The sequence below is a fragment of the Uloborus diversus genome, chromosome 5 (assembly GCF_026930045.1).
Source record: "Uloborus diversus isolate 005 chromosome 5, Udiv.v.3.1, whole genome shotgun sequence".
In the NCBI taxonomy this organism is placed as follows: domain Eukaryota; kingdom Metazoa; phylum Arthropoda; class Arachnida; order Araneae; family Uloboridae; genus Uloborus; species Uloborus diversus.
Genome location: NC_072735.1, coordinates 178,599,295 through 178,671,383, shown reverse-complemented (window position 1 = coordinate 178,671,383; position 72,089 = coordinate 178,599,295). Strand labels below are relative to the sequence as shown.

At 33.1% G+C, this 72,089-nt stretch overlaps 1 protein-coding gene across 1 annotated transcript; it reads right to left on the bottom strand.

Annotated features, from left to right (window-relative positions):
- Nucleotides 1-26,729: 26,729 nt before the first annotated feature.
- On the bottom strand, nt 26,730-70,936 carry LOC129222600 (golgin subfamily A member 2-like; the record flags this gene model as incomplete). Its single annotated transcript, XM_054857115.1, is given in 20 exon segments — nt 26,730-27,228; nt 27,774-27,912; nt 28,692-28,798; nt 36,033-36,135; nt 36,413-36,486; nt 37,391-37,526; nt 39,099-39,224; nt 39,966-40,115; nt 40,416-40,529; nt 42,469-42,687; nt 44,186-44,277; nt 46,085-46,172; nt 46,262-46,369; nt 49,886-50,047; nt 50,591-50,651; nt 50,727-50,785; nt 52,933-53,039; nt 56,924-57,119; nt 59,929-60,142; nt 70,808-70,936. Coding segments are annotated over 20 exon segments (2,581 nt in total), but the record flags the coding sequence as incomplete, so codon positions are not given.
- Nucleotides 70,937-72,089: the final 1,153 nt, after the last annotated feature.

Here is a 72,089-nt window from a genome sequence, read left to right as displayed (position 1 = left end):
GAGAATGTTCAATAAACATAATTTACGCATTTACTAAAAGAAAGAAAAAAACCTTAATGAAAAAAAATAAATAAAATAAAAATCCAAGCATTTAAAAAATGCTAGTATAGTTATTAAGCAAAAAAAAAAAAAAAAAAACATGACTAATCTGAAATTGACTAAAAAGCACGACCATTTACATACAGGCAAAATAAAAGTACTAAATACATATTCGCTAATTAAGGCCTCGCAATATTTTGTTCAAATAAGACTTTTTATGCTTATATTATCTCTTACAATAGGACTTAGCCTAAGAAAAACAATACACTTCAAACTATTCACTACAAAATATCGCCCCTCCCCGAAAAAAAAAAAAAAAAAAAGAACGGAATCATTCAGCATAGAACACCCTCCACCATCGCTCCCAGTTAAGGAAATTGTGTGAATAAGTCTATCTAACTTAATGAATCGGAATAGAATTTCACGAGAGGGGTAAAATTCCCTTATTATTATTATTATTATTATCAGAATTAAGGATTGTTTCATTTTCCCCTCTAGCTCTTTTGCCAGTTTTTTTTTTTTTTTTTTTTGTAAAAGTATTTTTCTACTTGTATGGTCAATTTTCAAAAAAAAAAAAATCCAAAACAAACCTGTTTTTCTTTCTTTTTTTTAAATATTAGTCGAAATGCCCCCCCCCCCCTCCAGCTGCTGCACCCCTGGCGAGAGCCACGCCTGTCAACCCCTTGGTACGCTTCTGCCTTTGTCGATAATTCCTTGACATTTCTATCAACTGGTTCGTTTACATCATATTATCATAAAACTAGATAGGCTTGGTTTCGAGTGCAAAAAAAAAAAAAAAACAATAGCGAACACCATTCATTCCAGCCACGGTTAAACCACTGAAGTTTACCTCGCTGTTGGATAGAGCGCCATCTAGTGGTAGGCTCGGTTTCGAGTACAGAAAAAACGTCGCAGAACAACGGCGAACGGCACACTATCCCTTCTAGCCACTGTAGTTTTAACTAACCTACTAAGCGGAAGTAATAATCCCAAATTACTTTCCAATTGTTTGTTAAATTACTCAGCAGAGTTCAGCAGTATTCTCATAAAAAAAGAATTTTATTTTGACTAAAATTAAACAATGGCAAACAAACATATTAAACATATAACGTAACTAAGAAACACGACACATCAAAAACATGGAATAAACTGAATCTAGAATAATTCTATTCTATTCTATTCAAGAGTCACAACTGACTTCAACTGTATTTATGTCGAGGACTGCATACTAAGTGCCTTGCCTCCATTATTTTATATACCGATAGATGGCAGCACCATCACCGGATCGAACAGCTAGTGAGAATTTAGAACTAGTTCAGGAGCTAATAGCTACCTAGTACTAGCACCCCCAGAGGTATCGTTTCACTTGGAGGACATTGAGACCACGAGCCTATTTAACGTCGCCCAGTCCCCTTTAATGACGACGGTGGGTCTTCGACCAGCGAGGATCGAACCCGAGGCCCTCCGGTCCCGAGTCCAATGCCTTACTGATCAGGCTACCACGGCCCCCAATCTAGAATAATGCAGCACATACAAAAACCCAAAGAGTGTTGCCAAAACTGAAATTCCGATAAAAACATTGTTAAGTAAAATTATGTAAATGAAGCTGATTGTTTTAAATTAGATTTAAAGTCTTAAATCCAACATTCTTTAAACATTCAAGTAATGTTTCTGGATGAAAACTCCTAAGGGTATAAAGGAATAAAATGCTCTCTTAAACGCAGAGATAAAATGGTCACTCAGCCATTCCAGTGCTGCACATCATCGTCTTTTAAAGAGAAACCAGATGTTACGTCTATTTTATCTGAGGCTCTCTTTTTGATGCGCTCCGGAAGGACCTTCTTTGAGTTAAGGGAAAGACTTCTTGGAAGGTATAGATCAAAGTGCATGTTTTCTATAGAAGATGTACTCCTTCCCTGCCGCAAGTTAAAACTGAAACTGATTACCTATTACCGGAAGTCAGTCACACCGCATTTTCTGTGGCTTCGACAATTACGGTCATCGCTCAAGTTCGTTTACAAGTTAGGATCAATTATGTCGCTGTGTTGGGGAAAATTGAAAAAGAACTGGTGTTTTATTTTCAAGAATAATAATTTAAAAAATGAGATTGAAGCAAAATTTGCCGCCCTAGGCAGCTGCCTACTCTGCCTATTCGCAACTCCAACGAACTATAGGGGGCACTGAAGTCACTGTCTAATGGCGGAATTGAAAACTAAAACAAACGCACATGGTAACGAAGAAAATGCTAAAAGTGTTGTGATTTTTGTTCGTACGTATGATTTTTTCACTTTATTCTTTTTAAATTAATTTTCAAAGTCTTGTGGATATTCTGGCCCACGTAGAAAGGAATGAGAATTCAAGAAGCATTACTAAACGTCAAACATTAATGCAAAGTACGTAGTTCGTAGTTCTAAGCAGCCATTTTCACGATGTTGAATTCGATATTTATCAATTCTTGATAAAAATAAGTAATAATTGTGGCCTGACAAGAATAACAATTAATACTAGAAAATTTAATATGACATTACAAATTATTACCAAAAGAAGATGATACTTCTTTGCTTTGCTTTGGCTAGCGCTTGTTTTCCATTTGTAGCTGAGTTATTTCTCTCGAATTCCCGAATCGGTTAATTTAAAAATTTTTTGTTTCGATTTTTCTAATTTCTGAGTTACGATTTAATTGTGTCATGTTATGCAAATCATCAACAAAATTCTCACTGATATATGGTGGTAGTTTTCTTTTCAGTTGATTGACAATTATTTCTTTTTACTTACCGAATTCTGTAATCTTACTACCATTTTATTCCACTCATGATAAAATTTGAAAATGGTTTAACTAAAAACGCGAAATCTCGCCAAGGCTACTTTGCTCGCACAATGCCAAAATTATAACCCTAAACAAATTTGGCGATACCTTTCAGCTGAGAATAAAAGGAATAAAGTAAATTCTTTCTCGGTTATTCATTTTGTTCTACGATAATATATTCAAGAAAATATTTTGCATACTGTCCATTCCAACTAAATGCTGCTGTAAAATATGGTAAGTTTAATTAATTTAAGATTAAAAAAACTCCCATATTCTTACAAATTCATACAAAACAATAAAATTTTTTACCTTGTATAACGTTATCCAAGTTTGTTAATCCAGAATTTTCGCTTTCACCTATTATTAAGGAAATAATGAAAACTAACATTATTTTGAGGAGCTCGAGAATACTACTAAGGGACGAATTAATTTCTGTAGCTGAAAGCAAACTAAGACACATCGATTGCGTTAATAAATACTCAGAACAAACTGCCTGTGTTTACGTCAACAGACACACATGGAACGCAACGTGGCAAAGTTTTAGTTGCATTCGCAGTTTTATAAATCACCGCAAGGTAGCGTATTCGAGCGCTGGAGCTCCGAATTGGGAAATTGGGCTCTGGGGAGAATCATTGCTTGCCTTTACGTTTACCGAACTTTGTAAATAAATGATAGAAAAATGTAAGTGATATTTCTTCAGGAAGAAAAGTTGATTCAACTAAATTGCCTCGCGTGAACACAACAAACGAGCTGATGTGTGCATCACATGACTTCCTTTTACACCAAATTAATGCTATTTCCCTATCATTGGCAATTTTAATGTGATTCAATAGTTTACTCTCTACAGTGGCCAAATTGAAACGAAAAAAAAAAAAAAAAATCGCCAAATTCGTCGTTAAGTTGGAGACAACAAAAGACTGGCGATATATCGCCAAGTGTCTGCCAAAGTATAACACCACTTGAGTTTACATCGAAATTAACAATGATTCCCCCCCCCCCACAAAAGGAACAAAAGACCCCCTTAGGAACATCCGAATGCAACCAAAAGTGAAGGTGCTCAACAAGACCCCACTAAGAGTCTACGTACCAAATTTCAACTTTCTAGGACATACCGTTTTTGAGTTATAGGAGATACATACGCACATACAAACATACGGACGTCACGAGAAAATTCCTTGTAATTAGCTCGGGGGTCGCCAAAATGGATATTTCGGGTGTCTGTATGTTCCTAGGCATATATCCACGTGTGGTCGGGTCGAAAAAAAATTCAACATTCATTCGGGGATGAGAAAAGGGAAATTAAGGCCGATTTTTAAGTGAAAACTTTTTCGTGAACACAATACTTCCTTTTTTGTAAAAGGAAGTAAAAATACCAGTCAACTTTTTCGAAAAGTTGATTCAACTAACCACCCATGGAAGGTAGGCCTTAAACTCATCAAAATTTTTGACAATCGACTGCGCTAAGTCAGCGTTTATCAATCTCTTTTAAGCCGCGGGCAGACAAAAAATTTGTGTTGGCAGATCATATATATTAGTGACGATCGTTTTCTTTTTTTTCAGCAAAAGTATTAAATAACTCTTACATAGTTGACTGCAAGATTTTTATTATGACACATTTTTTTAATTTAAAAATGAGTAACTGTTGTTATATTGAAGTGTATTATCCTTCAAGACAAGCAACGATAAAATTAAAAATTTTAACAACCCCCGACTGACTCGAAACTGTAGAATCAAGAGGGAAAATTAAAAATTCTTTTAAAAGCCTTATACTGTTTGACCACGGATTGTATGTAATTCGGCAGTCTGCCAAGTAAAGACGATTTCATCTGAATGAATCTAGTCGGGGAGAAGGGAAAATAACGATGGGATTTTGATGCACGCGCTTTATAATGTCACTAGTGCCTTATTCATTTATTGCATTCTCAAAAATAAAATAAAGGGAAACAAAAATAGTTACCATGGAAACAACAAAAAGAAAATATAATATTTTCCTTTCGTTCAGGAACGTAAAAGCAAAATGGTAAGCTGAAAACTTTGTTGTGAATAAATAAATCAATTCATTTTTGCCCTGAGAATATAGATCGAATCTACTTTAATGTGATTTAAAAAATGTTGCTGTGATCAAATTTTCATTTTTACAAAACTAAGGCTAAACAATAGAGAGGCAAAAGTGCACATCAGAAACAAACCAGCTAACATCCCTATAAACAAATAGATACGTCCATTTCCGCCTATAAACCGGATATTAGCCTTTCCATGTAATCGATGGTCAGACAGTATCATTAAAAATCAATGTCAAGTATTTCATTTACTATTAAATAGAAACTGGCAACTGATAAAAATTTTAAATCATTGCGTTTTATTTTCTTGTCGGCTAACAATGAATTCGTTGATCAATCGCGTGAACAAAGGCTTAGCCGTTGTTAAAATCTGCTTTTAAAAAAACGTTATAATTCGAATTCTATGTAACATAGAAGTTCCAAACACATTCTATCAGACGCGGAAAAAAATTATCTTTATTTTGATATTAAATTTTAAAATTATTAACAATGTTTTCACTGCAAAAATTGCGAAAAACCTTTCAGAGGTTTTTAATTAATATCTTCGTTAAATAATCTCATCCAAAGATGCAACCTAGCTAAGAACACTCTCGATCAACTCTCCTTTCGAACAATTTTTTTTTTGAGCAATCACGATTGCTTATTGTTCTCATTTGACTGTTTTTGGCGTCTTTTGATTTTTCCCACCGCCACCCTCCGCACCATCACCGTCGACGGACTCATCACGATGCTGCTCCTCTAGCGAAAGCCGTCTCCAGGTTGCATCCATGTCCTACACACACGCGCATACATATACAACTACGCACACACAAACACATACACAACTACACGCACGCACACACAAACATACAAAACTACACGCACGCACACACAAACATACAAAACTACACGCACGCACACACAAACACATGCACACACATACAATTACACACATACACACACGCATACATACAGACACCCACACATACACACACAAAAACATACACACAACTACCCACACATTTATGCCTGCACACAGACACAAACACACACGCCTACATACACACACTCGTGATTGCGAAAAACATAATTTGAATTCAAGATGTCAAAATTCCAACCCCCCCCCCCCCTAAAAATCGGTCCATTCGTTAAGGCGCTAGAGTGCCACAGGAAGACACACAGGTGCATATACACAGACGCGTCAGACTTATAACTCCCTTCCTTTGCGTGTCGGGGGGTTAAAAAGGTTGGCAAAGAAAACATCTGATGTCTAAAATACGCTAGATCGCATTAACAATGAGGGCATAGTTCATTTTTAAAAATGAATTTTCGGCAATACCAGAATCTTTCTTCGTTCGGCTTTCCCGTAAAACGCGTTTCTTTACAACGGCACTCGCTCTGCGGAGAAACCTTGAGCAGGTGCGCAGGGAAAGGAAAACGCCGGTTACGTTTTCAATTCAAATGTACGTTTCGACTACAAGTCAGGACCGTCAAGAGGGCTGGAACCATCCGTGGGAGAACGATAAAGGGGGGGGGGGGCGGGATAAATTAATTAAAAAAATAATAATAATTTGAATTTTTGACATGAATTCAAATTATGTTTTTCGCAATCACCAGTGTGTGTGTATTTATGCGTGTGTGTTTGTGTCTGTTTGGGTGTGTGTGTGTGTGTATGTATGTATGCGTGTGTGTTTGTGTCTATGTGCAGGAATGAATGTGTGGGTATGTGTGTGTGTGTGTGTGTGTAGGATATGGAAGCAACCTGGAGACGGTTTTCGTTAGAGGAGCCGAATCGGGAGGGGCCGGTCGACGGTGGTGCTGCAGAGGAAGGCGGGGGCGAAAATAAAACCAAAAGACACGAAAAACAGCCAAGTGAGAACAATAAGCAATGTGGTTGCTCAAAATGGAAAAAAAAAAAATCTCCCAAGTCTTTTCCTTGAACAATTTTAAATTTGAAGGAATTCTTTATACTAGAATTGACATCACGAGTTTTCGATCTTTGAAATTGGAAGTGGAAATCTCTACTTCTACTTATTTTCTAGAGATGGGCCATGACGTTGCTTTTAATGATCCGATCCGTTCATCAGAGGAACGTATATTAATTTGAATTTTTGGCATCTTGAATTCGAATTATGTTTTTCGTAATCACGAGCGTGTGTGTGTATGAATGCGCGTGTGTGTTTGTGTAGGCGCATGAGTGTGTGTGTTTGTGTAGGCGCATGTGTGTAGGTGCGTGTGTGTGTATGTATGCATTCTTTCGACCCGTTCACTGAACTCGTTCATTTAAAAATGTTGCATTTGTTCTCTCTGTAAGACATACTCACGTATACATTGGATCAGTAATATTATTTAAGGAGAAACAACTAAAAGTACTTAAACGTAAGAAGATAACCCTAAAAAATAATCAAAAAGTATTTCATTTAGGATCAGATGAAGAAAGTTGAAGATCTATATGTAGCAATCGATAATATCTATGTAACGAAAAAAGTAACAACAAAATTATCAGTAACTCAGCCGAGGTACCGAATAATTACGTTTCAGAAATAATAATTTCCTGAACATTTAAGAGCTTCAAAATTATCCCATAGTACCATTATGCGACGGCATCGATAATACCCATGGGATTACAAAAAAAAAAAAAATAATAATAATAATTTGAATTTTGTCATCTTGACTTCAAATTATGTTTTTCGCAATCACGAGTGTGTGTGTGTATGTAAGCGTGTGTGTTTGTGTGTGTGTGGGGGGGGGGGGGTATGTGTGTGTGTGTAGGCATGTGTGTTTGTGTCTGTGTGCAGGCATGAGTGTGTGGGTAGTTGTGTGTATGTGAGTGTGTGTGAGTGTGTTTGTGTGTGTGTGTGTGTAGGCATATGTGTTTGTGTCTGTGTGCAGGCATAAGTGTGGGTAGTTATGTGTATGTGAGTGTGTGTATGTATGTGTGTAGGTGTATATATGTATATGTGTGTAGGTGCGTGTATGTATGCGTGTAAGTGTAGGATATTGACGAAACCTGAAAACGGTTTTCGCTAGAGGTGCAGCATCGTGAGGACCCAGTCGACGGTGATGCTGCGGAGGGTGCTGGTGGGAAAAATCAAAGGAACGTCAAAAACAGTCAAATGAAAGCAATAAGCAATTGTGATTGCGCAAAAACCAGCACATATTAAAATAAGGAAAACAAGCTGATGTGTACATCACATGACTTCCTTTTACGCCAATTTAACGATAATAGCGCCTTGTAGCAAGCGAGGAAACACTAAATATTTTCACCCCTAGTTTCTTGCGAACCGAAGCAAAAAAAACGTTTTACACACATTTATTTCTTGATTATTGGCAATTTTAATGTGATTCAGTGGTTAAAATATCACCAACATTAAATAATTATTTAAATATCACCAACATCAGCCAAATTAAAAATAGACTTAAAAAGTAAAAAAAAAAAAAATCGCTAAATTTTCGTTAAATTGGCGACAAAACTTGGCGGCCAAAAGCTTGGCGATACAGTTACAATACAGTTTGGCGTTTGGAGATATTACAAATTATAACACCACTTGAGTTAGCATTGAAATTAAATGATTCCCCCCCCCCCAAAAAAAAAGGTGTAAAAGACCCCTTAGGAACATCCGAATGCAACCAAAAGAGAAGGCGCACAACTAGACCCCACTAAGAGTCTACGTAGCATTTTTCAACTTTCTAGGACATACTGTTTTTGAGTTATGCGAGACACATACGCACTAACACACATACATGCATACGTACATGCGGACGTCACGAGAAAACTCGTTGTAATTTACTCGGGGATCGTCAAAATGGATATTTCGGGTGCCTGTACATTCCTAGGCATATATCCACGTGCAGCCGGGTCGAAAAAAAAATAATAAAAATTATATTAATTTGAATTTTTGGCATCTTGAATTCGAATTATGTTTTTCGTAATCACGAGCGTGTGTGTGTATGAATGCGCGTGTATGTTTGTGTAGGCGCATGAGTGTGTGTGTTTGTGTAGGCGCATGTGTGTAGGTGCGTGTGTGTGTATGTATGCATGTGTGTGCGTGTTGTGTTAAGCAGTACTGTGTGTGTACGCGCGTGTGTGTGTAGGCGTTCCTGTGTTTGTATCTGTGTGCAGGCATGAGTGTGTATTTGTGTGTGTTTGTGTCTGTGCGTAGGCATGAGTGTGTGTATGCGTGTGTGTGTAGGATATGGATACAACCTGGAGACGGTTTTCGCAAGAGGAGCAGCATTGTGAAGCCGGTCGACGCGACGGTGGTGTTGGCGGGAAAATAAAATGATAGGAATTCAAAACAGTCAAATGAGAACAATAAGCAATCGTGATTGCTCAAAAAAAAAAAAAAAAAAAAACCCTCAGCATTTATTTGCTGGTGAGCAAAATGGAAATTAAGACCGATTTTTGAGTGAAAATTTTTTCGCGCATACAATTCTTCCTTTTTTGTAAAAGGAAGTAAAAATAGACAGTAATAGTAATAATCCTTATAAAATAATCAGGATACTGAATCCAAAATTTAGGCTTAGAGGTCGTCAAGCTAGTTAAAAAGAAAGCCAAATTAATTTGGATGGTAGTTAATAGGGATGTTATAGATAATAGACAAAAGGATCGCTAGAAAAGAGATAAAAGAAAATTTAAGAAATAGTTTCGGCGACAGAAAATGTGCGGAGGATTTTAACACGTGCGTGGCATTTGAATTGGAAATTCCCAACATTTTATTAGTAGCCTAAACTAGTTACACAAAATATTACTAATGGACACATTGAAAAAATCCAAATGAACTACAGTTTGACCAGCACCACACTAGAGACAGTGTATCTAGACAGCGTATTTAAAGTCTGTTTGTAGTGTGGTGTTGGTCTCACCGATGAGATCGAAAGGCAAACATCCGGTTAACAGGCGGAAACGGAAGCATCAATTAGTTTTCAGGGAAGCCAGCTTTTGCAGATGCGTGTTAACTTTCAAATTAAGCAAAGTCAAATTAAATCGACGAAGAACATGCATCACATTTTTATTTTCTCCCCTCATCAAGATAGACTCGTCTTAACTGGATGTTTGCGAAAATCATCCGTGGGCAGACTGTGCAACGGTTAAAGAAAAATAATGAATAAAACAGAAAATAAAAATGGTTCGAAATGAATTTGTTATATTGCACTGAGGAAAAGGAAATTTACGATTGATTGAGAGTTAAAAATTTGAAGATGATTCTTATTGTACAGTAAATCCTCGTTTTATGCGGGTTTATTTTACGCGGTTTCAATTATACGCGGTTTAAGATTTGAGACCTTTATTTTATTTTACGCGGATGAGTTTCGGTTTTACGCGGATGCGGCAATGCAAGCAGATAACATTTTCTCCTCTTTTCAAAATCCAAACTCCTAAAGATTGCAGATTATGCGTAATCAACTGCATTTTGGCATGCTTATAATAATTGAGCTTGGGCCACTGGAGACGTTTTATGCGATTGGTTCCAGAGCTCTTTCCAGAAGTAAAGTTATCAAACTCGCACAGTTCAGATCTCACTGGAAGAAGAGCTTTTTAGGAGTGACAAAGGAGGTCAAAACCAACGAGGAACCGAGGTCGGTGAAGCACAACCAAAAACGTTCAAAGTGAAAATTTTGAGCCATTCCTAGACAACAGACGTGATCTTTCTGATTTGTTAGTGAAGGAAGATTCTATCATGGAAATGACGCAAGTGGTCATGGATGCGTTAATGCTCTGCAAAGAATGACAGAGAAAAAGTCTTTCTGCCAAAAGACTATCATAGCCAGATCCTCTTTTTAAACAGAACACGAAATTAGTTTATGTTTTCTTTAGCATGTTGTGCATAAAAATCGATATAAGTACACATTAAACTTATTATACAATTAGTCATCACTAGAATGAAATATTTCTTATCCACGGAACCAAACCCCTATTTTAACACTACTGTTAGGTCTCAATTTACGCGGTTTCGATTTACGCGGCATTTCCGTGGAACGTAACCCCAGCGTAAAAGGGGGGGTCTACTGTAATTGAAAAAAAGAAAAAGAAAAAAAAACGCGATTTCATCACAAGTGTATCAATACATTGTTCCAAATTGTTCACCGTTCGAAGAACGGTCATCCATTTTTTAAGAGATCGTTCTGACTCGTTCATTTTAAGAATTCGTTCTTTTAAGCGTAATTCAGACAGCGTCTGCACATCACGTTCGTTACGTTAAAGCGGACAGACTTACGTTTTCCGAAAAGGGAGAAGCATTCATACTTTGCGAACGCGAGAAAAGCACATGTTAGTACTCTCACCCAATAGAGAGAGAGCGCTCATCTCATGGAGACCAATGAAATGCGACTCCCAACTCTACGGACGTCAGATATCTGGCTTCTCGTCCCGTCGACAGGTCCCGTACAATATGGCTTGTTGTCATGGCAACGCTGATCGAAAACTGGTTTTGAGGAGAAGCAAGCGGAGCTCACGTACCGTACGGACGCAGTCTGAATGTTTATGAACGACACATCCATATTATCTTCAGAGTCCCCTAACAACGTCATCAACCAAAAAAAAAGGAGATACTTTTTTTCGTCTTTGCGTGAATTGCTAGGGTAAAACTAATTTGCGTCTTTTTAAAAAATAAGCAAGACTTTAATAAACTGATCAATGGGGCGGGGGGAGGTGAATAAGCGTTTGTATTTTTAGCTTTCGAAACTCAAAACATAGGCAAACGGTGCCGTTTAATGAAAAGAGTTTTAAAAATGCATTAATTTCAGTTTTAAATTCAGCGATACATACTGAAACTAGTTCCGTTGTTCCTAGTATGAAAAGGTCGTCCAATGGGAAATATTTTGAAAGAAGTACTTCACTTCAATGTATATAGAAAGCCCTAATACCTCTAAATGGGCCACTGTTATGTCACTATATTAATTAGAATGTAATATTTTTCAAACTGATTAGATGAAAAACTAAATTAAAGACGAATTAACAAGAATCACTTTCAATTGAATATTAAGAAAGAAATTACATTTAAAATGCAGTAAATATAATCAGCGGCGTAGCTACACTTTCTTTTCCGGGGCGGTCCTCAATTTGCCGCCCTTTTGATGGGAAATAGTTAATACATCAAAAAGTCAAAAGTATTTAATAAGATTTTTAAAAAAAAGAAAAGAAACTTATCTTTTTCCTTTCGTATATTTCCTGCAGAAGAAAGAAAAAAGGAATTTAGATCTTCAACGAAATATTCTAAAAGTTAAGAGAAAATTCGGAATTTTAAGCAATTTAACGCTTATAGAAAAGAGGCTTGGAGCTCAATCCAGATTTTTTTTTTTTTTCAAAATTAAAATCAGTTTTATGCTTTCTTTGGTGACGTTAGGGGATTGGGACTTCTGAAGCAAATTTTCCGAAATTAAGATGTTAAAAAAAGCAATTTTAGGCTGTTTATAAATACTTGAAGATACTGGGGAAGGTTCTGCGGTGCTGTACGGAAAGCTTTTTAACTAAACTGAAAGACACGTAACTGCCCAAGTAACACTGAAACGTTACGTCATCGTTACATCACGTTGCAATTAGTTGAAACATCGTTACCGTTTCCCACGCAACGTGATATCACGTTGCTTTATCGATTCGTAACAAAAAGCGTAATTTTGAAACGTTACATCACGTTGCAAATTTCTTAAATTTGTAACGTTGAGAAACAGTTGCAAAAGAAACGTTACTTATCATTACGTTACTTCATAACGTTACATCATAAACGTTACTTTTCGTTGCACCCTGCCTCGTCTTCGGCAACCTCCGAATCCTAGTGGTCATTTTCAATAAACAACTTCTGACTTGCTATGCCGCCATTGTTTTGCAGCTTCGCAATCGCGTTCCCTCATCACTTTTAGCGGTAAGTACTTTGCATTATTGTTAGTGTATTATTGTTGATATACTTATTTAATTAAAAAAAGAGTGTTATTACATATTTTTATGAAGTTAATGAACCGCCGTTGGTCGGAGTTTGAGAATTTTTCCCACCGTACTTTTATTTATAATATTGTTTGAAAGAATAATGTTAGCTGTTTTTATTTGAGTATTTATTCATTGGTTTCTTAAAAAGATGCTGAAGCTTGGGGATATGTTCCATTAACAAGCTATAAAAGCGATAAATGATACCATTTTTTACTCATTTAATCGTCTTTTTGCAGAACGATTTTGACGAAATAATTGTAGCAATTTTTTGAAAATTTTTTTGTCATGTAACTGAAATTATCTTTAGTAATGATATTGCAAATTTTTGTTAAAGCACTGATGTAAGAGGATTTTTTCAAAACTTTCATGCCTTTCGAAAAATATTTCTGGAGTTCTTTAGCAATAATAATAATTATTTTTTCAAGGATTTATTTATGAAAGAAGTTTTTATTTAATTTGTAGTAATATCGTTAATTTTGACTATTAATAGAACTCCACTTTTGATGTAAATTCGGCTATGCTACGTTATGCTCTGTTTATTTTTAAACATCAGGAATGCTCTTACTAAGTATTGTAAATGAGCAACAGTGTGAGAATACTCGAACGCCTTTAAACGGCATGAGACATTTTATAAATTGGAAAAAAAAATGTAAAGATTTTATAAAAAGTATATTAACAGTAATTGCATTAACAGAAAATGCGGAATACTTAATGTATCAAAAATTAAGTGTTCCCCCAATGAACCCACCTCCCTTCTCACCAAGAAAAAAAACTTTATTAAAGCTTTGAAAAAAAAAAAAAAAAAAGCTTAATACAACGTTTAAAAGCAACGTGATAAATAAAGGTTGATGTAACGTTTCAAAAATCGTTGATGTAACGTTACTGAAACCGTTGATGTAACGTTACTAAAACCGTTGCTTTTGCGTTTTGCATCGAGACATATTTTCGCTCTATCAACGTTACCAGTAACGTGATGTCAACGCTTCAGAGCAACGTGATGTAACGTGATTTATGTTACTTGGGTGTAGGCTATATGTAGTGTTGTAAGGGCCTCCCCAAACTCCAACAAAGATTGGACTTTTTTCCCGAAATATTTTCGAACTTGAAACCAATTTTAATCTATCTTTGATGGCGTTAAAGAGAATAGGGAACGTTCGGAAGCTCTCTAGAATTTTCCGATGCGGAAGCTTCAAAAACGCAAAGGCTATCTTTGACGGCATAAGTTCCCAAATGTTGGGAAGTCAAATGGTTTTCCTGTCTCTCCTTGAAACTTTTTGAAAATGACGTTCAAAAAACGTGATTTTAGCCGTTGCTTGGCGAACAACGTTATGAGAGAGAGTTTGGAGGGGGTTTCCCACCCAAATTCTTTTTCGAAACTTGCTGATTTTAAACTCTTCATCACTGAGAAAAAAAAAAGCTTTGTGGTCTTCCCTCAGAAATTTCTAAAAAACGAAGTTTGGAGCCAACCGTGAGGACGTTAGGTGATTTCGTGCACATCTGGGGTCCCTACCTTAGAATTTTTCTGAAATTTAACTTTCAAAAACCCTACTTTAAGCTATTTTTGGAGACAATGGATGAGCTGGGGATTTTAAAGTTCGAAGTTGATGTCATAAATACACATTTTAGACTATCTTTAATCACGTGTAATAGGAAGCGTCAGAGCTTGACCGCCCCCCTCGGGAATTTCTTGGTATTGAAGCTTAAAAAAAAAACTCAATAATAGACTAAATAATATAAAGATGAGATGGGAAGGGATGGGCATTATCCTTTGGAAATGTTTCGAGACTCAAGGCCTAAAACTGCACTTTTCGGCTGCTTGGTGACGTTAAGAGATAGGAAGGTTCGGTTGCTCTTCCCGAAAAATTTGACATTTTTTCAGGGTTTAAGAAAACATTTTTAAGCTGTTTTTGGTGGGTCAAAACTCTCTGGCCTTAAAACACATTTTAAAGTTTTCTTTGGCAAGGTTAGACAGCGAAAATGGGAGAGGATTGAAAATGGAGCCCCACAAAACGCTGTTTTAGGCTATGTTTGGCCAAGTTAAAGGAGAATGTAATGGTTAGTGGCTCTCTTCTGGAAATTTTTCAAAATTCAAGTCCTGAAAATACATTTTAAGCTTTGTTACAGTATAAGAAAGATCTTAAAGGTCGGGGAATTTTCCTAATTTTAAGTTTTAGAAACGCTAATTTAGAGTCAATTTGGTTTCTCAGGGGGAGTTATAAATCCCTTTTGGATCCGTGCTTTAGCAAATCACTTAACATTGACAAACTCAGAAGTTCCCATCCAGGGTACGAGCAAGACGCACACCATCCTCCTTCCCTAGATCCGGTCTTACTATATTGCCAAATTTGGATGATTCTATTTTTCACTGATTGAGGACGAAAAGATAAAGAGACCCTTTACATTCGATTCACCATACTGGGATTCATGAGAAGAAAAAGTTGAGCATCAAAAATCATTATTTTTGATGTAAATGTGAAAGCCTTTGCCTAGAGAAAATTTTACTGATTAAAAACTTTTCCTGAAAATGAATGATTAAATGAGTTTCTCACTGAAACTCATTTAACTCATTTGTTTAAAGGATTTTGCTTATATAAAACAGTAACACAAGCAATTATTATCCGAGTTGCGAATAAGTGTTTTTTACTTCCTTTTCCAAAAAAGGAAGTATTGTATTCGCGAAAAAAATTTCACTCAAAAATCGGCCTTAATTTCCATTTTGCTCACCCCCGAATGAATGTTGAGTTTTTTTTTTTCGATCCAACCACACGTGAATATATACCTAGGAACGTACAGACACCAGAAATATCCATTTTGACGACCCCGAGTTAATTACAACGAATTTTCTCGTGACGTCCGTATGTACGTGTGTATCTCGCATAACTCAAAAACGGTATGTCCTAGAACGTTGAAATTTGGTACGTGAACACCTAGTGGGGTCTAGTAGTGCACCTTAAATTTTGGTTGCATTCGGATGTCCCTAAGGGGGTTTTATGCCCCTTTTTGGGGGAAATCATTGTTAATTTCGATGTAAACTCAAGATGTGTTATAATTTGTCAGACACTTGGCGATATATCGCTAGTCTTTTGGTTGCCAAGTTTTGTCGCCAACTTAGAGACAAATTTGGAGATTTTATTTATTTTTTTTAAAATTTGGTTTCAGTTTGGCCACTGTTGGTGATATTTAGAGAGTAAACAATTGAATCTCATTCAAACGGCCAATAATGAGAAAATGACATTAAATTGGAGTAAAAGGAAGTCATGTGATGAACACATCAGCTCGTTAATATTTTTTTAACGATTGGAATAATGCACTACTAAGCGGTGCAAGCAGACGACGGCCAACAGATCCAATGACACCCTCCCCCAGAATGCTGAGTTATAAGTTGTGTTTCAAAAGTATTCTTTATTATTGAACAGAAGAAAAGAATGTTTCTTGGAAAAACGAAATTATTTTAAAAAGAAATTTTTTAAAAAAAATGAAATTCTTTTAATGATTGCAGATTATATGTCAGCTAATTACTCCTCCCCATATTTTTTTTCAAGTACCTCAGAGAATAAAGTCTTCAAAATGCTACTCCTGGAACCCCTGTCCCCTGCAATTTACACTTTTATGATTCTCTTTAGTGTTCATGGGCCATCCTTAACCGTACAGTGAAAGATGTTACAGAAAACAAAGTGAGTATTTCGTGATACGGTTTTGGTGTTCCACCTGGCTTTGATTTGGAGACTTATTAAAGGGTGAATGATTCAATGACACCAAATGGGGGTGAGGAACGTCGGTTTACCTTCTTGCTGATAACGGTGATTGGCGCTGTGGCAGGGGCGCAGCAAAGGGGGGGGGGAACCCCCCAGCCATTGGTTTTAACATAAATGCAAATTATAATACAGTAGTTTATGCATCTGAAAGGGCTGTTTTGATTTAAAAGAAAAAAAAAACCTTCAGAAGGGATTTTTGATTAAAAAAATCCCCTTTAGAAGGTATTTTTCAGCAAACACCCCCTTCAGAAGGGATTTTTGATTAAAAAACACCCTTTAGAAGGTACTTTTCATCAAACACCCCCTCCAGAAGGTATTTTTGATTAAAAAAATACACCAGTGAGCTGTAGTAATATAGGAATTTCAACTCGAACGTAAATAAACTCGTCCAAGGTCAAAAGTCTCATCAGAAAGACTATGTACCACCTTAGGGAAAAGCAGCCTTCATGGAGGACTTTTAAGGATGGCTGCGCTACATTTGCATGTTGAACTAGAGAAAACAAGGAAACCTTTCTAAATAGCTAAACAATAATTTACTCCCATTTTGCCAAATTAATTGCTACATTTGGATAATTTTATGCAGGGCCGCCAAGAGCCGAGGCGGACCCCTTGTCAGTATAATATCCACCCCCCCCCCCAAAAAAAAACTTCTGAAGCTTATCCAACTTCAATTCCAAGCTCCTGACATAACCTCTCGTTGGTCATGGCTTTATGGTTTCAAAACCTTTTTAGAAAGTTGACAGGATCCTGTGTTATCAGTTGAAAATATGGACTTACCACACATTCTCCCTTTAAATCAGTACTAAATTACTTTCAAAATTCCAGAATTTAGTTTCTCAAGCCCTGCCAAGTGATAAATCCAGACTATCATTCAGAGACCTACGAATGACTAATGCATTATTATTTAATGGGGGAATGGAGGTTACCCCTAATTACTATAGGTTGAGTCCCAAAAGACAGCTTTTTTTTTTTTTTTTTTTTTTTTTTTTTTTTTAAGATCAAATGCTGAGCAATCCCTGTTCCAACTTCCCCTGAAGTATATTCACTTGGACGATTTTGTGACCACTACATATTTAACATTCTACAGTCATCCTTAATGCACATGGAGGATTTTTGAAGCCAGGACCCTTCGGTTACGAGTCTGACGCCTTGTTGACTCTCACGAGATTAGGTAACTCCGGCCTAGGTTTCTTCCATAACGGGGCGTGGCTTTAGAGTGTGCGAAACCTGGATTTTTGAAACTAATTTGGTATTTTCTGTGAATTCCCGCCCAATTAGCCAGAGCTAAGGTAGGAATACATGAAATACACTGCCAGCTCTCATTCCAGCAGAGGACTGCAGTTTCATACTTATTAGCAGTCATCAGCCCAGCAGAGGAAAGTGACTGAGCTGGAGATGGAAAACCTCTTAAGGAAGCCAAGAGTGCCCAACAAACTGATAGCTAATATAGAATTAGCAGACCAGACGAGTGACCGAAGCAATTAGCTACCAGTTTGTTTGGCACTTGGCTTGCTTAAGAGGTTTTCCACCTCCAGCTGTCAATTCCTAAGCCGGGCTGATGGGTGCTAATAAGCACAAAACTGCAGGCCTCGGCTGGAATGACTGAGTTGGCGGTGTATTTTATTTAATTTGGTATTGTTTTAAGGAGGGAATGCTTGGTAAGTAAATGCTGTTGACTGACAGCATATAATATCATTTACTGCACAACAATTAGTAGCATTTAGATTTCCCAACTTTTTATGGACAGCATTCAAAAAATGCTTAAAAATTTGCTCTAAAACCCAGGAATTAATTTCAAGAAAAATTCAGATTTTTCTTTTAAAGGAAAATGTTTTACACTCATGTTCTAAAACAATAATGATTGAGCTGAAGTGGGTGAGCAGGACCACAGGAGATTTTTAGGGATAATAAAAGATTGGTCCTAATCCTCCATGTAACCTGAATCACAACAGTAATTGAAAAACTAAATTTTCAAAAATTATTCATTGCTGTTGTCAATAAGCTACCCTTTATCTCTACTTCCACAATGGGGTCGTTTCCAAGATTTTAAAAGATTTTTTTCTGTAAGAACATGCTTAAAAACATAGGATCTAACCATTTTTTTAAATAATTTGTTTGAGTTTAATATTAAAAAAAAAACTTTAATCGGTGCGCTTTCATTGTTTACGTTTCTGTCGTGTGACATCACAAATGATGAAATGCCATTCAGTGTTGCCATTCACAGAACAAAATATTTAATTTGCATTTTTACTCAAGTGTACTGGCAACGATGTGGTTGATAGCAAGCGTAGCGGGCAATTTTAATTCGCTGCTTGATTATCATAACGTTGAAACATGGTAGAAAGATGCGCCAAGGAGCATCATTTGTGACGTCATCAAGACCACGCCTTGTTTGCAAAATCAGACATTTTTAAAAATTAATTAAAAAATAACTGTTGGGAAAATGATAGAATTTTCTGGGTAAATGTTTATTTTCGCTTGTTCTATCAATTTCAGTGACTAAAAGTAGTACTTTTGACCAAAGGAAACAACCCCATTCAGGCAGTCTCTAGTACTCTGTATCCAAGGTAATTGCCAGCAACTGATCACTGGACTTTCGACACAGTGGCATACAATCGTTTAATTTTTTTGTTGGCCAACAATGAATTTGGTTACCAATCGCGCAAATCAAGGCATAGCCATATTTAAAATCTGCTTTAAAAAACGTTATAACTCAAAATCTATATAACATGGAAGTTCTAAAGTTATTCTATCAGACACAGGAAAAATAACTTTTTTTTGGTACTAAAGTTTTAAATATGTTTTCTCTGCAAAAATTGCAAGAAAACATTTTAGAGGTTTTTGATTAATATATTTGTTAATTAATATCATTCAAAGACGCGACCTAGCTAAGAACACTATCGATCAACCCTTCTTTCCAGGGTTGGCATTCTGCCGGCAGAAACTAGTTTTTGCCGTGCCAGTGGCAGGAACTGGTTATAACCGGTAAAAACCGACAGAAACTGGCAAAAACTTAAAAGTGTCTTTAATAACTCAAGTAATTAGTAAATGATATTTGTTTAAGTAAAACTAAAAAATTAAACATCATTTCATCATTTTAAAAAATAAAATCCAGTGCTCGTGCTCTTGATTTAGTTCAGAAAGGGAACTTTTCAATTGCAGAGGCTCGTAGTGTTTGGACTAATTTAACAAAGGATAAAAAATCATACGTGGGTGCTTAGGAAAGAAGAGTGACATACAGAATTAAACAGGCATTACTGATTGTAATTTGCTCACTTATATGCTTCCTCTAAATTGATAGAAATTATCATGTCACGTGCTTCAAGAAGAAAGTGCCAGAATTTTACTTGCCTAGAATTTTGTACCTAATGTCACAGCTTTGCAAAACAAATTGGCCCCATTTCTCAAAACTTATTTTTCTAGTCAAATTTTTACCACAACCACAGTTACTATCACCTAACATGATGCACCAGTTATACAATATATGAAAGTTTCACGAGCATTGCTTGCTCCTTGATGCATTGTCTGCTAGCTCTTCTGTTTCAAGAATATTCTAGTTTCTCATTTGTGCATATTAAATTGAGAACCTGTTTTGATTTTTAACCACCTTTTCAAAGAGGCAATTGCAGAGTCCCAACAATGTAACATTTGATTTTGAATTGTGATAATTTTGTGATAAAATTACAGTGCTTTGGTTAACAATTAATTATTTTTTCCATGTATTTTCTGTTGTACAGTAAAATCCCTCCAATGCGGACACTAATGTGACACATTTTTTTGTCCACAATAGAGAGGTGTCCGCAGAACAGGGGTTTAATAATGTTATTTGCATTGCAACTGGGGAATTAAAAATTCTACGCATAAGAGGGGTGTCCGTCTTTAGGGGTGTCCGTTAGGAGGGGTTTTACTGTATATCAAGAATTAATTTTTCATTTTGTGAGTTTTTGCCAGTTTCTGCCGCAAATGTGGCAGAAAGTGGTTTCTGCCATGCCAGTTTTAACTGGTTTCTACCAGTGGTTTTAACCACCTCGGCAGAAACTTGCCAACCCTGCTTCTGTCAAGCAATTTTTTTAAATCAGTCCACTCGTTTAGGCGCTAGAGTGCCACAAACAGTTACACAAACACACACACAGATACACAGACAAGTCTAACTTATAACCCCCCTCCTTTATGTGTCAGGGGTTGAAAATAGAGAAAATATTGAAATAAAATGATTTCTCAGAAATAAAAATCAGTTCTTAAAAGTTTCAATTTTTTTTATTTAGGTTCAAGATTCATGTTCGATAAAAATACTCTATAACATATGTACAAATTCAATTAGGTAGTATGGCAATAACACGCAGCATTCATGCTTATTTTACACAAACTTATCTAAATAGATTTCTTTATTATATACATTGTACACCTAATAAATAATCGATAGCTGAAGAAAGAAACCAATTTCAGTTCACATTTTAGAAAAATTGCCTTTTAACCCTTAATTGCCTGATAAAAAAAAAACTTAGTTTTTTATTTCTTGTTCATATCGAAATGGTGAAAATATAGTTGAACTTTCTTAATATGATAACGTTTAATATGAAATCATGGCTAAATCAAACATTTTGTTCGTTAAGTTTAGTTTGCTGTCTAAATACATTACAAATTTTACGTATGATACGTACATTCAATGAAAAGTCTCGGCTAAGATAGACAAAAATTTTTGACTTCTTAACTTAAAATGTTCATGGTTGAATACTGTCATCATTTTGTTAGGCAGCAGAAGTCAGGTTGTGTATCGAGAAGAAAATATGAAATATTTTGCACAGGAAATAAAGCTCGTACATTTGTTCACCTGCATTCATTTCAATTTACTCAGCTATAAACTTCATCTTCCAATGTGGATTACAACCAATTCCGCGATAGTCGATTATCATCTTCCTTTTCCAATATTTTCCAAAAGCATTCATTCATAAGAAATAAGTGATTTATTTTTCTGAATAAAAATTAACTCAGTTTCGATTTTAAAAGGTACTTTATTGATTACTGGCAACAATAGATTTTCAATTTTGCTCTCACATGCAGTCAACTCTTGATGAATTGAAGCCTTGCAGCTGAAATATTCCTTTATCTCGAAATTCTAATGACTCCTCAACTCCCAAAACTCGAGAATGCTGTGAAAACTTTCCATAGCTCAAACTATGAATAACTCCAAGATTTTAGCCGCTCAATGTGACTTGGAGTTACCAAGAGTTGAATGTTGCAATTTAGAAGACTAAATTGGATATGTTACCAAATGTAAAAAGGTGGCATTTAAGGGTTAAAATGGAATCCTGATTCTGAAAATTAAACCGTGAACAGGCATTATGCAGACTAAACAATGACAACTACAGAATTGCATTATCAGTCTCACACAACTCTACGCAAGATTTTCAAGAAACTTTTTGTCATTAATAGTAACTTTTGAATAAAACCAAAAAGTTAAGAAATATTTGAACAGTTTACCTATCAGACACAGAACTTTCAGAAATGAGAGAACAATCAGAAGAACTGAACATTGCTTCATTAAAAAAAATTATCAAAACAGGCTACGATAAAAAAGAAAGTATAAACTGCTTTAAATTTCAAAATAAGAAATACTATTGGTTATAAAAAACACACATGAAAATTAACACGGAAAGGAATTGCACGATTTTGTTTTGACCAGAACAGCGAATGCAAAAAAGCTTCTAAAGAGAAATTAATAACACGTCTGCAACAATAAATGTTTGAATACAAAAAACACAACAAATATATAACTTTTCAAGCATCACATATGGCAACTAGACAAACAATTCTAATTCTCTGCAAATGTGCCACTTATATTCAATTAATCAAGAAAGATTAGTTCTACGCTAAATCAAATCTTATGCTGTTACAAAACGGGGTCCATTGTGCATAGAAATTTTTTTTTCGCTCACCGTCTAAAAATATTTATAATTCCCGAATTTATACAATCTTAGTTAAAAGCAATTCATTTTAATTTTGCACTGGAGAAAGAGTTATGTCCATATAAAAATACGTAAAGGTAAATAATAAAACATATCACGTCTCAGTAATTAAAAGTTTATTGGTAGTTAAGTAAAATGTTAGTTCTTAATTTAAAAAAAAAAAGGGAGAAAGTAACTCTAATAAATTGGAGTAATTTTCTGCATCGTTATGCAATTCCAATAATTATAAAAGAAATATTGTCAAATATTTAATATTGATTGTACTAAAGTTTAATCAATAGTCCCCCCCCCCCCGCCCCTATTCTTTACAATGTAGTTACCATTATTACCATTTGAACTAAAAATGAAAAATTGTCCAGCGGCAAATCTTCAGGAAAATGCAAAGAATAGGGGATTGTCATCATATAATTCTTAGTCAGCTAAGGATCAACACTGAGACTGCAAGTTTAATGAACTTGTAACAAACATAAAAAAATATGAATCCTTCTTTACAATCATATTATTTGAATTTTTAATGTTTAAAATTTAAATTTTCTCTACAGATTGAATGTTTCAGAGAAGTTATTTAAAAAAAATATGTAAAAGTACGGCTGAATTACGAGCAACAATTACAGTTGTTTCAGAATGGAGGAAACAAAAAAGCAGCGAGGTTTGATATATTTCACTATGCAATCGTACACAAACATTTCTATTTTAAATAAACATATTATTACATAGTGCAAAAGAAAATTTAATTTTATCTCAGTGTTTTGAGCTCATCTACTGGTTATGCTAGAAGTCTGAGAGATCTTTAATAATTTGAAATAAGTCCAATATCCATTTGTATTATGTGAAGCAAGCATATATACTGCTAACATGTCTGAAAAGTTGTTCTCTCTAATAAAAAGTGTAGGTCAAGCTATCTGATGTTTTCATGGAAGTATCATATTATATTTCTAAAAATCATTGTCTCATCTAATATGCCTGTACAGAAGTAAAATTTAGCTTTTCACCAGATTACTTGGTAAGGAAAAACTCTCATTTTAGAATAACTAAATTTATAATACATTGTCTCTAATGCTCCTATCTATTGATCATAAAATAAACAGCAGTTTGGTTATGTGCCCCACATGATGCCAATGTCTATCTCATAAGAACTGCATATAAAATATACATGAGGCGTTTGCTATCAAAACCAGCTCATTCCATTTTTGGAAATTTTTCAGGAGATACAAAAAACTCCTCATGTCAACAGTTCTAAAGATAAATGTTTTTAAAACATTTAATTATAGGTATAAAAGCCTATTATTTTCATTCCAAGTGCATTACCTTGGAAGTAATTACACTAATTAGGTTGGAACGAGCTGATGTTGATGCAAAAACACGATTTTTCATGCTTTTTTTGTTCAATTAAGTTGTGGGAAATTGGTTTTTTCCAGTTAATATTAATTTGTCTTTACGAGTTGTAAGTAAATGACATCCACTTAAGTCTTTCAAATGATCTAAAATTTCACAGTTGTGACAAACTTTGGTACAATGTGAAAAAGGTCATAAATTGCAACCCTAAATGGAACAGAATGTTTTTTTTTATATTTATCAAAAGAAAAATATTATTAGGATATACATAACAGGATTAAGAACAGGAACAGGAAGGCACGGGAAGGTTATCTGCAAGATGGATGGGAGCGCTCCTGGCGGGAGATGGCAAAAGCTTGGAACGAGCTGGATTTGATCCAGAGGGTTCACCTTTTCATCTAATTTTGGGTTGGAATGTACTGGATTTCAGCTATATCCCTTCGTCAGGTTATGAAGGACCAGGCTTTGAAAATATCTTGATATTCGAAAATATCCGATATTTTGATTTTTATTGGATATTTTGATATATATATCCGATATTTTCAATTAGCACAAACTAAAGTCTTCAAAAAAGTAAATGCATCCTCAAATCACTCTTTATTTTATTATATTATAATTACAATATGTAAACCTAAAATTCAGAATTCTTTCATTATTTATATCTAAAATTTCATTTCCATTTCTATCAATTTCAATGGAGTTAATTTAGCATTAGTTGTTTTATTCATTTTTCTTCTGTTAGCTACTTTTAGTTATATGACTCAGAAATAAATAATATACATTAGTCAATGCACAGTCATTAGACATTTTCATTTTTTCTGAGCGATGTTTAATAATTAATTAGGCACTTTTAATATTTAATTAAAATTGTTACATTACTAATGATTTTATGAATATAAAATACAAGTAAAAAGGAATATTATATTACTTTGGTATATTAATGATGTGTTAAACATCATAAAGATATAGTACATAACTTTTTGGTTATTTTCAATAATAATTGAACAATATTACTATGATTAATAACGCTTTTTATATTGAAAATACCATAGCTGAAAAAATAAATATCGAAAATATCAAAATATCATGATATTTTCAAAATAAATATCGGATATATATCGTGATATATATCATGATATATATCGGCGAACCCTGTGAAGAATCCTCTGAACTTTCAAAATATGCAACAAAGTGGATTTCAGAAAAATATGTAAGGAGCTGGTTTTGATAGCAAATGCCTCATATATTCATAGGCTGAACTGTTAATTTTTGAGATAAGAGTAAATGTATAAATTAATTTTTTACTGTATGACCTGAAATTGATGCATTTGAAGCTATTGTTAACGTTAATGTTGGCGACAAACAGAAAAATGTCCACCAATACATAGGGCACATAACAAAACTGTACAAAAAACAATCATTTTGCGCTTTACAGATCACTTTCACAAACTCAGAATGACATCAGTTTTTCTCACAAAACAAATATAGAATAAACGCGGCACATTTACCGAGAAACTCAATTCTAAGTTACGAGTGGATACAAAATATTGAGGAAAATATCACAATTCCAAGGCCCCATTCCTTGATAACTCTAGTGTCCCACTTTGAATGGGACGGCATAAGGGACACTTGTCCCTGAAGCCTGCGATGATACACCTGTCAAGATTTTGAATTTTTCTTGCATTGACTGTGCACCAAATATTAGATTAGGTAAATAAAATATATACTGGCACAAGAAAAACAATGTATTTTATAAGATACAGTAGGGCCCCATTATATTGAGAGGTTTGGGACACTTTTTGCAGTTATAATATAATTGCAATAAATTAAAACTTGATTTTTTTTTAAAAAATGCAGTTGAAGGAAAGTATTACATTTATTCAACTACAAATATTATTGCATTATCTTTGTGAGGAAATACTGACCCTACACAAGAAATACATAAAAAGTTTACTATTATAAATAAATATTTGATAACACTCAAAATTTTGCGGAATAGATATGTACGCAGCTGATTTATAAAGTACATTGATAGCACCAAACCAAAAGCATGTTTAAAATTATACCCCAGAGAAAATAGCATTTAAACACTTAATGATTTGTTTCACTATTTCAAATAAAAACTTTTTCTTAACGTTAACATCCAAATCTTCTAGAAGATTTGGATTTTAAGTTATCAAAAGAAAAAAAAAAAAAAGAAAACGGGCTAAAATTTAGGGAAAGGATAGTGCTATTTAGACCCTGATTAAGATATTGAGAAGTCCTAGGCCAGGCACTTTTTTGAGGCCCCACTGAGATCAAAGCTTACAATTTTAGATATTTGGGGCCCCCTACAAAGCAAGGGCTCTAGGCCATGACCTAGTTGGCTTATTCAGTAATAAGGTTCAGGGTGTTATGGGCAAAAATTCCTAGATCCTGCTTTTTGAAACTGAAGAGAACTGTCCTAAAGAGAGACTTTCACTGGTGGAAAATTCATATAAGTCAGCACCTAATGAACACATGAGGACTTAAAAGCATTTATTAAAGTTAAAAAAATTGATAAAAATTCAGATGACTTGATATAAACCAACCCAGGACATCAAACAAAAAATTGTAAATGTGGGAACACAAAGAGTTGAAAGATTGAAGTTGAAATAATATTGCTAGTTTTTCCTCTCACAAAAACTTATGATACCCTCAACACATAATGCTTAAAGGGGAGGTTCAATAAATTTGAATTTTAGCCCCTGATTAAAAAAAAAAAAAAAAAAACTAATAGTTGAAAAGGAAAACGTAAAAAAGAAAAAAAAATTAAGAAAGTGTTTTTTTAAAAATAATCTGTAAAATACGTATAAGGTTAAAAAAGAAAGCAACAAAAGCCACATTAAGAGTGAATGAATATCAAAGTTTCCCTTACTGGCTCCGACTACCAAACACAAACTACACAAACACAAGGTGGTATAGATGAAAATCAAACCTGAATGAAATATTTGGATTGAGGACTGAACTGGAATGCAAGAACAACTTAGAAACATAAAGAGGAACTTTCAAACCCAGGGTGAAGTGCACAATAAAATCTTTTGTTCGTATTCTATAGGTTGCGGGAAGAATCCAGAGGATAAATGCATTTCTCGACAGCGTGCATCAAGGCTCTTTGAAAGGTTGTCAGTCGGGAAATTCTCCGACGACTAGACGGTTATCAACCTGCCAGAACACACGGGACAGGGATGGAAGCTGTCCAGGACTGGCTTTTCAACCAGGTTGGTTGTCTCTATCTCCGTCAACAGGTCCATGATCTTTCTGGCGGTGGCCTCCGGTTTTTTGGTCGAGACCGAAGCATCTCCTACGATGGCAGGAGGAGATTCTACAAATGGTTCTTCTTCACCTGTAATAGGAAAAAAAGTTGAATATTACTATCCTGGGTCACGTTGTTCAACTGATGATTTTGGGGGTAAAGAGGTTGGAGGCTTTAAGGTTTCATGAGTTCCTAATTTAGTGTTTTTCTCAGACATTTTTAGGAGGGCACTGTGCCCTGCCCTCTTTTTATCATTTCTCAATGCATCCCCTTGCCCCTTCAAAATTTATCAACACTTGATCACAAAAACAAATATTCATGCTCAAAAGGTAAAAATTCACCCCAACATGGCTTTGAGATGTCACCTTCTCATTCTCCCTGTCCACTAGAATGGGTGCAGGAAGATGGTAGTACAAAAATTTGTACTTAAAACAAAATTCTTTTCAAAAAAATTTTTTTTATCAGGAAGTGCCCTGCCTTGTTTGAAATCTGAGGGAAACATTACTAACTCCAGGGGTTAATTGGGTCCTGATTACATTGGTGAAAAATCAAAGAGGCCTATTTCTATCAGAATAAAAATAGGTAATTTTAAAGACAGGTATCTCAAAACTCAATGTTAAGACTAATCAACTTACTAGATGTTCCATTAACATCACAGGTGTGTGGCAGATGGCTAATGTCTATCTTCTGGTCCAAAACAGTGCCTTGAGCTTGGAAGAGCTTTCTCTCCTCTAACAGTCGCATCACCAGTCCTTGGAGTTCTCCTAGTTTGGTCTGAAAAAAAAAAAGAAGACAAAATAAGGTTAAAATTAAATTAAAACATGAATTCATTTCTGACAAATTCAAGTTTTCACAATGAAAACTTGCTTAAAAGTTTTAATTTTACAAAAATTTAAAATAAAATTCGAATGCTTTATTAACTACCTTTTTTTTTGAGTTAAAATAAATTTGAACATGTATATATACATAACCTTTGATGCAAAATTTGGCAAAATTTTCTCTAAAGGCATAACACTTAAAACATTTCCTAAACTGTCAGTCAGTAGTTCTTAAGTTTTTATTTTTATAGGTCACTAAATTTAAATATTTTATTTACTTTCTAAAATTATATCTGAAAAGAAAATTATCAAACAAAGTGAAAGGGTAGAAGATTTTAGTTTAAGCAAAATGAACGAAAGTAATAATAGTAATAATAATTAAAAAAAATAAATTCAGTTTTTAGTTGTTTTAAACTATCCTCTACATTTTATATCTGTATAATCCTTCATGCAGTAAAATCTCATTCACGTGAAAACTGGCTGGGGAATTTTTTCCAACTGGTTGGGGAATTTTGGGCAAACTGCCCAAGTTGTTTTTTAGCTTAAAAAACAGGAGGTTTAATATTAAATATGTATATGAAGTCTTCAAAATAACTATTTCATACAATTTCCAGAGCAGGTCAAGTGACTTTCGACTCAGTTTTTACAAGCTGAAAAAGACCAAATAATTTTGAAAAAAAAAAAAAAAAAAACCTTAGGAATGAAGCAGCATTCCTACTCTATGATACAACCTACCTTTAAATCCTCTCGATCCCGAGCAAGCTGAGCAATGTAATCATCTTTCTCGGAAGCCCTCTTCCTCATCAGTCCCCTTTGAATCTGGTACAAAGCAATATAATCCCCTGCATTGGGAAAATACCAAAACGTGTTACTGACTGAACAATTAAAAAGAAAAAAAATCTGGTGAAGAATAAAACAAAAAACTAAAACATTGGTGACTTCAACAGGTGGTAGATTATCATAGATAGACATCAACACAAACCATTTAATCTTTTTTGCAAAAGCAGCATGGTTTGGAATGTTTGATAGGATTCAGATTTTATACAGAGTTCATGTATGTGACAATTGCAAGTTTTCTTCCAATTTTTTAATGCAAAAATTGAATGGTGACTTATTATGTGAAAGAATCCATTCGTAACACATTATCACAACAGTTGAAGTAAAAAAAAGCATGTAAACACAATTTTAAAATTCATAGCCTGCTAGCTGGCCGTGTGACTATTATGAAAGTTCGATTGCAAATAATAATTAAAAAAAAAATCACTTTAGCTCTACGCAGTAAATTTTCCTTATTGTCATGATCCGAGGAAAATGTCTCATAATTACAAAACATTTATGAACAAAGTTGATTAAAAAAATCCATATACATCTATGCATGGATGTTTTTTATATTGCAAGATTTAAATAGACACACGTAAAGGCATGGGAGTACGGGGCAATATCACAGCGCATTTAATCTGTAGATAAAAGTTCTTAAAAAAAATCGAGTAACTGAATATAGCATTATAACAAGATGTAATCATTAAATCTAGACAACCAATTTGACCCAAAGATTTTTATTTCCACTGCAAATCCCAAAACCATTCCAGACTGAACACTTATTGTTACATCTAAAAGTTGTGCTATAGATACTGTTCATATTTATATCGTACTGTAACCAGGCAAATTTTAGCAACATTTTATAAGACAGGAGTTCTCAAAGTCGGGGCTGCACCACTCTATGGGGCTGAAGTATCCACAGTACCAATTAACAATAAGAACATATATAAAAGACCGGGATGCTTGAGTAAATTCCAATTCTTCAAAGGGTGCCGCAAATCGGAAAAGTTGCGGAACCCCTGCTATAAGACATTGCCAAATTTGCTACCTTTATGCTAAAAAGTAAAGAAATAAAAAACGTCAATAAAGCACAAAATGCAGATTACTGCAGACACATGTTTTGGCGTTACAAGGAATGCCTTTTTCAATGCAAAAGAAATGAGCTTATGGATGAAAAGACATCCGACAAAAGAAATATTATCTCAACCTTTTATTAAGCTATTGTTGGATGTCTTTTCATCCATAAGTTAATTTCTTTTGCATTGAAAATGGCATTCCTTGTAACGCCGAAACATGTGTCTGCAGTAATCTGCAATTTTTGCTTTTTGACATTTTTTTTCTTTAACTGCCAAATTTGTTCTGTTTGCATTTGCGGTAATATGTTCTGATTAAAAAAAAAACTTTACAACCTCAGCAGGGTTCATACCCTTTAGGCAGAAAAAAATTCAAGCACTTTTCAAGTACTTTTCAAGGTAAAAAATTTTGTTTTCAAGGCAATATCATAAATTTGTACTAAAAATATTGTATGCAGATTTCATTTACTACAAACACATAGAAATAAGGCAATAATACAAAAAAGTATAGGAAAGCAAAAGTGCTTTTTCTACAACGAGAGACGCTTTGATGAAAGATCTACTGCGTTGAAAGTTTTTCTGAAAATGTTTGAAAAGTTTGGTCATAAAGAGAAGCAGATACCAAAAGGTTTAATTTTGAGGTTTTTCAAAGGTTGCAGCAGTCAGAGGTTTGTATATGTTCTAGAATCAGCAAATTAATACTTAAAAAAAATAACCTTTCATAAGTGCTTTTAACTTTTAAGGGAAGAAACTAAAATACCCAAGTTCAATGGCATTGCCAGAGAGGAGTTTTTGAAGTCACTCCCCCCCCCCCGGGTTTCAACATTTATTTCCAATATCTATACAGTGGTTTATTACAATATAAGGGCGGTTAGGACTAAAACACTACCCAGAAAGTTATTTCAGTTTTCACTATTAAGTTCTAAAAATATTAGGTTTGCAAATCATTTATAAGTATGCAAATCAATTATTCGTATGTATTTATTAGCTGTTCAGACAATAAGGCATTTCAACTGTCCTTGAGTAAATTTAAAAATTAGGAAGTAAGAAAAGTTTATGAAAGTCCACAGTCCAGTCTCTACACCTCAAAATATACAAAAGCAGCTTAAGCAGTGATAAATACTGTGAATGCAAACTTGAGCCTATTCAGCTTTCATTGATTAACTTGCAATAGACAATAAAAGTGCAAGTTCAGATTTATAGAGCCATATTTCGAAATTGAAAAGATTCACAAGAAGTTGACATATATTATGACAAAAGTAGTTTTATTTTGGGAAAAAATGGGTTATTGTTGAAATTAGAATGTAAATTTAGAAAGGCAATAATATTCAGGTGATTTGTGAGTTCATAAAAAATTACCTGAAAGTTTCAAAGAGCAAAATGGGGCGAGGGGGGGGGGGAATAATTTTTAAAACTAAGACCCCTATTACTTGAATATACATATGTACAACAACAACTTTGCTATGCATACAATTCATAAAATAGTTTATTAAGTCAAAATATTTTGCATAGAAATACCATGCCCAGTGCCTGTTGATAACCAGCAACAGGCACTGGGCCTAGCTAGGCTTGTACTGGTGAATTTATTAGATCCAAATGAAGATGAATAACCCTCCTTAAGCTATCTACCCCTTTGCTGATTAAAGCCTCTTTCGGTAAGCTCCAAGTACCCACAACCTTAATAAAGTAGTAATTTTGAACATTTGAGGAAAAGGGGAAAATTGGAGATATAGGGAGGTAAAAGCATAAAAACGAACACTACTGAATTTCAAGTGAATAATCATAACACAACCACCCCTGTTATACACCTTATTTATTTTAGCAGACATAAAAAATGATGTACTTATAAATAAAATTATATAAATCAACTTTATATTTAAAATACAAACTTTAAGTTAATTTGTTAGGTGCTCAACTACTGAAATTTAAATTTTTTAAAAAAAAATCTGCTATGACCAAAAATTAGGTAAAGATAATCATTCAAAATTGCAAAAATAAATTAGCAAATAATTAAACAAGACCAAGGTAATAAATTCTTTAACTCTTTAGTTATTAAAATAAAAAATAAAATAAGCTAATCTGATATAGCAGTGTCAAAATAACTACTAATTGCCAAAAATATAAAAATATTTACAAAATGCAAAAGGATTGAAATCTCAAACAAAGGAAGCAAATTTTCGCGAATTAAGTTTAATGTTGTCATGTTTCCCATAAAATAAACTTATATTTTACTGAAATTAAACATAAAATATGCTAATCTACGGTAGCAAATATGAAAATAACATCCGATTAGTGAATATATTTAAATATTTGCAAGATGCAAAAAGATTGAAATTTCAAACACGAGAAGCAATTTTTCGCAAAGTCTGAGTTCGTTCGACGTGGCATGTTTCCCATGAAATAAATTTATTTGTTTTTTTATTAAAATTAAACAAAAAATATACTAATCTAAGGTAGCATATGCGAAACTAACATTTGATTAGTCAAAATATTTAAATATTTGCAGGATGCAAAAAGATTGAAATTTCAAACACAAGAGCAATTTTCCGCGAAACCCGAGTAAGGTCAATGTTGTCATGGTTTCCAAATTAATTTCTTTGTTAATTAATGAAATTAAACAAAAAATAAACTAATCTAAGGTACCATATGTCAAAATATCTTTCGGTTGTAAAAAACATCAAAATATTTACAAGATGTAAAAGGATTGAAATCCCAAACACGGAAGCAATTTTTCGCGATGTTGCATACTGAACACATGTTCAGAAAATTGCATTGGTGAAATACTTTTTTAAAACTTCTAAGCACAATTCGTTGATTTTTGGGAGAATTTAAGCACTAAGAAACTTTTTCAAGGTTTTAAAACTTTTTCAAGGTTTTCAAGCACTTGAAAATGAACTTTTTTTTTCAAGCACTTTTCAAGGTTTTTCAAGGGCGTACGAACCCTGCTCAGGAGCAGGGGGCACAAAATAAGTGCGTGCCAGTATTTTTAGAAGCCCTGGCCAGAGGTAGTGCGAACCTCAATTTATTGGCAATTAAAACTTATTAGTATCATGAACACGATTAGAAAATAGAAAAAATCAGGAGTAAATCACACAGAAAGCATAGATTTGAATTCAATTAACTATAAATTAAATAAAGTATTTTAGAAAATTTTATCTGGTTTGATTTTTAAACTATCTAAAACAGACAGAGAACAATACAAAAATGTTAGTGTAACATATTAAAAAACTATATTTTGAATCAAATGCTTGTTTTTTTTCTAATTACGAAAAAGTACTAACTAAAATAACTCAATACTCTCACACATACTTTGCAATTAATATCTATATCTTCTAAAAGGATTTTGTTTATGAGCATCGAACTTGTCAATACACGAAAAAGCAAACTTTTTGGACCTTTTAAATACTACACAATACAAAAAGTTATTTAAAATATTATAATTAGAATACTTTTTGACAACATAACAGAGATGTATAATTTTATAAAGTCTTTCAATTCTTGTTGTTTCAAGTTTATTTTATCTTTTGTAAAAATATGAAGTGCTTAAAAGAATGAGAATAATAAATATACTTAAATTAATTATTTTGTAAAAATAATACAGATTTATTACTCAGAAACTGACCATAAATTGAATTTAAGAATTTTTTCTTTTCTATAGTGTTTAAAGCATCATTAAAAAATAAATAATTTATATTCTTGTAATAAATCAATATTCTACTGAAAATAAATTAAGAAATTATAATTAAACAAACTCCTATGCCTCGAAATTTAAATTTGTTAAATTTATGCATGTAAATGTCTTTTACTCAAAACACTCAAAATTTATTCCAATAATTTGCTATTTAATTTGATACGTTTCAGACTGTCAAGTTTAAGTTGATTAATAGATTGACAAATTGACTGTTACTAGAGTTTTATATGGAAATAAGTTAAGACAGCAACTATTGCTTAGTGCTATCTCAAATTTAAGCCAGAGTTAAAAATTTACTGATTTCATGTTCATACACATAGAGTGAAATTGGAATCCTTTTGTTTGTATTAAACAAAACGTATACTTTTCAATATAATTGATGATGCTGCCTCATTAACATGAGAATGCGACATAGATTTACTGGATAGTGAATTTTAAAAATTAAATGAAGCAAACATACAAAGATGACTTTTTTTTAATTCATTTTTTTTTATAATAAATTTTTCAGAAAGGAAACTTTTCCTGGTACAAAAAATTATAGGTTTCAAATCTTCTCCAAATATGCCAAAAAGTTTTCTTTTATATTTGAAATTCTAACATTGTACTTTTTTTTTTGCAATAAGGAAAAAATCCTAACTTAAAAAATGTTTTAAGCGCATGCCCTGTTATATGATGGAAAACAATGGTTTTTTGAAAAATTATGACAGAAGGATAATTAGTAGAAAGCATGAGGGAAAAAGAAACAATCCAATCAAAGCTATTTCAGGGTGGCGACAGGAACTGTGAAAAAAAGTTCCCTGACTTTTCCCTGATTTCCCTGATTAAGTTCACCAAATTTCCCTGATTTACGTTACCAATGATAATGGTTTTCTTTCTTTGCTCTACTTGAAATCCATTGTATGTTTGTATAAAATGCAGTATTTTAAACGTTTTAAGTTGTGTAAAGTTGTTGAACTAAAGGTATATTTTAAAAAATGCTACTTTTTTAATAAAATGGTTAAAAAAAACATATCAAGTCATTTTTTTGGGGGGAAAAAAACGCTACAAAATAGAATATTAAATTTTTCTACAATGGAAAGATTATAGAGAATTAAAAAAAAAAACTTTACTTCCAGAAACCACTTAGCATAAGAATTTTAAGAAACTATTAAAATCACTCTTAAAAACATATGTGTATTTATGACAGAACTAAAAAGTAATTGAAATTATTTTGAACTAAATTTTCAAACAGTATAATAATTGTTGCAAGAATAACAAGCAATAGTGAAATAATAGAAGTAATGTAGTTATTCTTATATAACTAATTGACATATTTATGCAAAACAGATGAAACCATTTGACATCCATTCATATGGAGCTTTTCACTAATCAAGAACATAGATTTTAATGAATGAATACAGCATTTTAACAATAAAAAAATAAAGATATTTACTTAAGTTACTTAGTTAACTCTATTTCAAATGATTTCAGTATGTAATGAAAAAAAATCTTACATCGCTTTTGTAACAAACAACTTTGAAATGCAAAGGGGAAAAAAGAAATAAAAAAGCAATTAGTTAATTTCAAAATATATAAAAGAAGAATACAACTTGGTTATAAAATAAAAGAATCACTTATGTCCGAAGAAAAGAAAACCTTTATAATCTGCGGTGATAACAAATAATATAACGGCAAAAAACAAAGTTTTTTTTATTGAAAGTTCAATTTTATCAATCAAATTAAAAACAGGAAGAAGTAATAATTTTTAAGCTTTTATAGTATTAATTCAAAAACCAAAGATTTCTTCTTGAAATTCTAAATACAGTATGCTAATTACTTCGAGACAATGGAATAAAGGCAAAGGAGCTAAGGCATTAATGAAGGCTTCCTCTTTGCCTGTATGGTTGTTTATTTTACGTAGCATTGAAAGCGTAAAAGGAAATTTTAAGCTAGGTAAAATAAACAACCTAACAGACACAGAAACAATCTTAGGAAGTTCATCCTGTGGGGAATAAGTAAGATTCAATACTTTGACGTTGAGGGAAAAAAATGCACAAATATGCGGCAGTGTATAATCACACCTCATTAATTTTACTTTTTTTGAGCAGATAATTGGCGGAAAATGCGTAGGGAATTAAAATACTTAATTTTGTAAAGCAAAAAAAAATTTTTTTTCCTTCATAAAATAAATTTTCCCTGATTTTTTGTTATTTTTTCAAAATTCCCTGATATTTCCCTGACTTTTCCCTGATTAATAAAGTTCCCTGACTTTTCCCTGATCTCCCTGATTTCCCTGATCTGTCGCCACCCTGAAATTATTTTCAGCCTATGTACTAGATTTTCAAAATTTAAAGTTTTTTTTTCAGAACATTCAAACTTTCAGACATCAGTTTTGTTACCACTTGACCAATTAAAACACACTTTTAATTTTTGAAAACAATCTGCTCTAGATGTAAGAGTGAAACCTCATAATTTTTTTCAAAGGTCCTAAAGTATAAGTAGAAAACCTCTCACCAATGGTATCAGTTTCTCCCTGCAGCTGCAACACCAAATGCTCGAGCTGTTGTCGTTCGTCGGAGAGTTCCGCTATCCGATTCATTGTCTGCTTGAATCGTTCCTAGATGTTAACATTTAGATTTATAAATACACCAAATAAGCAGTGCATTGTTTAATAATATAATTTAATCCTGTAATTGATTCAATTATGTTGCAAAACTAAATGTTTCAAATTTAAGAACAAAGTTACTATTTTTATTAAAAATATCCTAAGAGAACTCCTCCTAGATTAGTGGGCATACTGGATGTTAACAGGATTGAGGTCTCAAAACAGTTTCACACTTAATAGAACTTTAAAAAAACTCCACCAATGGAAAGGTCACATTTTGAAAACTTACTTCCAACTGCTCCATAGCTCTTTTCATCATTGAATACTCGTCCTTGCTCACTATGTCGATGGTTTCCCCATCATCTGCAAACAAGAACATGTCATGAAAATAAAATATTACCCTAAAAAAATCAAAGCTTCTATAGCGGTAATCTCACACCTGCTGCAACAACAACAAAATATGTCAGTCACAATAGACTTGCTATGGGCATGAAACTCACAGTGAGGATTGGTCTATTCCAAATGATACAACAATGCAATTGGTCTTCTGGGTGAAAATAATTTTCAATGACAGAATAAAAAATGAATTAAGCAATTGGCAACACAAGGGCGTGTTAATTGAATTACGAAGAACATAAAATTTACTACTTTTTTTTTTTATACAAATACAAAGGTTAAGACCAGTAACAGGGTCTGGGCCAGCTAAGCTGGTCCTAGTCAATTTACAATCCCCAATGAAGTTCAATGGCCCTCTTGAAACTATCTACTTCCTTTCCTCTACCACCTCTTCCGGTAAGCTGTTCCAAGGTTCCACTACCCTGCTAAAATAATAATTTTTCCTAATATCCATGTTAGCCTGAGATTTAAATAGCTTAAAACAATGACCCCTTGTCCTGTCTTCAGTGCTAAACTTTAGCCCAGTAGCATCTTTCGTTTTAATAAATTTGAACAGCTGAATCATGTCCCCTCGGTCTCTTCTTTGCTCAAGACTGTACATTTTTTAGCATTTTAAGCCTGGAATCTTAGTCTAAATGAGAAAGTTCATTTATTAGCCTTGTAGCCCGGCTTTGAACCCTTTCCATTACATTAATATCTTTCTTAAGATAAGGAGACCAAAACTGAACAGCATACTCCAAATGAGGTCTAACCAAACTTCTATATAAGGGTAGAAATTCTTTAGATTTGTTTGAAATAGATCTATTGATAAACCCAAGCCTTTTGTCACTGTCGATATTGGTGTGTTTCACCGTTAGTGTTGAGTACTTACTGTTATCAAGCATAGTTTCTTTTTTCTTTAGTTGTTCCTCCAAATTTGTTCGATTTGACTTTTGCTCCTCTAACTGCTTCATCAGTTGGTTCCTTTCCATTTCGAGTTGCCGAACGGAAGCAGATAAGGAAGCAACCTAGAATACGAAAGGAAAACTTTCATTTTCATTAATGATAAATCAATGTCATTACATCATTCATAACTAATTAACAAAGATACATTACAGCAGGGTTTCCGCTACGGTCACATTTCTCTCAAAATGCCAAAATACTATCAAAATTGCGAAAATGGAACAAAGCATTTTCTTTTTTTTGCTCCAATATAACAAGAAAAAGAAGGGGGAAAAAAAGGTGTACAATCAGAGAGAGGGAAACGATATTGAACTTAATCGTATTTATAAATCATATCTAATATGTATAAACTGTTATTAAGTTGAAAAATATTTTGTCTTAATGGGCATTTTATCCCCCTAAAAAATGCATTATTGGGGTTTTTCAAACAAAAAAAAAAGTTTGCTTCCTCAATAAGAAGAACAATTCTGAATTTTTCTTTTCAAATTTTTAAAAGATATTACCTATTGGGCATTTATTTCTTCAAAGATGTCAAGCCTGAATTTTAGCATTTTGCTAAAGACTTTTTCCCAATTTTAGCTTTTTTGCTAAAGAATTTTTAATCTCGGCTTAAATGCTGCATTAAATGAATGATTGAATTTCAGGAAATTAAAACTGAGAACTATTATCAAAACAAAGATACAGGTTTAATCCATTGTCACATGATAGTTAAATCAAGGATAATTTTTCAAGCAATTAGTGATTCAAGCAAATCACCTTAAAAACTGTAGTTAACTGTTATTTTTCTTTCCTACCAAATTCAACTTCAAAAAAATAGAAACTGTTTAGCTTTGTGTGGAAACTAAATGTGAGGAAATACATTGCGCAACACTAACTTTTCACATGCTTGGTAAAAGCACTGATGTTTTCGATAGTGTACTTCCTTAAGAATCATAGCCAAAGCGTTATAGTTTTCTTCCAAATGTACCGAGTGTCCTACAGGAAGTGATGCGAATGTATTTCCGTTGTGCAGCAAGACTGTTTTGAAGCTCCTTTTCGGTGAATCAATGAAATATTAGCATATTATTATATGAGTTTTGCAAAAAAAAAAGACGCAATGGGAAACAATTTAAAGGAAGTGTCTTTTTAGTTGACTCAATGGAATATTCTGTGATAAGCAAAGGGAAAATACGGCGAGGCTGCAATTTTGTATTTATTCCAAGCAAGGTATTTATCCCCTCCCCCCCAATCTATCTAAATGTTTTGTGTAGCAGGCTGAGGAATCACAGATAGACTAATCACTAAAGTAGCTTGCTGCTATTCCATGATTTTCAGAGCTACATGTATGACGAAGATGGATTAAAAAAATTTTGTTTTACTTGAGTCAAAGCTAAAACTAAGGAGTTCTAAGGGCCCTCAAAAGCAAAATGAAACTGAGAGCATTTTAAAGGACTTTCTAAGGAGCATCCGCATCCTGCATACGTCGGTACCTGAATCTTTTTCTGTCATATCTGAGTGTGTTTCGCAAATTTTGACCCAATAAATAACAATAGACTGAGAAATAAGGTAATCAAAACACGTTTATAAAATAAACTACTGCCATTAATATTGTTTAAATACACAAATAAGATTTAAAAAAAAAAAAAAAAACTGCTTACTAAATCATTTCGTTTGGAAGCATCTTTGTCTTCTTTCTGGTTTTCGTCGCTGACCGCCACTTCGGCCTGGGTGGCAATGGCCATGCGCAGCTCAGAATTCTGCTGAACCAGGGAATTTATTTGTTCCTACAGAACACAAATAAGCACCTACATTTACTAAGACCTCTTAAATATATATAAAATGCTCAATACATGGACGACAATATGTGAAATTTTATAGGAGGCTAGGAAAATTTATGTAGCTCAAGGTTTTAATTAAAAAAAACTTTTTCTGTTTATAAAGTAATAAAAGTTAGATTCGTGAAAATTCAGTTTTAAAATTCTATGGACTTTTAACCACTTTACGGGATTCATACTTTTTATTTCTTCAGAAGACATATGGGTATTTGTTATTTAAAATACATTGTTATAATTGTAAATGAAAATTCAAAGTAGATTAAAATTAAAAACATTGTAAAGTAAAGAAAGTTTTAATAACTGATTTATTGATGGCTTATGTTGAAATGTTTTGAATGACAGTTATGCTCAAACTTTATAAAATTGACAGAACCAATGTCTAGAGAGGAGTTTAAACACTCCTTACGGTCCAATCTGATTTTTGCATCAAATTACCACCCATACTAAAATAATTTCCAAATAATTAACGTATTTCAATTTGCCCGTAAAGCCTTTAGTACTGTGACATGAAATATCAAACATATATTGAGAACTTTTTTGAATGGTTTTTACAGTTTAATTAAAGTTTCAGATAATTGAGGTTCTTATAGTGAAGGATTTTTGAAAGAAAACTTTTCTTTTGGGGTTTCCTCAACAATTAGATCTATTTCCATTTAGTGGGGAAGTGCCTGATTCAGGACAAATACATACTTGGGCAGAATGCAGTTCCTTCTGCAACATTTCCGCCAGATGTCCCTGAGCCTCGTAGTGTCGCATCCTGTCTGCAATCTGGTTCTGTTGATAGATGCCCTTTGTGTTGGACTTCTCTAGATTTTGCAGCTCTTCATCTTTCTGGGTCAGCTGTTGAATATGTCAAAAATGTAAAATTGATTTAAAAAAAAAATCATTTACAAGAGTATAAACAGCTGGGATCTAAATCAACGTGAATTTTATTATTTATATAAAAAGTCCCAGAGTAAAAAAAACGAAAATTTTAGGGTAATTAAAACAAAGATTGAAATCCAAAAAATACTTAATTCAAATAAATTAGGACAACACTAAATCTTGATATTGGAAAAATTGATAATACATAAATAGGCATTGGTTCCACCTGTTGGTGAATGCGGTATTTAATCATAATGCACCCATAAGTAAGGTTACCTGTTCTCGTAGGTCATGGAGCTCTTCCTCTTGTTGGCTGAGACGTTCTCCCAGCTCTTTGCAGATGTGCTGTTCAGAATGGAGCTTCTCTGCAAGCTCCAACTTTGTATTGCTCTGAAATATTTGAACACCAAATCAAAGAAAGTGTCTAGTGTAAAAAAAGGGTACATTGACAAAAACATAGATTTATCAGTATGAAGAACTAATGATTTCTTATGATTACAGTGAAAACCAATGCAAAAAAACGGTGGTTGTCATCTCTTATATCGTCGTTTGGTACAAATACTAGTGTCACTGTGGTGACGTTCAATTCTAGCATGACTTTCTTGTAGTGTTCTGAGTTTTTTGCAGGCTCCACTGTGGCATTGAAATAGCTATATGCTGTATTTTCTTGAGATTTTGTACTTTATTTACGTAGGTTGTTTTTTACTTTAATTATATTGTAGCACAATGCTTTTTCGATTTTTTTCACTTATTTAACAATTTCCTAATTTGGCAACATGCTGGAACTGCATGATAATCCTTGTATTTAACATCATGTTTGGTCAAAGTTAGATAGCATGATGATGAAAGATAAAATCTAGGGTGACTTATGCGTGAAACTAGAGAAAATTAGCTTGAATAAATTTAGCAGCAAAAGTTTCAAGTGCAAAAGGGATTTTAAAAAATATAAGTAGGAATTTTTTAAATTAAGCCTGCATAGGCACTGAAATTGGGTGTTGGGAAATCCATCAGGAAATAGTTTTTTTTTAAGTACCAAGTTTAGATACACTTTTAAATTCAACTTAATGAATTCAAAAGTGTACACTTTTAAATTCAACTTAATAGAACCTTTGCATTCTAAGGTCTGTGCAAAGTTATAACAAAAATCAAAATAAAAAAAAATCTAATTTAACACTAGAATGGCTTTGACCGTAAAAGAAAAAATATGCTCAAAATTGTTTGGTTTTATCTAATGCTTTGGACGTGTTTTGGCTTTGTTTAAATATTGATAAACATCTTCCACCATAAAGTCACCCATTTATCTTATTTTGTTTCTATGCAAATTTCTAATATGCCTAGAACGGCTGATGATGGTCAAATTGCAGTAGATTCCTTTTGTTTATATTTTGGTTGAATAATTCCATACGAAAGGCAGGAAAAGTAGTGATTTCAAATGTTTGATTTTCAATGATTCCTTTTTCAGCAAAATATTCATCAAGTTTTCGAATTTTTTTCCAAATTTTTTTTTTAATAGCGTAAGTCACATTTCTTCCACTGGATTTGAGCCGAGCGCACATGAAAGATGTTTCTTATTTGTTTCATCTGAATGTTTTAAGTTAAACTATATAAGTTATAGTTCATATTAGAGCTAACATAAAAAGCTCTTTTTGTTGTACACATTATTATACAACATTTAGTTTCTATTACAGAACGGTCATTTTGACCGTTTCCGGATGTTAGTAACGGATTCGGTGAGGATTCCAACTTCTCGAAATGAAGACACAGTTCTTGATAAAAACACAGGAGCTTTATTTACACTATGTACAGTAGAAATCGTTAACAATTGCTAAATTAATCATCAGCAATTAAGCAAATATCACTCAACACCGTAAACTCAACGGTTACACACGTATTTACTTCCAAATACGAAAACAACACAGTGAAATGCCTCGCTATAAACAGAGCAAATACGCTCTCAGTTTGAAATTTCAATCGAAACTCTACTTTTTATCACGCAGGACGCCTTTATAAACATCGAAGAAGCTTCCACAACATTCTTTCTGCTTCCCGAAATGCGTAGACCGTTATCAAATTTTATCAATGAAGGAAAAGGAAATAGGGGGTCGTATACTTTAGCGGAATGAAAAGGGGTTGTATATTCATTACGGGAAACTATTTACAGGTTACGTTACTACAATAATTACTATTTACAGAATTTGTAATATTTACTATAACGGAGTATAGGCTGTCCTAGCGTTAAATGAAAAAATCAGTTTTTCTGAATTAATAAAAATTATGATTTTTTTTACATCCTGCTACACAGGCTCTTAATCCAAACACAACAACTCACCATCTCCACGAAGCCACTCTGGAGCTCCTCTAGTTGCTTTTTGAGCTCCCTGTTCTGTGCCATGGCTCTGCTGGCAGCCACCTTGTCACTCTGCATGGTCTCTACCAGGCGACCCTGGTCCACCTGATCCTCTTTCAGGCGGGCAACAAGGACTTCCAGTTCGGCAATCCTCTCTTCTCGTTCCAGGGCTCGCTTCTCCAGGTTGCTGTTGACGGAGGTCTAAAACATATCCAAGCGAATTCATTGGATGGTAGCAAATTATTCCATCTTTCCAAGCTAATCAGCACACATACATATTTATACACAAACAAAGTTCATACACAAAATTGAAAATCCTTTCAAGGACTTTAAGGATAAAATGAGCTTTTACAAGGACTAGTCGGGACTATTTGAAAGCGTGAACTTTTTGACAATAATTTAAGTGCTGATTTGGTTTCAGTTCGTATAAAAGTTTCAGGATTAGACAAAACCTTTCACATCACTCTATAAAAGCTTAAAAACAGGGTGTCAGCGATTTAAATCAGTGACTTTAGTTATGATTTAAATCAAATTCAAAAATTCACTTGTTCTGCTTTTTCCTTAGTCAGTGTAACCTTCCTTCTTCACATTGATTTTGTCCAGAGGTTTTTATCCTCGCTTGGCCATATTCATCTGCAGAAATTCTCTCCCTTTACTCAACATGAAATCTCTCTCCTTACTCAACGTAAACTTTTTTTTGGCAAAGTAATACTTGAAATATAATGATTTTGTAATTTTTAAAAATATCAATTTAAAGCTTACTTAAACAATGGGTATAGTATTAAAAAATTATATACTAATGTAGAACAATCATTAATTCCCAATTTTCAAAAGTAAGTTCAACACTCATTTCAAAATTTCGGGCGATGGAACTTTCAGAAACATACAATTGCATACTTTCTCATTGCTTACTTGCTTTAAATGAGCAAAGATTTTTGCATCTTTAATGTCCATAAAAGTTTGGTATCTAATAACCTTTTTTGTCATACACAAGAGCGACACTATTTGAAGCTGCATATAATGATGCTGATTGCTGTGGCCAACTGTTTAATAAAGATAAATTAAATAAAAAAATATATATATACCATTAAAATAAGGAATACAATAAACAGATTTATGGTAGTTCGTGTTAAAATAGCCTTCAACTTTAAAAATAGTTGAAAAATTTACAAGATGTAAAAGGACTGAAACTTCAAACATGGCATGTGATTTTGGGCAAGCACAAGCTTGATGTTGGTAAGTTTGTAAAATTAAGATTTAAATTAAACTAATTATGAACTATAAAATTTGAAATAAGTGGAAGTCTTAAATAATCTATTCCTTCAATACACTAAATTTAGCAAAGATGTTATTAAAAAAAAATCAAAATAATTGGATTTTTTGAGTATGAAAATAAAATAGGAGAAACACCACAAAAAATCGATGGCAAAAAAATCTTGACAAGCGTTTTAAATTTAAATTTTTTGAAAATAAACCACAAAATTCAAGGATTAAAGATACATTTTTCAAAGTTTCCTAGCACAAAATGAAAGTTTATTGCTCATTTCTGCATTTGTTCATCAAGCAGTTTGCATATCCCTGTATACTTCAATGTGCATGAGTTTTTTTTTCCAAACAATAATCAAAAGTATACAATTATTTTTGCCCCCATTGATATCAATAAAATAATGTAATAGACAGATAAGAAAACTATATTTACCAGATTTTCTAATTTGAAGCTGAGCTCTTCCTTTTGATTTTCTAAAATATTCAGTTGAACTTTGAATTCGGATGGATCTTCCACGGTGGAATCTGTTAAATACAAAAAACAGATGACCATCAAAACTATCTTACTACCAAATGCAAAGTGCACTCTCATGAGCAAGTTCTCCCAGAAATGTTTATTAGTGTTACCATGAAATAAATTGGTGTTTTGAACTTGACAATTTTCATTTGAAACATGTACAGCAAAACTTTGCTTAGAACCTACAGTAAGCTGTTATGATGGTCAAAATACAGAATCAGGGTTGTATTTCTTCCGGAAGTAATCAATTTCTTTCAATGGGGTGGAAGAAAAAACTGAAAAAACCCGGAAGCAATGGAAGGAACTACAAAAAACCAACAGAGAGCAAAACAGTTGTTAAAAGTTAAAACATATTCATTTAGCATAAATATATTTTATGAACTGTTACATCTACTGTAGAGTAGATGATATCAATATTAGAAATTTTATTTTTGAGAAAATAAACTACAGTAGAGTCTCGAAAATCCAAGTCTCATAAGTACCAGGTTGCGCTTAATTTGAGGTGGATTATTGAACTTATAATTTACATTTTTATTGATTAAAAACCTTCATTTGCATTAAAATCAGAAACTAAAAATCTTCCGCATCTGTAAAATTCCCTTAATTACATGCAATAAAGCAATAGAAACGTTCTGAAGAGATTGGTGTCAACAACACTTGCCAAATGGCACGAAATATTTGTCAACAACAAGATGTGAATGAAATGGATCATACATTACAGACTAACTTCTTTACTAATAATAAAGCTCAAAGTCTCTCTGTCTGGAGGATGTCTGGATCTCTGTGACGCTCATAGCACCTAGACCGTTCGGCCGATTTTCATGAAATTTGCACAAAGTTACTTTGTAGCACGGGGGTGTGCACCTCGAAGCGATTTTTCAAAAATTCGATTTTGTTCTTTTCTATTTCAATTTTAAGAACATTTTCCGGAGCAAAATTATCATAAGATAGATGAGTAAATTACAAAATTATCATGATATGGAATGGGAGAGCGAAAGAACATAGCCAATTGTCGAGAAATTCGTCATCCATTATTTGTAAATATACAGGCGAACAGAATGACCTTTTAATTTTCAACTATGGGCAAAGCCGTGCGGGTACCACTAGTAATACCTGAGTGGATTTGAAATTAACATTGATTTCCCACAATAAAGAACGAGCAATCTCTTTGGGAATATCCAATTGCAATGAAAAAGAAGGAAGTGTCCAACTTCCAACAACTTGGTACCTTACGAGATGTACTTTATACAAAATTTAAACCTTCTTCCACTAATCGTTTTGTGTTAGCGAGATTTGCACACATGCACAGAGGACATTAAGAGTAAGGACCTTGTCGAAATGGAGTCGGGGCTAGCTAAAATGCATTTTTTGGTTGCCTACAAATTTACATACAAATACGTACAGACATTGTGGGAAAAAATTGTCAACATTTCGTTCAAACGAAATTAAAATTTTAAGTTTTATTGAAATTTGAGTGATAAATTTTCTGTGAAGAGATTACTTTCTTTTTTTTGCACAAGGAAGTTAGTTAAAGGTGCATGTGCTTATGTCATCTGAATCGTGTAAAATTTTAATCACGAAGAATTCTTCGGATAATCTGAGTTTTCAAAAATACATGAGGATTGTTTGGAGACATAAATTTATCATCACCTATATTTTTACACATTTTTCAACTCTCACTGTGTAATTACTAATTCTAGTCAACTGATAAATTAAAATTCAAGTCTGGTTCAACTTCTTTTGGCTTAAGAAGTTTATTCAATCTATTTTTAAGAGTTCAAAATCAGGAAACAATTTAAAATTTCAAGTAACTACCTTGAATGTTCTTCTGAGACTCCAAACGTTCCAACAAACTATCTCTCTCCTTGGACATCATATCTTTCTCACTGGACAACTGCTTGATCTGACAACAGATAAAAAAGGACAATTAAAAAAAGGAAAAAAGAGGCAACAAACAAGAGCAGACAAATATCGAGAATGTGTAAAACTAACTTCATCTCGAAGCGAGGTCACTTGCTGACTTAGCTGCTGGATGTACTGCTGATACTGCTCGGACATCTGGTCTCGTTCGTTAATCAACTTATCGATTGATTCTTTGTGCTGCAAAGAAAATGCGGTAAAAATACATATTTCTGAAGGTATTCATCTAATTAATTTCAGTTTTATACAGTTTTACTTTGCTTTCCTGTTTGTTAACTGAACTCACAACAAACACATTATCACAAGAAGGTTAAAAAAATAATTAGAAACAAAAAGTAAATGCAAAATACAGTAGAAGACCGTTATAACGCCGACCTATATAACGCAATTCTCTATAAACCGCACAACTTTTCAGAAGTAAGCAATAGGTTTTGAAGTTTAAGAACTCTCTCTGTTTTGCTTTGCAAACATAAAAATTATTAGGCAAATTAAATTTTGGGACAGTTTTTCATCTTTCCATCTTAACTCAAAGCTTTTAAATTGAAAATGAGTACTCATAGTAAACAGAAAATACCTGATGGCTCTTGAAAATGCAGCTGTTATGCAAACGATGAAGCTAACAGAAGTGCAGGATAATGCACTTTCTTTTGATTGTGAAACATATTTATTTGTGAATGACTAATTGTAATATTGGTGCTTTAATACTCATTGCAGATAAAACTCATTCTGAAGTGCTAATATATAGACATATTCTGAATATTAGTTTCAAAATTTGTGAAATGACCTATATAACGCAAAAACCTGTATAACGCAAAAGCTCTGGCCCCAAGGTGTGCGTTATATTGGTCTTCCACTGTAATAGTATACAAGGCAGATTCCAAAACTAAGGTCTGTTATTCAGTAATTTACCACCCTATAGCCAGCAGGGTTGGCAAAAACCCGGGTTTTTTTAAAAAGCCCACGGACCCAGGGTTTTTTGGTTTTTTTTAAATAAAACCCAAAAAAACCCAACTAAAGCTGGGTTTTTTAAAAGAAATGTGGGTTTTTTTGTCTCTTTTTGGGGGAGAACGTGGGTACTTGTAGCATATTGTAGCGTAAGTATATGGACAAAGCACAAAAATTGTCTTGGGGTAAAAAAAGCTCAAAAATTCAGCGTTTTCTGAAGAAAAGTATAAAAGACAATGAAAACCAGGAATGGTGAAGTTTCAGACTTTTTAGTTTCCATGATTGTCAACAGTTAAGGCGAAGATACTACTCGAGTGATAAAATCTATTGTTTGTTAGTTCGTTTTTAATTACTACTTTTTTTTTTGAATTCTACTTTATTGTATTCCATTTTGTTATGCAAACCTACTGTAGAACCTCAAGTAGTTTAAATCCCTTTTTACTGAATTCCAGCTCAATCAAGACATTTCTTTGAATTTTATGTTGCCCGTTTTTCTATTTCTTTGTACAGAGTAAGAAATATTAAACTTTTTCGTAAGATAATGAAAATACTGTACATCCTATTCTGTTCGACCGTTTGTAAAACCTGTTAAGTTAATTTTTAAAAGATATTTCTTGTTTATTCGAGATTTGTGACATGTTGGTTTGCAGAAAATAATTCAAATGAAAGACTTTTAGCTAGAGTAGTTTTCTCTGTACAATCTACAAATATTGAGAAAATCAGACGTTACAGGACTTAGTCAAGATAATTTGAGTTATTTATTGACCAGTTAAAGAAAAAATTTAAATATATTTATTTAAAATCTTTGAAGTATTTTTTTAATGCCATTAAGAGTTAAGAAATACTATTAAAGTTCAATATTCATTTTCATGTCCATTGTCTGTGGTGAAGAACAAATAAAAAAGAAGTTTAAATTGTGAAAGTATTTAAATTGATTAATTTTTTTTTAAAACTTCTCAGAAAATTAAAAAAACCCAAAAGTGGGCAAAATAATGGGTTTTTTTAAATGGGCTTTTTCAAAAAAACCCATTGGGTCCAACCCAATTGGGTCCAATCCGGCCAACCCTATAGCCAGGGCTACGGCAGAAATATATGAAATACACTGCCAGCTCAGTCAATTCTAGCCGAGGACTGCAGTTTCGTGCTTATTAGCCCTCATCAGCCCGGCATAGGAGTGACTGAGCTGCAGGTGAAAGACTTCTTAAGGAAGCCAAGAGTGCCAAACAAACTGGTAGCCAATACAGAATTAGCACTGACCAGACAAGTGACCGAAGTTGGTTCATAAACCAAAATAAGCTTATGAGAAAAGACTTTTATTGACATATTTGCTGTTCAAATTTTGTTTATGCAATGCTGTTATAGCTTCTTTAACCCCTCTACACAAAATTCTGAAGTCAGGCCATTATTTACTGAATTAGTTTTATCGCGCATATTATAATTTTATTCCGTTCATTTAAAGGTATGCATTGCTTAAACAATTCATAGTCCCTGGATCAAGTATAAATTAAAACCTCTATAATTTGAAACCTGTCTTTCTTGGTTTTTTTTCTGTCCCCTCAGCATTCAAGATAGGCAAGTATTCAACTGTATATCCAATATTTATTTTGAAAATAGCGTAATAGATGATATTTTCAATGCTCGTTTTTGGAACTACGATATTGGTAGTTGAAAAATCATATTAATCATTTGTTTTTGATTATTATTCATTTCTAATTAAAAATTTCAATTATTAAGAATAACACGAAAATACTACAATTTATTTGTAAAATGATGAATGAATTTTTAAATATCCTGTAGGTTACTATCTTGATTTTCAGGAAGTCATTTGGACAGTGAAAGTACTTTTTTGAGATGTTTCACAGCATTTATTTCGATTAGTATTTTAAATAATTTTAGGAAATTCTGATAATTATCTGTACCATTATATCCTGTTATGTACATATATGAACAAAGGTTGTCTATATAGTGAGCCTTTAACAAAATTGACAGACAAGAAATTTTTTCTCCCTAAATAGTATTAAATAAATTGCATGTAAAGAGTATATTCAGTAAATTACCGCCATTAGCCAGGGCTAAAGCAGAAATACGTGAAATACACCGCCAGCTCAGTCATTTCCAGCCGAGGACTGCAGTTTCGTGCTTATTAGCACTCATCAGCCCGGCATAGGAAAGTGACTGAGCTGGAGATGGAAAACCTCTTAAGAAAGCCAAGAGTGCGAAACAAACTGGTAGCTAATATAGAATTAGCAGATCAGACTAGTGTCCGAAGCAATGGTTCGGATCAACTCGAAGATTGAACAAGAGGCAAGGTATATTCAGTAAATTACCGCCCATTACTGATTAAATATGTATTTCATAAATAATTAATAAATATTCATTAAAATAATTAATTAATATTCATTAATTATGTATTTCACGTATTTCTGCTTTAGCCCTGGCTAATGGGCAGTAATTTACTGATATTCTACTGAATATTCGGTTCAATCTTCGAGTTGAACCGAAACCATTGCTTCGGACACTCGTCTGGTCTGCTAATTCTATATTAGCTACCAGTTTGTTTCGCACTTTTGGCTTTCTTAAGAGGTTTTCCATCTCCAGCTCAGTCACTTTCCTATGCCGGGCTGATGAGTGCTAATAAGCACGAAACTGCAGTCCTCGGCTAGAAATGACTGAGCTGGCGGTGTATTTCACGTATGTCAAGAGTAGTTCACTAGAAAATCAAAACTGTAAATTTGCAAAAAAAAAACTTACTAAAGATATTCGCTTTTCTAATTCAATTTTTTGATGATAAATTTCTTCTAGTTGGGATGAACTTTCACCGCTTTCAGATGATTGTTTCAGTTTCACTTCAGCAGCGGCAAGCTTGGTTCTGCACTCGGACAGTTCTTTCTCCAGCTCGTTGAAGTCACTTATCTGTGGCAGCAACATTTTTAATTATTAACAGGTCAATATAATTTTAAACACATTTAAGGAGCAAAAACTAAATCATGTGATCTATACAAATTACAAGACCTGCAAAAGGGAATGCTTTTAGGGGGTTGAAATTGCAATTTTAAAAAATGTTGAACCATTCTTTTTTTTCTAAAAATACAGCGTAAAATGTCAAAAATCTAAATCCTTCACATGAAGTTTTAATAAACTCCTCGACAACTGCTAAGGAACAGATACATTTCATGAAGTAAGTAAATAGAATGTTTAAAGGAGTAAAACTAAATGCATATGTAATCAAGGTGGATATTTATATTTGCCATGCAAAATGGTATGGATTTCACCCCATGGGTAATCAGAATAAGTAAATTATAAATAGAGTTTGAGAATCTATTCAAAGTTTCCAATGGTTTAAAAAAAGGGTTCTTTATGCATGCTGTATTTAAAAATTATAGGAAGTGCAAACTTTTAGAATACAAATAGAATTAGTTAATAGAAAAAAATATCAAAATCAAACAGCATACGCACCCTTCTATTCAATTTTTCAGACAATTCGGCATTTGCAGATTTCAATTCTTCATTTGTTTTGCTAAAATATTGAAGGACATTAGAATATGCTCAAAATGTTTGAAAAAGAAAAAAAAAAGGAAAACTTTTAAATTACCTAAATTTATAATTGTCTAACTTTAGCCTTTCAATGTCTTTGGAAATTTCTTTATTAACCTGAAAAATAAACACGCAAAAGTCAGATTTACTCTCAAAATATTTTTAATTATTCAAATAACAATGTTCCCTGAAAATTTCTAAAGAAAAGAAAAAACAGCCCCACTCCCCAATTAGAGAAGAGAAAAAGATCTTTTATGAAGATGAACAATCTCACACATTTCAGAATCTTTAACAGTAAAATTAATTGAAATTTGTTTTAAAACATGCTTTGATTTTAAACACTTTCGCATTTATAATAATGAGTTAACAAATGAAATGTAAAAATTGCATCAAGTATGTTATTTTACATAAGTTTTAAGCATTAGAGTTAGTGACAATGAGTGTCTATGAGATAGAAAGCAGAAGTGCAAAATTTTTCCATTCCTAAGTACACTTAAAAATATTACTGATTAACACACAAAAATTGACGTAATCTGTTAATTTTTTTTGTTAATTAATTTAATCATGCATTACAAATGACTTCAGGATACAAAAGCTATTTTTTAAATAGTAGTCTCCATACTGCCGTCGGCAGGTAAATGGCAGTATCTGCAGAAACAAGTTTCCAAGACAGTTGAAGAAACGCATTTTAGATTCAATACTAACATTAGCGAAATGTTGAAACTAGGTGGTTTTTCACATGTTTTTTTCAGTGGAAACAGAATAAGTATTATATCAGCTTTATTGTACAAGTACGTCTGCTTGTACAATAAAGCTGACGTACAGCAGATGACAAAAATGGAAAAATTTGGAGTTAATGCCCTTTACCTGCTCATGGCAGCACAAGAGACTAAAATATGAACTTTAAAATTATTTACACTCAGGTACTTGATGTTTATCCCTCAAAGCATTAAGTGATTTACCTTGAGACATTACATAATTCCAAAAAGTATGCTTAAAATCTTGTGATATAATTATTTATCATCACCAGGAAAGTTATTTTTGTTTGAAAAGGGTTCTTCTCGAAAGATAGTGCAAGAAGAGGTTTTTTTTTTTTTGGTTAAAAAAACCAAAAAAACATTGACTGTGCATTTTTCAGAAGAGCCAATACCAGCCTTTCTTAAATGTCACAAGAATGCTATTCAATACTCTAACACTTATTACAGCACAATAAAAAATAACTGAAAATGTTATTTCTTCTAATTTGTAATGTGTGACTTAGCTCCTGTTTACCAGCCATGTAAATCTAAAAAAAGGCACTTGCCAAACTGCCTGTCTATAATATTTTTCAAACCAAGTAATTCCTTAAGCCAATCATGAGGGTTAGTTTTCAGGAAATCTGACAAACATGAAGTTTACATAAACTTCTTACAACAAGAGAAATTATGCTCAATAAAATTTTAACTAAATTATACATAATTGAAAACAAATGAATATTACTTGTTAATGTATATAAAAAACATATCTGTATCGCAAAGCCAGACTAACGTAAATCACATAATCGCTACTTTACAAGAGAGAGGAGAAACGCTTCTCTGGGGCATGCAAAGGATGGGACGCACGCTCTTTAAACACTGGTAAAAAATTATGAAGAGGTAAGGTAAAATAGCTGTCTCAATTTTCCATCTACACTCAATGGTTCTAAAAAAAAAACCTATTTAATGAATTGGGTGCTGATGCAGTTTTAAAATCGTCAGAACAACTTTGGCACAAAAATTTTCTATTCTGTAAAAATGTACCTTTTTTTAACAGCAGCTGCTATTTTCGCTTCCAGACATTTACCAAATTATGCATGCTTGAAATAAGCTTTCAAACATGCATTCACACAGTCTTGTGACAAAAAGTCACTTTTAAAAAAAGCAAAAGAGAAAGTATTGGATTGGAAGCAAAAAAAAAAAAAAATCAAGTAGTATGAGCAAGTTTTAAAATCGCAGTGTTAACAACGCATAGAAAAAAAAAGCAGAGAGACAATCAAAAATTCACAAAAGGGGAGGGGCCAGGATTTTGAAGGAACTATTTAAAATAAGCTTTAAGAGAATATAATTAAATTCAAACATCCCACAAATAATGGAAGCACTCAGTCAGGTATTAAGTTTTATCACAGTTGATACTTTGTAAATGACCACACTGTGAATGTAAAAGAATTATTGTACTTTTTATAGAAATTGTCATATGCAAAAATTACAAAGCAACACTTTTAACATGATCATTAATTTTAAAATTACTTTTTCTAGATGCTGATTAGAATTACTTAGACTATTTAATTCTCTATCAAGGTCCGACGTGCGCTGCCTGAGAGCACGGAGCCTGCCCTGTAGCTCTTCTACTTCTCCTAAAATAGAATTTGAAAACAATTTATAATAGAGCAGCAATAAATAGAAAAAAAGGAACATAAAACCCATTGCAACAGCAGGTACAGAACTAAAATTATGGAGTTAGCTGAAAACCTCAAAAAAATATCCAATCAACAAGGTTCAAATTTTTTCGATAAATATATACAGTCGAGTGGACACTCATTAGTTCAAACTCAAAAGTCCTCAGAAAAAAAATCAAATTATCTGATGCTGCATAATTTTACAGGTGTATCACTGAGGAAAAAAGTCTTTCTATGTACGAGGTCTGTCCAGAAAATACGTACAAATAAGTCGGGGTGGCGTATCATAGTGTTGTGAGGGTGCCACCAGGTGGCGCTGCAGTCAATCCGCTCAACGCTCAATTCGAGTCGGAGCACTCTGTATGTAAGTAATACAGGGTTCAAGCTGAGTTTAAAACTTCTTTAGCAAAAAAGCTAAAATTAGAAAAAAAAGTTTAGCAAAATGCTAAAACATCGACATTTAATGAAGCCCAAAAATTCATTTATTAGGAGGTCAGATTGCAAATAAAGACTCAGTACTGGCTGTTGAACTTAATAGTAATTGAAACATTTTCTGAACTAAGAATTGTAATATGATTAAGTTGAGTATCGCTGTTCTAGTTTAATAATCTCTCGGATCATGTTTCATGCATAGTTTTGTTTTTTTAAATTCTTTATTTCTGTACTTTTTTACTTGAGCAAGAGTGAAAATGCCTTGTTTTATTTTTGCAATTTAAATAGGTTTTTCGCATTTTGCGAAAAATGCGACCGTAGCGGAAACCCTGAAGTAATAGTGTGTGGCTGCTTGTTGAAACTCACCCTTTTTCACCTGCCGTCGACATGGACGTCTATCTGATTGAGAAACAGCGTATCAACATCAAGTTTCTTGCAAAGCTAGGCAAGAAAAGCCGTGAGATTTGAGTGTTTAAACAAAGTTTATGGTGATAATTCCCTGAAGGAACCAACCGTGACAAGTGGTTAAAAAGGATCAGGTCAGGCTAAAAAGACGTGAAAGGAGATCCTCGCCCAGGACATCCCTTGACATCGAGTTCAGATGACAGTGTTGAACGAGTACGGGCTTGTGTTCTTAAAGACCATAGATTGACAGTCAGAATGACAGTTGATGAGCTGTCAATCCCCAAAGCAATGGTCCACGAAAAACCTTGAAATGAAGAAATGTGCCCGCTCACACGTCACTCTTTGTGCATGAGTTTTTGGCCCAAAGCTTAATCACCGTGACAGACCACCCACCTTATTCACCCGTTTTAACTCCTTGTGACTTCTTCCTGTTCCCGAAATGCAAAATGGTGCTCTGGGAGTGGCGCTTGGGAGTTGTGGAAGCCATCAAGGCAGAAACGATACAACAACTGAACAGCATCACAACGTTGGAAGAGGAGCATCTTGTCTCAGGGCAGTACTTTGAAGGAGACAAAATTGTAATATACTTGAATTATTGTAAAATAAAGTTATTCAACTCTTATACATATTTTCCAGACAAACCTCGTATTAATTAGGTTACATTTGTAGAAATACATGATTTATGAAGCCATATGCAAAAAGTCTATTTTAAGCTACTTTTATGGCAGTAACTATTTAATAAGAGGTGTAGTATAAACAGAAATTTAATACAAATACATAATTCAAATCAAATTTAACATTAGGGGTGCCACAAATACTAGTACAATGCAAAAAAAAAAAAAAAAAAAAAAGAGCAAATTTGTTTCATTTTGGAAGTTGAAATAAATCAAACAATTATATCATGTTACACAAGCACATTTTACATTGAGTACACTTTAATAAGATAAATAAATACCTTTGTGCTGAATAGTAAAATAAGAAAAACAACGTTAAAAAAAGCACAAATTTGCCAATTATAGCAAATGCTGTAATTGGCAAATTTGTGCTTTTTTTAACGTTGTTTTTCTTACTTTACTTTAATAAGCTTTGTATTTTAATACCTTGTAATATTTTTTAACTTTGTAATATTTGGTAAAATTATACATTCACTTCATGACTAAAAGCGTTTGTTTTTGCCAAATATCTTTCTTTAACATTTCAAAGATGCAAAGACTGTTTCACCAAAAAAAAAAAAAAAAAAACCTTAAAGTATGATAGAATATGAAAATTTGGAAAGGTTTTGTAAATTCCATCCCATGTTCTTTTGAACACTAACATTCTGGATCTCATACAGAACTCTAGATTAGCGGTTCCCAACCTTTTTCATGTATTTTACAAAAATAAAAGCATGCTTCCTATGAATTTTGATTTTTTTCCCAATTTGGAATCTGGGGGAATTAAAAACATCAACACTTAAAACTGAAAATTCATTAACTTGGGTGATAAATTTGGAAATAAATCTTCAAGTTCAACCAAGGTATGATTAAGAAGCACATGAACTTTAATTTGTTTTCTTTTTAAATTTTGGTACCTTTTGTAAACTCTTTCACAATAGTTTCATATATGGGTCATTTTCCAGAAAACATAACTTTTGAAAGCAAATATTTTCCATTTTAAAACCCTTTATTTTCACTCTTACATGAAAGTGTTACTTACTAGAAGTAACTATAAACAATGGCCTAGCTAAGTTCCAATTATTTTACTCATAAATACAAAAAATTAAAAAATGTCTTGTTCAAGGAAATAAAAAAAAAAAAAAACTTTTAGTATTTAAAAACTAAGGCCAATTTAATATCAAAGTAGTAATTTTGTTAATTGTGCAAACAATCAACTATTTTAATGATTAGTGGGAATATGATATTAAGCTCTCTTAATTAAAGTATGACCTAAATAGAAGTTTTAAATGTATATTAAAGAATAGTATTTAGTAAATTTGAGGAAATACTGGCAATTTATAATTTTGTCAGACTGCCTAAAATTGATGTATTTCCCCTCCATCATTTATTTTCACCTCAGAAATAATGACATTTGATAAGGTGTGTCACGGAGGTGAAGAATTCTCCATTAATGTAGGCCTAATAGATACATTTTAAGGATTTTTTTTCTTCATTGCTACAATCTGCACATGTTAAGCACATGAAAACATGTTCACTTCTTATTTTTTACATTAATTTACATCCCTGAAATTCAAGTACATGGAGGTGAGAAATCAGAATAACCACACTAAGTTTTTAAAGCAAAATCTATCTTCTTTTTTATCGACAAAAATCTCACAACTACAATTATGGCTGAAAATGAACAAGAGGGCTCTCTTGTAACATGGTAAATAAAATTTGATGTCATCACTGCCACGTGTTAATGAGGAATGGCATTTTGTGTTTAGGTAACAGAAGTGAGAGTTTATTGTGTGACATGACTCCTTGTCCTACCAAAACGAACTAAAACACAACATCAAAAAATTAAATATGCTTTAACAATTAGTATTTGAGACACTCGTGACAGGAATACTAAATAAGTACATACTTTTAATTGAACAAATTATTAAGCAACATAAACAGTCACACAAGGTGTGTGACATTCCATGGAGGCGAGAATTCACATGCTGTGAACCAAAAATATACTAAAATAAAAATTATCATTAAAAAAATGTTGGCAGGTTTAAATAGATATAACTTTGATAAAATTAAAAAGCAATGTTAAATGAATTGTTCCTTAATTTTTTTTTTTTTTGTAAAAGGCATGTGACAGAAAAGTTACACTTTTTGAAGAATGACCCATATGTTTTCAATTTCGATGTTTGATGACTTACTATTATCATTTTTTTTTTAAATACTCCTCACTAATTTATCACCCTCTTGATGAGCCAAATTGCCCATTGCCTCCATGTTGGGAACCGCTGCTCCAGAGCACATATTGGGTGGTCTGATATTCATTTAACAGTATATCAGTGGCCGGAAAGTATGTACCTGCTTTCTGTTTGGCCGATTGTTGACTGAGGGAGAGCGAAGACTGCAGTTCCGTCTTCTCTGCAACCAGGATGCCGATGGTCTGGATGTGGACCTGGAGTTGGTCGTTCAAGCTCACCTGCTCCTTGTGGGATCGCTCCAACAGCTCTTTTTTCTCTTGCTCAAAGTTCAGCCCTAATCGCTTGTTTTTAGCTTTCTGAAAGATACATTTTGTAAGTGGCTATATACCCAGATAGGAAAACAAACCAAAAAAAAACCCCAGTAGACTCCCGATTATCTGCGAGCGGCATATCCGCGTCTTTTCACACTTTCAAAAATACTGTAATATATTGCACACATTTTGACTTAAAAAAATACAAAAACAATTTTTAGAAATTCCTATCTCTCTTCGCTCTTCCTCAAGGGCACCCATAAGCAAAATTTTAAGGGGGGGGGGGGCGGCTCAAATTTTTTTTCCATGGTTTAGTAGAATATTTTCCCATTGGAAACCGATTTCAGTACAGATTCGAGATATTGAAATTTGACATTTTAAATAACTTATTCATTAATGGATGGAAAATAAATTTTTATACATTTTTGCAAAGAAAAAAGCCTTAAAAGCAAGTAAGTTCTCAATTCTAAAGGAGGGGGGGCTTGAGCCCCCCTGCCCCCCTATATGGGCGCCCGTGCTCTCCCTTCCAAACACACTTAACCTATCATGGTCATCAAAACCATGGGCTAGTTGAAACCTGATTTGACCTACTAACATCGTGCTTTACTTCTACACTACTTACTGATTTTTAGATCTACACTATACAGTGCTTTAGATCTACACTACTTACTGGTTTTTAGATCTACACTACATAGTGCTTTAGATCTACACTACTTACTAATTTTAAGATCTACACTACATAGTGCTTTAGATCTACACTACTTACTGATTTTTAGGTCTACACTACATAGTGCTTTAGATCTACACTACTTACTGATTTTTAGATCTACACTACTTACTGATTTTTAAATCTACACTACTTACTGATTTTTAGATCTACACTACTTACTGATTTTTAGATCTACACTACTTATTGATTTTTAGATCTACACTACTTACTGATTTTTAGATCTACACGTGTGTAAATGAGTCACCGGACCAGTCTTAAAAAATCCCTCTCCTCTCTCCTGTGCATTTTCGGTGTAACTTAGCTTGATCTGTTGCAATTATATGCTTGCTAGTTTTGCTCGCATATGTGCTTAATCAGTTTGAAAAAATGAGTGATCTTTTAAAGTTTTTTTACATGCATTATTTATACACTGTTATTGATTCAGCTATTGTTTAAATGTATGCGAATGTTATTGATCCTTTTAAGCTATTATCTTTTTAAGTTATTTATCTGCGCTTACTCTGTCATCTTACTCCACGGATACTTGGGAGTTTACAGTATACATTATAAAAAAATTTAAAATCTTGACCATGAAATGTAATAATCAGCAATATTGCAATACATGATGTATATAACAGAAATATTTAGATTACAAACATATCCTGCAAGTCAAAGGCATTGGAAGCAAGTGTCCTGATAAAATTTGAAGCAAATGAAAGTTATTTTTAAACTTAACACTTTTGGATATGATACATGAAAAATGACAAGATTTTTATTACAATTCACTGAATCGGAAAAAAAAAAAAACACATTGAACTTGCTCAAATGTGTCAATCTAAAATTTTCATACCATATGACTGGAAACACAAACAATGGGATTAATAATTTTCTGTGCAGTAAACTGAATGGACAAAAGAATTTTAAATGCTCAAAAATAAAAATAAAATAAAATAAAATAAAAACAAATAAGTAATTTAAATTTTTTGAAGAGTTCATTTTAAAGTTTAACTTGCAAATAATGGGATGTTAATAAAAAGATCTTTCATAAGTATTTTCATAGTAGGATTCACTTCAGCCATATGAGTCTGCTTCTGCTAATTTTTTGCAATACCGTTTTTCAATTTATGGGTTTAAAATCTTCACTCACAATTAAGATTCTACCTGATTATATCTATATGGATATTTATATAATTTAACAGTTACACAGGGCTAGGCACAGTTTAGAGTCTTCAAAATAGTGCAAAAAGTGACCATCAGCTTTTATTACATGAACAGTAATAGGGATCCTACTTCAGAACAGAAATCAAAATAAAACACTTTATTTTCTGCAGCCCTATGGCATCGCAACTCAGGTTTCTTTCTGGGATTCTTGGAAAATAGTACACTTTTCAGACTTTACGTATCCTTAGGATTTATACTTGGGTCTTGAAAATCTCAGAAATAAATGGGAAACTCGACAAAATTTATAAAGACTGTAATAAAATGGAAATTGTAACCAAAATAAAATTTAATTTAAAAATAAGGATGAATCATAAAAGCTTAAATGTGTAAATGTTAAGCAAAATATAAAAATTGGTAGGTATAAACTATCGAAATAACTGCTCTTAAAATATAAGTATTTACAAAGATTCAAGATGGGTCATTTTCCTTAGCAGTAAATTAGAGTTTCATCAGAAGAAAAGTACCGTCAGCTTTGAAAAGAAGGAAAATGGGGAGGGGGCGGGGAAGCAGAAAACAACTTATTAAATATTTAATGGGTATAATTTTTAAAAAGGTGAGTTCAAATCATTTACAAACATAAGTAGTTTTCCTTAACAATTAATTTGCCTAGAAAAAGTACAATAAGAAGCAGACAAGATATTTTCTTATTCAAAAATGAGAAAGTAAAAAAATGAGCAAAAAACAAGATAAAATTTTATTTTTCTTTAAATGACTTTCAGAACTATTAAAGAATGCTCTATGAAAGAATAATTAAGAAATTTGATTCAAAATAAAGCACTAAAGAGGTTTCTTAGTGACAGGTCACTGAAATCGAGCATCTTGAAAGATGTAAGGGAACCCCGAGATATGATTAATGCGATTTTGTTCGAAAATAAGCACATTAACATGAAACAAAAAAAAAAAAAAAAGGATCCCGTCACTCACCAGTTCCTGTAACTGAAAATGCAAGTGGTCATTAGACTGCTGCAAATTATTCACTAGTAAGGCGAGCTCCTGATTCCTCTTCTCCAGTGACTTATTGGTCGAGTGGGTCACTCCATCTTCGTCGATGTTCCCATTCACGAAGGCATTGGTTTCAGACATCAGACCATTCACCTGCAGGGAGATCTGCCGCAAGCTCTCGGTCGAAGAGAACTCCCTGAGTCCCAAGAGAAAGAGCTCAATCATGATTTCATTAAAAAAAAACCAATAATATGAAAAAAAGGAAAAATTAATTTGAATTTTGACATTTTGAATTAAAATTATGTTTTTCGCAATCACGAGTGTGTGTATGTAGGCGTGTGTGTTTTGTGTGTGGGGGGTATGTGTGTTTGTGTGTAAGGGGTATGTGTATGTGTGTGTAAGCATGTGTGTTTGTGTCTGTGTGTTGGCATGAATGTGTGGGTAGTTGTGTGCATGTGTGTGTGTATGTGTAGGTGTGTGTATGTATGCGTGTGTCTATGTGTTTGTGTATGTGTGTAGGTGTGTGTGTGTAGTTGTGTATGTATGCGCGTTTGTGCAGGATATGGATGCAACCTGGAGACTGCTTTTGCTATAGAAGCAGCATCGGGAGGAGCCGGTCGACAGTCATGCTGGGGAGGGTGCTGGTGGGAAAATAAAATGATAGGACGCCAAAAACAGTCAAGTGAGAACAATAAGCAATCGTGATTGCTCAATAACACAATGGACAACAACAGCATTTTTTAAAAAAATTTTAATACAATCAGAATGACCTAAAAACAGCAGAAAACATTTTTCGTCTCTTCTCAGAGCAATATTTTAAAAGTTATTTAGAACTAAAAATAGATTAGTTTCGTTTTCCACTGAAACGAGGAATTACATGACTCTCCAAGAAGTGCCGTGGGATGTGCCTCGCTTTGCAATTGCTTAACGTCTTTCTTTGATGTCCGTGTGTTTTAGGTATTTCTGTGCTTAGTTCAGGTATTTACTTGGGAAAATTTTGTATTTATTGGGTGAATGTTAAAGGTCAAGATTTACGGTCGCCACTCGCCACGTGGCGACTCAGTTTTCAAAATTGGCGACCCCAAAAAATTTCTACAGTCGCCAACTTTTTTTGGGGGTTATTTTTATTTTAGATCCCAAGAAAAAAATTCACTCCACAGATGCATCAGTTCAATAAGGATTCACCGATAGAGACCGTACTCCGACTGAATGTTGTTTATTTTACAAAGCTTGCATGTACTTTCTCTCTGCCTGCCTGTATGTTGGTTATTTTAGGTTGCTTGAATGTTCCTCTTACACGATTCAGGCCATGTAAAAAAAGCAAGAATACAGTGAATTAGGAAACTATTTGCACAAGATCAGAGCGTTTGCTCCTCTGTCTTGACTCTTTGTTTTTCAAGTAATTAGCGTACTATAATCGTGATTTCAAGAAGAAATCACTATATTTTAGATTATATTTCAGATAAATTTTGATTATACCTTCAAAGTAATTACCTTTTCACGTTTTTAGTTTAGTTACTCAAATGGTGTATTAAATTCAAACTTTTATTTTTTTACATCGTATTATACACTGCCTCGGATTATACGAAGCTTTTTTTTTCCCTTCAGGCCCATTTAGAACCTGCAGATTATAGACCGCCCGCCGATAATACGCAGGAAAATATGGTTATTAAATTACAGGGTTCGTACGCTCCGGGAAAACCTGTAATTGTCTCGGATGTTGACATAGATAAAAATGTTAGTGAAATTTCAAATTTTGCCCCAAAAATGTTTTTTCCAGGGAATTTTGTACCTTGAGTTCTAATCTTCGTTTTTATCGATGTTTCCTGAAAAAAAAAAAAAGTTTTGAGGCAAAATGACGCTGGTAATAAAATAAAAACGGCAACCCCCCCCCCCAAAAAAAAGCTTCCGAGGTGCTATTTTAGCCCCTCAATAGTTCCAAAGAAAAAAATTCCTAGGGTGAACAGGAATTATGCACAAATTTAACGGGAGAGGAACATTTTCCTGCATCTAAAGCACAAGCCTGCGGATGGTAGGGTCAATTGGAAAAATCGTTTTTTAATCGAAAAGTCGATTCAGCTAAGAATGAAACGTAGTCGCCATTTTTGGTCATTCATAAGATGGAAGTAGATTTGATGCTTAAATGCCTAAGTTTCCGAAAACAAAGCAGAATTGGATGTTTTCTTTAACTGCAAACTAATGAAAACAATGCAAAATGTGCTGCAACTTGTTGTTGTTGTTTTTTTTAATTTTATTTTAAATATGTACTTTTCTTGAGAAATGAGAATTTTTGTTCTTAAAACTTAATCTTATCCTCATTGCCTTGGACGCAAATGTGCTAAAAACTTTTCAACTGAATTGTAGTTTCATGAAGATTTATTATTTTTAAATTGTTTTCATGCTACAAATTCAAAAAATTATTTCTTAATTTTTGTCGTAGCCGCCATATTTGGTCGTTCCCAAGATGGCAGTACACAAGACTTTTTAAGTGCCTAAGTTTACGAAAATGGCATTGGATATTTATTGCAATGCAAACTATTGATAACAATGCAAAATGTGCCCTTTTTGCCAGGGTAATTCGTAATTATTTTCTGGAAAAATGCAAAATTTTATCTCCAGAACATTTTTTAAATTCTGATTTAGACGCCTATGTGCTAAAAACTGTCTATTTTGTCTTATAATTGTAATTTTTTAAGGATAAATTATTATTTATAGCTACTTTTATGCTACAAATTCAAAAATCGTAAATTTTTTTACTTAGTCGCCATATTTGCTCGTTTGCGAGATGGAAGTAGATAAAAATTTACAAAAACATAATTAGATGTTTATCTCAATGTCTATTGAAAGTCTATTGAAAGTAAATGTGCAAAAACGAAAATTTTTAATTTTAATGCAAAAATCCTTTATATGCAATCGGAAAAAAAAATTGATTATTGACATTAGCCTATGATCGACGGATGTTGACTTTTGTTAGAATGCATTATATGGTATACCCATCGATGCAACAAGTTAATCATATTTATACTGAAAACTAGCTTATAAAAGCTTTGTACTTTGCTCAATATGTTTTGTGTAACATACTAATAACAAAATAAAAAGAATCGTAAATCAAAAGCGGAGAAAGATTGCTGCCGATTAAACAGCAAAACGCTAATATGAATGGCATGTGGCATCAAAAAAAACGTTAAAATAAGTTGAAAGTACTTTGTTTTTAACAAATACTAAAACAATATTGAACAAAATGTTTTTAAAAATTTTTTTTTAAAAACTTAAATTGTAACAGAAATTTTTTTTAAAAAATCCAAGGTTTTTTTTTTTTTTTTTCAAGTGGAAAATTCTGATGCATTGCTACTTTGAACAATTTTGACAATTTTGAAAATATTGTTACTTACTTAATTTTGAATGAAGCGAGTAACCTGGAATTTTCTAAAAAATAACCTGGAAAAGTAGGGGATTTTTTTTTAACCAAAAGTGTATGAACCCTGTACTTTTTTCAAATTCTCTTTCTAAAACAGTTTTATGTTTTGCTTTAAATCTTGTTCTGAAAGTATGAAAAAAAAAAACACCATAATGTATGTTTTTTTTACATAAACCCTCGAAGGTCGTTCCGATCCTATCTGATTCCCAATTAACTCAAACAGCCTTTATTCTGAAAATTATCAAAATAAGAAAACAAATTAGATAATTTAAAACTTGAAAAGGCAACTTGTTTTTGACTGCACAAAGCACCCCCCACCAGCCACCACGCTCTCCGTTTTATCATTTGCCATAGCCAATGTTTCATGTTGTCCTTAAATCCTGTATTTCATTAAAAATCCTATACATCATTAAAAATAGAAAGAAAAAAAAAACTTTTCTTCTATAAACTGTATCTTATATTTCTACTGTCATGTGGACGCTAATACTCATGATCGATTAGGAATATGTTCCATTGAAAATTGTTCAAACAACAGGGGCTCGTTTCTATTTATTCAAATAACTGTTGTAATTTTTTAATCTTCAATAGCATCAGATTGAAATATAAGCCAAATAGTCAGTCCTTTGATCGTTTTCTCTTCATAGTCATCCTAACATGGCGACGCTGCATATGGAACGTAGTCGCCATGTTTGGTCATACTCTTAGTTCAAATAATGCAAAAATAATGTTTTTTTTTTTTTTTTTTGAAAATATATTCTTGATAAATGTCAAATTGTATATTACTGGAGGAGGTTTGTAGTTAAAAATTTTTATTCAAAAAAAAAAAACACTAATAACCTTAATTATTGAAAAAATTCAAATCATATGTTTATCTAATATTTTTTCTATTCCCTTCGTTAGATTTTTTTACAATTAATTCTTTTCATTAAACTAGCTACCTGAAAAGTGCATGTTGATTTTCAGTGCCATGGCGTTTGCAATGATTTACAAAAATATTTTAAGGGAATTTGTTGTTTTTATGGGAAATTTTTTTTTTTTTCACTGTGGGACCATGGTATTGTGTACACTACTTTATTTTTGGTTTAATGATTTTTTTTCTTATGAAACTTTAAAATGGGTGGAATAAACCATTTGCTTCAGGACTTCCCAACCTTCACCCGATGCCTCTTATATTTCCATGATTAATATAATTTATATTTCTTGTTAGCATTCCTTTAGCATCACTTTCATAATATTTGTTCCAAAAAATAAAAATTGAAATCCCCCACCCCCATTATCGTACTAGAGCGCTGTTTACGAAACCCGGTAATACTGGTGGCCACCAAGTTTTTTGAGTCTGGTGGCCATTGGCCACTTGAAAATTTTCTAAATCTTGAGGTCTAGTGAATGTTATCAGTTTCCAAACCACATCTTAACTCCCCCCCCCCCCAAAAAAAAAACCCATCTACTGTATATTCAGAAGAAACTGTTCCATTCTTTCCCGGTGCTTGCTTGCGCTATTGTTCAAATTTTCGAGAATTCTCTCAATTTACCCTAGGGAAGCGAAGAATGTACGGATTAAAGGTGAGTTACACTTTCCAGGAATTTGGAGAGATTGCACATCTGCAGGTGGTTACTTGAGACATTTGTTTTAGATGAACAGAAGGCATCACATAACAATGAACCTTGAATCAAAGAACTGATCTTAATATATCATTGAATCCTAAATATTTCACTGAATTATTATAGTCAAGGAATTGATCTTGCTTTGAAAGCATATTAATGCGGGCAGAAATTCAATTAATTTCACACATCAAATATAGAAATTATTTCAAGAGTTATGAAAAGTGATTTACCAACTTTCTTTTCTTTCTTTTTATGCTCAAAAATAAGACAGAACTATCGACTTGTCCATACTTAATTTCGTTTAAACATTGAGTAATACGAAAAATTATTTTTATAGTTTATATGTCCTATGTTCCATTAAGGTTACTAATTTTTCGAATTTCTCACAACTTCAACAATAACTTTTGAGGCCCTTTCTTACATTTTTATAAATATTAATTTGTGTCTTTTTTTTGCATTAATTTTAAGAACCGAAAACAATGTGCAAAACTTGTTTTAAAGAAATTATAATACCTTAAAATTACTCAAGCTGAAAGTTATATTTTCATTCAATTTTAGTTTTCCTTTAAAATTATGAAAAGTAGTATTATTTTAAAATTGATATTTCCAACAAATGCTCGTAGGGTAAATTAAAATCAAGAAAAAAAAAAAAAAATAAATAAATAAAAAAAAAAAGAAAAGAAAAAAAAAACTATTCAAATTTTCTGTAATTTTGGAAATCTCTGTAGGAACACCAAAATATTTACTATTTATAATAATGCATATTTTTACAAAAACATTTAAAAAATGAAACGGTATTTACTTATTTTTGTTGTTATATCCTTTGTCCACAATCTGTAGCTTTTTTGAAGAACTTGAATATTTTAAAAAGAAATTGAACTAGAACTGACTGAACTATCACATTTTGCATCAAACAACATCTCAGATATTCTAATGTATTTTTTCTATAAATTATTTTTTTTCGCACACATGTTTTTGGCATTAAAATAACGTGTTTCGTTTTTCTTAATTTGCTTACAATTTTTTCCTGGTTTAACAGCAATATTGAAAGGAATTTTGCAGTAAATCAGTGCCATAAATTTTTAAATTTAACTTTAAAAACATTGTATTTGAATTGAAAGGGAAGATTTAAAAAAAAATCGTGTGATGGCAGTGAAACCACAAACTTATTAACTTTACAGCCCATGCGTCTCTAATTTCTAATTTATAGTAATTATCCCGACACATTGAGCACTTACTTAAAAAATAAACCAAAAAATCGCACCTCTGAGCCTCCATATACATCTGATTTCAGCTGAAAAAAATATATGCTTGTTTGTAACATTTTATTTTCTGCAAATTATAGATGTCAGATTTCTAGAGTACTTGTTCCTTTGCACAATAATCTTTGAAAATGGAAAAAGTGTTCAAAATATTAAATGTACATATAACAAAATAAAGAAATTTAGAGGATCATCAGCATTAAACTGTCATTGAAAAACATATTGTGAGAGGAAAGGGGCGCGGTGTGTACATTGGCACAAATGATGTCAGGCCAATCAGGGGTTGTTTCTTCTTGCAGCGCTTTGAGGGAAATTACAATGCTTAATCTTTACTAATAATAAAGCAGAAAGTCTCTCTGTCCGGAGGATGTCTGGATGTCTGTGACATGCATAGCGCCTAAACCGTTCGGCCGATTTTCATGAAATTTGGCACAAAGTTAGTATGTAGCATGGGGGTGTGCACCTCGAAGCGATTTTTCGAAAATTCGATGTGGTTCTTTTTTTATTCCAATTTTAAGAAAAAAACTATCATAAATTACGAAATTATCATAACGTGGAACCGTAACATGGGCACAAGTCAATTGGCGAGATACGAAATTATCATAACGTGGAACTGTAACGTGGGTACAAGCCAATTGGCGAGAAATTTCACCATACATTATTCGTAAATATACAGGCGAACCAAAAGACCTTTAATTTTTCTATTACGGGCGAAGCCGTGCGGGTGCCACTAGTAAGTAATAAATGAATTTTTGTGCAGAAAAAGAATTGGATTTTCGGATTCAGGAGAACATTTTTGATAAGTTAGCATAAAAATTTGGAAAATTTATGAGATGCTGTTGTTGTACATTGATATTCAATGATAAATCATTTCATGAGACATAAGGAAAGAAATCAAGATAAAGGATTATTGCTTCTTTTTTTTTTACTTATCTCGAAATTGTGTGGCAGGGCTAGACAATCCGTATAAATCCAAATACCTTTAAGAAGACCAGGGAATATTATGGGCTGCAAAGGACCTCATCTTTTGCAAATCCCAAGCAAGTCAAGATGTGAGCAGGTGAGGCCTCACCAGCCATAGACTACTAATAAGAATAGGCCAAGCTATGGCAATCCTTTTGCTGCTCATAAACCAAACCATGTGACTCGTTGATATCCTAGCAACAGCGGGCGTTGATCGTAGCAGATGATCAACGCCAGCGAGAAATAAAATAAATAGAATTGATGGAACACGGAAGAATGATCTTTTATGGAGCCCGATTTGTAAATTTGTTATTCTAAGTTGTTTATATTTTGTTAATATAGTGAGTTATTCGTTTAGATAGTATTGTGCATTTTCTTTAGTCAATTTCAATAACTCTCTAAGCAATTAAAGATGCAAGCGCCCAAAAAGAATTGGCAATTGATTTTTAGCTACAATTTCAATTTTAAGATACCGATTAGTACATTTTTGCGTTAACGCAAAACGTTTACCCCAATGCTGACGTAGCAGTTCCGAATGAAATAAAAGTTACCGAAAACTGTGATCAAAAACTAATTACTAATGTCAAAATAATGCACAACTAAAAGAAAAACAGTTCAATCTCTGCACCGGGGAAAGAAAAGAGAAAGTAATGAAAGTCGATTCCGTCTTAAAATACATGTCGAGTGCCAAACTATAGATAATGCCGCCATCTAGCAACCATCCTGCCAAAGTTTTCGCCAAGCCTTCCACCAGTCGCATGATGTATCCATGAACCAATTTTTTCATCAGCAAGTCAGGGAAAGCTCGGTCTACTCTTATTATTAGTCTATGTCACCAGCAGAACACCAGTGGCATTCTGGAAAGGGATTGAGACACCCAAAAAACCAGAGGGCTCTCCTGTGTCCACTCATTGTTGCTCTAGGAAGCTTTTCGTGCATTAGAGTTACTGGTTTCTGTTTGTAGAAGATTATCTGATTCCAGGCAGACTCAACATATTGAAATTTTTGAGAAGGAAAGGACGGATCTCAAAGGAAATTTTACCCAAAATCAACAAAAACCACATCCACTTATATGTAAAAATATTTTTTCAACTGTCCTAAATGATGAGCCAGGCTCTGGGACTATTAAATTATCACAAGGTTTGGTATTCTTTATTTCTGGTGAAAATAGTGGAATTAGAATAGGCGAAAGGTTGGCGAATCGCTTTGGGGGTATCTTGACTGTATTTTGCTTTGTGTGCTGCTGGTCTCTAGAGAAGAGCAGTAACAGGACTGTTTGTTTTCCACATTCTGCTGTTCGGTAAATCCCTGTTTTATGACTAATTTTACATTCAGAAAATTATAATAAAAACCATACGTAAAACAATTTTCAGCATTTTAAATTCTCATTAAAACATGCTACTATTTTTAGTAATATTTTAAAATACATCCTCATTTTAATTGGCTTAATTAAATAGATTAATGTCACATAAGTTGCAAGGGTAAAGATTTAATAAAACAAGATCACACGATCATAAAACAAACTAATAGTACAGGATGTCCGAAAAGTCCTGGACAGTGGACACCTTTTAAAAACTCATAGAAATTGCCATATGAATGTGTGGTTTGCGACAAAATACTTCAAAGGTTTAAGAATTTTTTATGACAACGTAAAAAAACAAAAAAGAAAAAAAAGAAACAGAAAAAAGTGATTATAAGTTATCGCCGTATCGTCTTCCGTATCTGTAGGAAAAACAAATGTCATGTGAGAAGTTTAATCATTTCATTAAACAGATAGCAATACACTTCATTACCAGGGTTCGATGTGCGTAGTTTATGGACATGAGATGCACTTATGCACGCAATATACTACAAGGTTTTTTTTCAAGGTCCGATTCATCGCGGAATGAAAACCAGAAAGTCAAGCCGATTATGGTGTGAGTAGATTTGTTGCGCAGTCTCTTAAGTAAGATTGTGCAGTGCATCAGGTTGCGGCGGTTATTTTGGAGCACGCAGTGAACGAGGAAACATGCCTCGAACAATTGCATCTTCCGCCAAGTGTGAAGTGTGTGCTATAATTCGATTTCTGAATGCTGAAAAAAAGGGTGACTCGGAACAAACGTACAGAATAGTTGTCATCAGGCATAGTCCTTCTGCACGATAATGCGTGCACACACACTGCTGCTTTAACCAAAAATCTCCTGCAGCAGTTTCGCTGGACAGTGTTTGACCATCCTCCAAACAGCCCTGACCTGGCGCGTTTTCAGATTACCATCTCTTTGGTCACATGAAACGCTGACAATGAGGACAGACGTTTGGCTCCGACACCGTGCTGCAGACCAGCGTACAGAATTGGCTGAAAGCTTAGGCGGCTGCCTTCTATGATGAAGATATCGAAAAACTGGTACCATGCTGCAACAAATGCCTTAATCGGAGCTGCGACTACGTCGAGAAGTAGTTGGAAGGTGTATGTACATATTCCAAATAAAGAGTTTCCATTGTCTTTGTTGTCTTCATTTCGTGATCTATCGGACCTTGAAAAAAAAAAAATCTCGTACAAACATCGATCATTTTAAATGATCAGGTATTTTTATTTGAACACATATATTTTCCATATAAGGAACATCTATGTAGTTCTTAATTAAAGCAGCATACCAAGCTAAGAAAGCAAATAACTTCCGGAAAGGAAATCTCCCAAAAATAGAAAGGAAGTTGAGTGAACTTGGGTAAAATAAAGAAATACAGCATGGATAGATAACTGCCGACTTAGTAATACTGCATTCAAGTGAAAAAGTGCGTAACTTATCAAGTTAAAAAAAATTTAAATTCATATGTATTTCTATGTCATCAAGTATTAGTTGACGATCACAATGCACTTGCAAGAATATTCTTTACCAACAAACAGACATAAACTTGGTATATATGTTCTGAAAGCAAAGAACCAGAATATTATAGATGCAGAATCTTAGAGGCAGGCAGAAAAGGGGAGACTAACATTTTCCAGTATCCTTAAATATCAGGAAAGCCCATTCAGCTCAAAAGTAATTCAAAATGTAGCAATAAAGGACCTTGTTTTATGGAACTGTTTAGTTGATATCGGTTTCATGCTTGCTGCTCAAGCAAATGTTCATTTATTTTTGAGAGAGAGATTGAGAGAAATAAAAGAGGTAGAATTTTTCTTGCATTCCAATATTCTAACAGTTTAGTTTTTTTAATTTGTATCTTTCAAGCACCTTTTATCACAAGGATCAAATATGCAAACTTTTTACAATTCAAAATGCATTCGAGATAATTACAACTGTTGAAGGGAAAAAAAAGCATTAACTGAAATCTTTTTCTTCTTTTAAATCAAAATGTCGTTAAAGTGCAAAAATGAGACAAAGAAAAACTTTTATACCGTTGAATACCACTTTAACGACGTCCAAGAGACCGGCAAAATCATTTTACTGCAATGAAATTTCATTAAACTGACATTATGAATTGATATTGTCCCTACATAATTTGAAGTAGGGATTACCAAAATCTTTACAAAGTAATGGATTTTGCTAAATTGGATTCAACTGTTATTAAAAAAAGTAGCAACAATTGGAAAACAAACTAAAATAGAGATCATGTTCAAAGCTCTATTTCTTACTTGACTGTGGATAAATCGAGATCAGATTTTGACTTCGAAGCAGCGTTCAAACTGGCATTTTTGTCATCACTGGAATTTGTGACATCACCAGGGGAGGAATTATCATTCAGGGCAGTAATGCTGGAACTTCTGAAATATTTTTGAAAAAAATTAACATATTGAACAACTTTCAAAAACTGTACCACACAAATATTTTCCATATAAGGAATATATCGAACCTCCATATATCGAACTTCCACATATCGAAATTTTTTACATATTGATATCCCAGCAAATTTCTATGTTCATTACATAGAAAAATTGTTCCTATATATTGAAAAAATCTCTATATATCAAATTTTTTTTCGAGACAGTTATAGATTTTTCTTCCCACTTGTGACTGCTTGTCTCATAAAAATGAAGGTTAGGGGAGAAAATTATGTTCACTAAAGGTTGCTACGAAACTTATAAGGAATCTGGGGTTGAGGGAGTGTGAGGTCGTTGTTTCGTTCTGGAGTTCCTCAACTCCCTCAAGTTTATGTCAAATCTTAGTTATAACACGTAACATTGTAAAATCAGTTTCAAGTTCTCTCTTTTGTCTGTTGATTATCATTCCTAGTCTTTTTAGCTGCAGTAAAAATCATTCAAGTTAAGTAGATTGATTTTTTACTTTGCTTTCGATTACATTATCAAAACGAAATTCCCCTAATGTTGCGGATCAAGTTGAATTGAATAAGAATAAAAATGTATGAAGGCGCAAAAATGTAATTTCTGTTATTTTTTTAATTACAAACTTTTATTTATTCTGATGCTCGTATCAATTATAAATTGGGTTTTATACATGTAAATTAGCTTTAATCTAATTAGCTTTAAACAATGTCTTAGGATACTCTTAGGATAAAATAAGATCGTTTATTTGTATCAAAATTTCTATATATCGAATTTTTTCCCCACAATTTGCTACTTCGAAATATGGAGGTCCAACTGTAATTGAAAATGAATTAGCAATTTTTAATCAATTTGCAATCAATTTCAATTAACAAGCACAGTGGAATCTCAATTTCAGGTTTTCTGTCGAACCAGCAATAAATAATTTACCATACGGGAAAATCTAAAAATCAAGAGCAAGGTTAAAATTATATTATGCATATATTGCATTGTTTTAAAGCTTACTCTTCACACAATAAATTAGTGTGCAAAATTTGTAATTTTATCTTGTTTTTTGCTTTTAAAACCAATCTCATTTATAGCTCTTACTATACAATTTTTTTCAAATTTGACTGTTGGTTGGTATTCACAAATT